Genomic DNA, 68,807 nt, shown 5'->3' with positions numbered 1-68,807 from the left:
TAGACGTGGACAAATGCACTTTTGTTATTCACATTGCCCTTTATGGCCTCTTTCCCTCTTCAACAGCTTGAAAAACATATTTAACATTGCTTTATTAGCTTTATACTTCATGACTTTTATATTTTTTATAAGAGTTGCTTTTAAATGTGATTTTGAGCTGATAGTATGTTTCAGATGCTTGTCAAGGAAAAGTATGTATTACCCCCAGCAGTATGTTTTATCCAGCACTACCCTCCCAAAATCTTAACTGCACTATTTGGATTTTGGTCTTATAGCAGTTTGTTCATAAGAGGTCTGACATGGAGTTAGACCAAGAGGTAACCTCAGAGGAAGAAAATAAAGTGCCAAAAACTGTAGTTCATTGAATGGCCACTTGAGGCTGTCTCCAAAACAGAGTAAATCCCTGTAGACCACATGTTAAAATTCCCAATGTTATAACAGAAATGTTTACAGCCTGGTACAAAAAAAGGTTTTGGTCTCTTTCATTATTTTTTTTTTTATAGAACTCACCCTTTTATATTTATTAAGGCCCCCAAACTCATGCATATTTAAGAGCTGAGCCGCTTGAGTGACAGACTGCCTGCAAGGTCCCTAAATTATAATAATACCTAGACAGTGGACTAAAGATGGCACCTATTTATTTCAGTGGGGTTGCTCGCCAGGTGCATATACGCCAAAAAGGTTTTGTAGCTTCCAGATATACTTCCACGGTTTGTGGCCCACTGAATATGCACAATAGTGTTTCTAAACACACTCTGTGAGTCAGATCCAGCCTTCGCTCCTCCACAGCGCCAGCCTCTCGTCCAAATATGGTCGCTTCTGGCTCCACAGTCAACCTGTGTGAGGTACATATTTGTGTCTCTGACATATTTTTTTGGTAAGATATATCACCAGTTCTTACATTTCTGTATGTTTTTTTTTAAATATAAATAATGGACACGCCTACTGTGATGTCTCCCATTGGTGTGTGGACTACCTTTTTGAAGCCTCAAGTTCTAATTTCAGACTTCGCCGTCTCGGTTTTCTTAGAGCCAGATGTGACCATATTTGGAAGAGGGGATAAAGCTGTGAAGGGGCTAGAGATGGATCTGACTCACAGCCTCAAGCTGCCCCAACCTTAAATATGCCTTTTTTTTGGCGTATGTGCCTGGTTAGGAACTCCACTTACATGAATAGGTGCAATCTTTGGTTTGGTCTCTTGGTATTACTAAAATCTATGGGCTTTGCAGAAAGCCTGTCACTCCGGGGCCACGCCCTTAAATATTCATAACTTTGGGCGGGTGAGTCGTAAACCCCCCCCCCTCATATTGTCATGAATGTTGAAATAACCTATAGAGATCAAAATGTGTTTTTTGGCACTAGGCTGTAAAACATGTTTAGTTCAACTGTTAAGTTGAGCATTTTGACATGAGGGTCTATGGGGACTGACTGGCCTCTGGAGTCAGCATCAAGTTGCCATCAGAGGATGTGCAATTTTTTTTGGGGGGGGGGGGTTCTGTGTTGGCTTCATTTTTCAACCTCAGAGGTTGAGTTTGTGGTTACCTTTTCAAGACTTCTCTATATATAATGAGTTTAAATAAGTTCAGAAAAAAACAAAAATAAACAAACAAAAAAAAGGATTAAAAATGCTATTTTTTCCATTATTGCTATTTATAGTAGCAAACACATACAGCAAGGGGTCAAACAAAACAGCTGTAAGGTCAACAAAGCACATGGGTTAAATATCGAATGGAGTCTTAAAGGTGAAGAGGCACCTGTATTTCAGTTTAAAACTGGTTTGTGATTTTTTTTTACATCAAGTTTTGTGATAACAGAGCAAAATTTATCAGGTGTCATTTGGCAAAACACACATTTGTAAGATTCCATATGACTTATTGAAGCTCATCATCTCGGCCTTCATATTACAGTTTGAGACACTGAAAGTAGTTCCTGTAGTCTGACTGCAGTGCTGCTGAGGAGGCAAAAAGGTGAGACTGCATCTCTCCACACATTTACCTCTCTGTCTGCTCCAAGGACAGATGGCCAGACACACATCTCATCCCAGACAGAAGAAGGAAAGAGAGGAATTCAATCACACACAGTACAGATCCCCCCTCCAACACCCCCAACCCCATTTCCCAGTTGGAAGGGCCTTGGCAGCCTCAGTCTGTCCCCCTTTATCATTTTCTCTCATTCTTTTTTCATCTTTTTAAGTCGCTTCATTTCAGATGCATTCATACATTTCCAGTATCTTTATGTATGAGTCTGTCTCCCTCCTCCTCCTCCTCACCCCCTTCTTTTCCCCTTCCATTCCTTCCCCCCCTATTTTCTCCCTCCCTCTTTCTTTCTCTCTCTTCCTCCCACCCTCACCTCTTCCTCTACCTCCCTCCTTACTTCTTCCTCCCTTCTTCCCTATCTCACTCCCTCTTTCCCTCCCTCCATCCCATTACTGTAATCCATCACTCTTCCATCAGCCACCATGCAAACAGGCCTCCTGGTTACCATAGCAACCACCTCCGGCCCGGCAGTGCGCAGCCCCTCTCTGATTGGCTGGCAGGGCCTAGGCAGTCTCAGTCTGTCTGGGAGATGTGGTAATTGGCTGGGAAGTCTCACACACACACACACACACACACACACACACACACACACATAGTACAGTATTCACACACTGACATACAGTATACACACCCTTACACATGCACACAAACACACACATATAAACACAATTGTGCTTACTCTGGGCCTAAATAAATATACATACACATATTCTATTGGGTATTGAGTGGAAAACACACACACGCACACACACCCATACACACACGCACACTGCATATAAACATCCTCAGAGATATGAAAGGGAGACTGGGGTCAGAGTAATGAAGCTCATAAGAAGATGAGGGCTCTAGGCTGTGTGTGTATGTGCACACTGTACAGTATGTGTGTGTTAAAGCGCATGTCTGAGTGTGTGTGGCACACGCTGGCGTTTGTGTGTGGGTTTCTGTATGCACAGGATGGTGGGGGGTTGGGGGTGTAGTGCAGGATTTTGGATAAGGTTGGAGCTCTGCCAAAGGATGGATGGAGGAATTGGTTTTTGCGAAGTATATTGTTAAAAATACCTATATTCCCCCAAGGAACCAAGTGTGCACTAGTTTTCGGTTTTCTGGCTTCTGGAAGGAAGTAGGGAAGGAAAAAATGGAATTGTTGATCAGCTTGACTTCACCCTGCTGCTGTTGCTCAGCCAGGTCTGGCCAACACAGCAGCTATGATGAATGTCTCTTCTCCAGGAATACATCACAAATAGCAAAACTGCACCTGCCCTGAATAGCAAAGTGTATTCTCTTCTGCAATGTTGTTGAAAACAATTGTGGACAATGGGGCTCTTTTGTCCCCCATTCCTAGTTTTCAGGCCAGCTAGAAGCAAAACAATACTATCCCTTAATCTTCTGTCAATTCATAGCCAATTGGTTCCTTTTTCAAACACATGAAAAGGTTGGAATTTTTGGAGTGTGCTGCAAAAAGAAAAAAGAAAAAAGAAATAAAATGAGGGGTTCTAGTGAATGTGTTTAAATTGGAAATGATAATTAGTCATTTGGGTTTGAAAGCTGACTTTGAATGCACTGCTTTGAAAGATTGTTATCTTTAGAGTGAAAAGAGGAGAAAATGGTTGGTGTCGGCCTCAGCTCTAGCTCACAAGTATAACTGCATGTGAGGAAAGAATCGTGTGGGCTAGAAAGTCCTCCCTACCTGGAAAAAGAAAGACTAGTAAGCTGCGCTAGTTGGCAACAATACAGACGAGCAGACAGACAGGCTGACTACTGCCCAAAAACACACAAATATTCTGTGATTTATACCGCAGCAACTAGAGCAAATAGCACAATCACACACATACACACAGAATGACAACGCAAAGGTAGAGGTCATTTTTCAATCTCATCTTTTTAATGGAAAAAAATGAGCTGAGGGAAAGAGAGAAAAAACTGGGTAAATTGAGAAAGTCGGATGAATTCACAGAGAATGACTGACAGCAGTGATGACAGCAATGCGGTCACAGTCCACATTTCAAAGCATTCCCAGGTACCAGACAGAGAAAGAAAGAAAGAAAGAAAGAAAGAGAGAAAGAGACAGAGAGAGAGAGAGAGAGAGAGAGAAGGGGGGAGGAAAAAGGGGGGGGGGGAGCGGGGGGTTAAAAAATGTCCAAGAAGATTTCATCTTCCTCTCAAGGTAAAAAATACAAATTAAAAACTCATCTTTATCCAGTGTTGTTTACAACAGACAATCACGTTGAAAAAATGTAAAGATTAAAAATAAAAAGTGCACCCGCACTCACACACACACATACTTACAATTAGTTTCTTATTTTTGGGAAATGAAAAAAAAAGTGCAAGCAAGATCACAGAACGACAATTTACAAGAGAGGCCTAGCAAGGCCCAAAGTCTCGACCCCCTGGCTGAGCCACCCTAACAGCCTAAAATGGAGGGGATAAAGGGGTCATGGCTTTAACTTGAGGCCTGGAGCTTCCTGATGCAGCTTTGTTTGACCCCCACACCCCTGTTATCACCACCACCTTGGTTTGTCCATTTGTACAAAGGGAAGGCTCAAGCGTCATTAAATAATCACACTGACACCCACCCTTCCAAAACCCCAACATGGCTTCCCCACCCTCCCCAGATAGTACAATCAAAATTTGTTTGACTCCACCATGCTTCTCCTATTAAGTGCCAGGAAAGCTCCCAATGTAAAGGCTTTTCAGTCACCATAGACATCATCATCACCGTCTATCCACCACACAAACATTTCGATCATCATCAACATCCATTTCCAATACATTTTTCACTCAAACACACTTAAAATCTAGATGTTAGCTCTGATTGGTTAATGGAAATAAACATTTTTTGATTGGATACTACTGGATTTGTTGGAAAATGTAACACTAATTTAAGAAACTATATGAATGAAACACTATACTTTTTATTTATGTGCCTTGTGTGAAATGTGTACACTCAAGTACACTGTTGATGTCATCTGCATTACAATCCTGTAGCAGTGCTGTGCCATGCAAGTGGTTCCACTGAGAAGAAAAACACGTCTGCAGAATAATAATAATTCACTATTTTGGTTTGGTTTGCTTTTCTCTGACCTTCCAGTAATAATAAGTGGCTATACACACACATACAGACACACATACACACGGAGGCATAAACACACTTGGGGAGCAAATGCAGCCACGCTGTGCAAAATGTGAAAAGACATAAAACCAAACAAAAGAAACCGACGGGAAATGAACATAAGTTAAAGGTTATTTCTCATCATTGTATGAAAAAAAGCAATACTGACATTATCAAATATGAAATCAGAAACATTTCAGGTGTCATTCATGCATCAGTGGAGTCACATTGAATTGAGGGGCAGCACAGTATTTGCACCTAATGTCTTTCTGTATCAGATGGCTAAAGCAAATACAGTTAAGGTTCATTCTCACAAGCCGTCTGATCTTGCAACTTCCCATTTTAGAGACACGATGCAGCATTAAAATGAGATGGCCATTTAAACCAAAACTGAATTTGACCTGTTTCATCTTTGATATGTACAAGAGAATATGAAATACTGTTTGAAATGGCAATTTGTTGCCCTTGATTCAATTTCATATTTACAGCTATTGTCTCTAAGCTTAAAGCTCACACATCATTGGATGGATGCCGTCTCTTAACTATCAAACAATTCAGAAATGTTGAAAACATTCTCTTAGATCAGCACTTGCACTTCAGCTTGCTGTTTTGTAATGTGCCCATTAAAGTTTCCTTGAGAAGTCCAGTTAAACTAGTTGAGGAAAACATGGGTTAAAAGAAGATTTTTCTCAGTGCAAGCTCACAAATATACATGCTGTCTGACTGACTTTATTAATCCCATTACGACAAACTCAGCCTTAATATTTCAGTCTGATCTTCAAGCGCTGTTGTATTACTATACTGTATTCTTACGTGCAGAGCAGACTGGCAGATAGCAGAATCATTGAACATCTCTCGTTTCACTTTCACAAAACCTCATGTTTTGCAGGACACAATTTAAAAAAAAAAAGCAACTTGCTTCACTTGGTGGGAAACAGAGCTGACAAGGTAGCATGCTAATTCAACTTGCCATCTGATTTTGACTTTAACACCAATGACTTTACTTATATAATAGCTATTTGGTGCACTTGCTAATTCCAAAGATTAAAAAAAAGTAATTAAAGCTAATTAAATCAAGTGGTAAACAGAAGCAGTGCAGTCAGCCATATTTTGGTGATTCTCTGACTGTTTAGGTCTAAGTATAAAGTGGAGACGCGAATAAGGTTACAGGAGTGGTTTAATGTTTTTTTTAAAAGCCAACGTTCAAGCTGAAAAGTGTTGAGTGTTTGATCCTAAAAGGCCATATTTCAAGAGGAGTGTTGCCTTAAGCTAGTAACAAAGAGCTTAGCTTCTCTGCTAACATAAAATCAATGACCTTTGACACAGTCAGTGTGTTATGGTGATATTTATCCAAGATTTGTTTTCCTAAGAGTAAATTTAGAGAGTTATAGGAGAAAATTGGGAAATAGATACGTAAAAAAGTATCAGTCCAAAAATGAATTGAAGATGTTACTATAAAGTTTGAAATGGAAATGTAATTGGCAGAAAGATCATGACTTTTGCTTAAGATTTGCACTTGATGTTAAGGGATTTGATATTCTGGGGGAAACACAATTATTTGCTATGTTACCAAGAGTTGTATTAGAAGATTGATACCACTCGTTTATCTGTCTCAAAAATGTGAAGCGGGAGACATTTAGCATAGCTTGGCATTTAGATTGGAATCAGGAAAAACTAGCTAGCCTGGCTCTGTCCAAAGGTGACAAAATTCACCTACCAGCACCTCTAAAGGTGCCTGGTTGATGTCTCATTTGTTTAATCTGTACAAAAAAAAAGAGTAAAAGCAAAATAAGTTTTAGTGTAATGTGGGACTTCCTGGACTTACTGCCAAGAACTAGTCACATAACCCCTCCTAAATCCATAATTAATCTTTTTTACACTTTGATTTTGGTATTTATCACCATAAATGTCGAACCGTGTCTTTTAACACTTATTGGACTTGACTCTGGACTTCATTGCCAAGACTTGAGACTTGTGACTTGCAAAACAATTATTTTGTCCCACCTCTGTCAGAATCGGACTTTCTTACATTCATATTCCTTTCGTGCTAATTAAATCGTCTCACAGATCCTACATAGCATGGAGCTGGCTACAGTTACTGTAGTGCTCAGATAAACTCACACAAGCAGACACACAGGCACACACAGAGTTTATAACACACCCAGTTTGGCCAAAATAGTTCATATCACAAACACGTTATTGCGAATTAAGTGTGCTTTCTTTTCAATTTCAATTAAAAGTCTTTAAAAACAATTGAAATAACAACATGCAAATGAAAAACAAAATAAAATTGAAAAAAGAATCATTAAAAAAAAGACATTTTTAGGCCTCAGCAGGGCCCGACAAAGTTCTGCATTGTCCACACATCAACCCTACATTCTTAACACACAGGTAATACACACCAAGCACCAGGAGCGTTTCAGTCTCACGTTGGCTTCACAGTCATTGTTTCATAGAAGGGAAGGGTGATTAAAGGTCAGGTAAAGGATTTGTGAGAGATGCTAAGCCTAAATTGTCATATTTAAATACACTGTTTGATCAGAGATAGCTGATTAGAGAAAAATCCATCACTTCTCTCATCCGAAGATCACATCCCAACACATAAACCTTCAGTGTCAATTCCAAAATGCATCGTTAATTTGTGGAAACCCCATGCAAGGAGAGAGGATGCAGTGAGGTCAAAGATGGTCTGAGCTCCTGACCAGATAGATGCTCATTGTTTGCCAGTGAGGGGAGTTTTTGAAGAGTGTGTCGATAGAGAATCAGTCTGAATTCTGTACAAGTTACTCCCCTTTAAAACTGCACAAGGCAGCGAGCCCTGCAGATAAATAGCGGAGCAGAGTTCAACGTCTCAGCGTCGTCTCAGGACAGAAGGAGGAAAAGAAATTTTGGTTAGGTGTATATTTCACAGTTGGCTAACACTGAGACCTACTGCTCCATGGTTATCCAGGGTCTTCCAAACCCTGTCCTCGGCCTAACACCTATCCATCTTATTAATTCTCACTCACTACTTGACTGAGTTGCAGCTGAAGATCATTAGGGCTCTTCCGAGGGCCCTTAAGAGGGTTCCTGTGGAGTAGTATGCCTCTGAAGTGCCCTTGGCAGGTTGGAGTGTGTGTCTCGCTAGCAAACTTATTGCCAGCTGATGAATTCCTCTGTTGAGACAGGGCAGGAAAAGGTGGGGAGGGGGGTACAGGTCAAGCATCAGGGAATGTGTTAGTGACACGAAGGGATGGAGGTTGGTTTGCCGCTAGAGAGACGTTTATGAATGGGTGCAGCGCTGTGTATGCTCTGTGCTCAGTCGTGTCATAGGTCACCGGGACGGATTGTAAAGGAAGTGGTGGCGGCAAGTAAGAGGAGGAGGAGGGGCAGCTGAGGCACAGAGAGGGGCGACGAAGAAGTGGTTTGGGAGAGGATGAAGGGCCGAGAGGATGAGGCGCAGCTCGGCAGATTAAGTGAGGGTGATGTAGGCTGAGGCCTTCTCCTTCAGTTGTCTCAGACACAGATGACAGCTCCAGCTCCCTGCACCACACACACACACACACACACACACACACACACACACACACACACACACACAGAGAGAGAGAGAGAGCACCCCGCAGATCGGAAGTTCAATCACTGCTATTGTAAAGCCTTGTGGATTAATCCCTCATTTTAGACAGAGCGTTAAGTAATACTGTAAATTAAAGCTCCATGTTAAAACACCACATGCTGGGCCTGTGGATTGTAGATGCAGGGGATTTGACTACTAGTTTGGTTTGGATTTCAGCATAGGATTTGTGACATTAATTACACATCAACTTGAGATGGTTGCTGAAATGCAGCTCTCAGTGTGCTGTAACGTGTCTAAAGGTGTTATGTGAGCAATAAAGTCCCAGTTAATAGAAGTTAGAGCGTCTTTAGTTTTTTTTTTACTGGGATGTATTTCCCAGTGAACTAGAATACTTGATCGATGTACAGTTACAAAAAGGATTCAAATCAAATCCTTTGCATTTGATTGGGCTGCTGAAAGTGGGCAGGCTTAGATGACGGACAGCCATTTTTTGGGGGCCTGCCATCACATCTTGCTGGCAAAGGGGCTAAAATGAGCATGTTCATCTGGGTGTTATATTTCCATCAATGCTGATCAGAGCTGGAGGTGATAAATACCTGCGACTACTGAAGAGGAATTTGACCCGTGTTTGAATGCTGATTATGATGTTACATTAAAAAGCCAGATATAAGCAGGTTTTAGTGGGTTAATCGTGCTAAAAAGGCATTTTTCTTTTCAGCTCGACCTTAAGCACAACACACTATGTATGAAAATATATGTTTACCATCCATGTGAGAGCTCAGTCAGGTTTTTTCTGGAGAGCAAACCTAAAATAACAGACTACTGCTGAATTTCAAAATGTTTCTTGTAAATCAAAAGCGTTGCATGTGTGGGCAGAGCATGACACTGTTAGTGAGTGTTGAACACAAGTGCCACTGCGACTGTATGTTCAGCCAAGTGACACTTTTACCATGGAAACAGATTATCTTTCCCACTACTCATTTCCATGACAACACCATCAAACATCCTATGGCAGCCATCTTGTATGTGTTGTTGGGAAATGAGTTAAATTTGAGCAGGTGTAGCCACACTATCAGGACCAACACAACGATGATGTTCCCACATAACGGAGAGATGCAGATTCATAAGGAGCCCCAAGGGTTAAATTCTTGCTACATTTTCAGTACCTAAATGTCAGGACAGAGATAGTCTGATTGTTTGACCGCAGGTTTCACACTCCTCACTGTGATTGTCTCCCCACCCACAGTACAGACAGTTACATAATTCTGTAAAAAACAAAAATGTTCTCAGATGAGTTTTCTTGGGCCGTGCAGTCTGACCAAATAAAGGTTTAGAAGCCATTGATATGAGAGCTTTAGAGAGTTATGTCTTGATTATGATGCTTGTACTCTTCTCATTGTTATACGTACCCTCTGGTGGTTCAGACATGGGGGGGCTCAGACAGTACATGTGGTAGCCTCTGTCACAATCGTCACAGAACAACAGCTGGTCCTGGAACAGAGGAGAATATTCAGAAAAACAGATGTTATATTGTGGGTTTTGAAAGAGCATGAATTTATTGTGTATGGTACTTGAAGATATGGATTTGTTTAAACATAAATCAAAGGGTAGAGGTGTGATATGCATATCCCTTGGTTGTTTTTGCGATTGAGAACCCAATCATACATTTGAATCACTGTTGACCATCTGGACTTTATTCTGTTGGACAGTAACAAATTGAGAATCAACAACAACAGACCTTCACAGATATCATTCTATACTCTCATAAGGCAAGATACATTAATAATCTGAGCTGTGATTTTTGTTTTTTGTTTTGTCTGCACTACAGTTTGTGTAAATACCAATTCAGGATTGAAGAACAGCAAGTACAGCAAGTATTCAAGGTTGACACTTGACACAAACAGACAAACACTGTCTGTTTGAGGCAGGAATGTCGTGGATTGATGGGGATCAAGTTGTCTTGTCTTTAAACTGGCAATGCAGGTAGTAAGAAAGGTTACGATATTGTAACCTTAGTTCTGATACAGGCGGAGCCCTCTACTGGACTTTTTGGGTAATACTCCTCTAATGATGAGCACACAATTGCACACTGAGAAAAGCATAAACGTAGCCGGCCAATCTTGGCTAACTTGAAGAAGAACAGCGGCCACTGATGTTTGATTGTGATAGAAAGGGCGGCTGACTTGTATGGTATATTTCTTGATGCAGATGTTGTTGTCTGTCACTCCACTTTTGATTCTGCACTGCCAGCATGCTGTTTAAAATCACACACAGGAGTAGTATGATGCCATTGTTGTTTGGTTCTGTGTAAAAATGTAAAGGCGGCATGAAGAAGGGACTCAGTAGCAGCCCTATAGGACAATCCTTGTGTAACAGGGGTTCGTATATCTCTGAAATTTTCTCATGGGTTGAAATAGGTTTCATCCCTGTGGGACCAATTCGGCAGCAGAATAGCCCAGTGGTCAACCTTTAGCCAGAGGGATCAAACCTTCATACACGCATCTGTGAACAAGCCAGTGAATCTTAATTAGCTGCTGGATCACTGTTCAAAAAAGTGGATTCATTTAAGCATAAATATCTGTATCCCATAAACTTGCACTACCAAAAAACATTGTATAAAACATAAATTAAAGCAATGAATTTTAAAGTTTTCCAGTATTACCTGCTACAGCGTGTGTGTATGCATGTGTGCGTGTGTTTGTGTATGTGTGTGTGCAGCCACATGTGTTCAGAGCTAACATGTAGTATAAAGTGAGATCCTACGTCGTTCTCAGAGGTGCCACACAGACTGCAGGACTTGCACTCGATGCACTGCCAGCGATAAGTCCTCACCGCAGCCGTCATGTTCACTGTGAACTGCAGACAGGACGGGTGGCCTGAGTGCACACACACACACACACACACGCACACGCACACGCCCACACAATGTTTTTCACCATCACTTTCTGTATTTTGAGGACAGTCATCCATCATCTACCTATTCTATCTATCTGTCATCTTGTTTGCTCCATACGGGTGATTTATTTATATTTGAGGAGGAATTCAGCAGTGGTAGGTTACAGATGTGAACATGACATGACTTGGGAATGTTTGGACAGCATTTTCATACAGTATTTCATATTGTCATGAGCATTTTTCCCCTGTATTTATAATAAAAAATCTTGATTTTGGCAAAATTAACATTTAACAACAGGATTTCAGTCACATCAGATAAAATCTACCATAAATTACTTTTGATTTGATCTTGAGAACTACAAAAAATGTTGTAATTTCAATAATACTGGTTGTAAATTGAAGGTACATCAGGAAAATAGTTTGTCCTTTTCCATTGTTATCCACTTCTCTTCCCATTTGAAATGAATTTATCTCTCTTTATACTACAGTTATTACAGTTTTTTTTCCCCGTGTACTGCGCTGCTGTGTTCCCAGGATCACGACAGTAGAAATAATGTTATGTCATCCTCGGTTCTCGACCTCCATTTGTCTTCTTTGTGAGTGGTTATAAAGAAGAGGACCATACCAGTGTTTTGCATGCTGCAGCCCATTCACTACAAATCACGTACATCATTTTAGTTCTGCTTTTTTATTTTCAGATGAAAAAAAAACACATGGAGAAAAAAATGTATACAGTACATGCAATCAAGTAGTAAGTACACAAATTCTGCACCATATACAGTGCAATCTCTGCATGTATACATATAACCAGAATATACAAGCACATCCCACAAACCAAAACAAAAGGAATTTATAATGAGAAAAAAAATACAACCATAAAAAAAATAATAATAAATTATACTTGAACTCTACTCTAATAAGATTTACTGTTAGCCATTCACAACCAAAATACATACTAAAAGAGACCATTCTCTCACAAACTCATCTAAACTCCTTGCAGCACATGGCACATGGTTTAAAAAGAAGAAATATATAAAAGTTTATATCACAATTGTAAAGTAAGTTGTTGTACAACAAGCCAGGACTGAAAGGCGTGCAGCAGACACGATCCCAAACAGTTTTGTGTGTTATGGTCAGACAAGAAGGTCACACCAAGGTTACATTTTATTAAATCCACTCATGTTTAAATGCCAAGGAATGTCTTTTTGTTTGACAACACTGTGATCAATGTGACATGACCACTTTAAATGAAAACAAGTGCCAGACTGAGCGTGAAAAGTTCATTTCTGACTTTGGAAACAGTAGTTTGACATAAAATGCAGTAGTGTTTTTGCAAGTCTAACATACTGCAGAGCATATAGCATCGTGTTTATTGCATATACTGGGAGCCTCATGCAATTTGTTAAATATCTAAATTTTTTTATCTAATTTGATTTATTAATTTGATTCTTTTTATTTTGTACATAATTTTACAAAATCCTGTTCCCAGCTATGTTTATAGTGTTATCACTCATGAGAAATGGATCATATTGTATATGAGCCAGCACCTTATTGTTAGGTGTTGATGTTTTAAAAATAAGCTTATAAAGTCGATTTAAATTCCTCAAGCATAAAAAGCGTTTGAGGAAAGTGAAATTATTTTTGCAAAGAAGATGTGAGTACATTTTACATTTATAGCCACTGTTTTCCAAAGCATGTCATATCGTTTTAGAAGTTTTAATGTGTTTTCTACCTTTCAGGCAGCCAAGGGTTTCTATACCTTTCCATACAGGAGGAAAATCAACTTGCAGAGAATAACTTAAGAGAATGCAAAACAGGGATAAGATCATGTATGTTTTTTGTTTTATCAAGTTACATTATTGATAATGTTGGAGATATTGGCTGTTGAGATGTCTGCCTTGTCTCTGATATAACTGAAGTAGATGAAACGTGACTTGGTGCTCAAAGTGCCAGAAACTACATGTGGAAAACTCAAAAGCATCGTCTCTTTCCAGAAACCTTAACCCCATTCTTCAAGATAATCCACAGTCTTTGTTGTAAGTGGTTTCATGGGAGAACTATTTCCTTTCTACCAAACAACACTGGTCAACTGTATGATTGCACAGGCAACGCAACATGTTAACATTAATAACGTCTTGTTAGGTAAATGATGCTAGGTGAGCTAGCTGTAGATGTACGCTTCCTCCTGCATTTTTTTGGCACATTGAGCACCACAAACCGAGTGCCATCTAGCTCCATCATATTGGAGAGAAGGCATCTCTACGGCCAATATCTTCTAACACTCACACCACAACAATGTGGACAGGTCAACAGCACTGCAGGTAAGAGGAAAAATATGTATTTTTGATTTTAGGATGAACAGTTCCTTTAAGCTCACTGCTAAAAAACACAAATAGAGTGAGGTGTCCCTATAATTTAAAACAAATGGCTTGCTGGGGTCACTTTCATGTCTCTGCAAATTGCTTTCCAAACTGCATTTAAAAAAAACAAACAAACAAACAAAAAACACTAGCTGCTTAGAAGGTGAGAAAATACCTTGAAAATCTAAAACATTACAGCAGATGTCTATTAATAAGGATACTGTACATGATTTGTAGTAGATGGGCTAAAACAACAAAAACACTGGTATGGTCCATCCATTTTAAGCGTAACAGGAATCAAAACTTGCATTTATTTATATAGTAAATACGAAATCTATACTCAACAAATGCAACACTTCAAAACTGTGCATCAACAGAGGACCGCCTTCCTCCTGCCAATCATCCCCTTCAGCGGTGCCCTACCTGAGCGTCCACAGTCCGCACAGGAGATAAGGTCTTCAGGACAGCCAGTCTTCTTTGAGCCTCCAAGGCAGAAGTCGCAGTAGCCGTTGGCGATCACTGAGCCGTCCGGTGCTTTCTTGGCTAAAAGAAGGAAAAGAAAACAGAGGGCAGGTAATGAAAAGTGGGACTTTCAACTTACTAAGTACATTTACAAGCACAGTTAAATCTCTGGCTAGAGCTCAGTGAGGCCATTTAACTGGACTACTGTCCTTGTCCCAGTATACAAACACCAGGGGAGAATCGATTTATTAATGGAAGTATGTCCCACTCGGCCACAGTAGGTGACATTATGCTTCCTTTCAGCTAGTTGCTATTTGACCTTCTTCCGTTTGACCAACATACCAAACAAGTTATCAAGCAGAAAGCAGGTTGTATGTTGAACAGTAAAAATATGGATAATTTGTTGGTGCGGTTGATACCTTAGTCTTGTTTTTTTTTTTTTTTTTTACTTTTCTTTTCCCCTTTTTTTTATACATCAAAGCCTGGTGCGTATGCGACTATGGAGCATATGCAGAGCGTCTCGGCCAGTTCAGGTCTGGTTGAGGCGTATACATGAACTAGTAAATAAACCGCCAACCACATGTTGTTTTAGTTCGACTTTGGGAAATCTGACCAAGTACAAATTTATTTGGACAAACGTATTTGCATGTATGTAAAAAGTCCAGTTTTAGTCGGACTAAAACAATTTGACTTTTTCTAACATCATGTAAATGCACTGACTGTTATGAAATGTCAATGTCTCTAGACATTGGAGATAGGAAGACTGTGAAAGTAAGATCAACAGAGTGGCCATCACCAAGATGTGCTGAAAAACACAGAGAACTGTACTGACAGCGAGTGATTAGAGGTAAAACATTGAGATGTAAAGCAAAGAAGAAGAAAGGAGATCTGTAACTAAGTCCCTGTTGCCATACTGCGCACCATCCCAGCTGGGCACCGCGCTCTGTCTACCTCGCTCTCCTTTTCCATTTGTTTGCTTTGGTAAAAACAAGCACTGATGCAGGCCTGCGCTGGAGCCTGCGACTCACCAAACCCAGACTCAACTCGGTACAAGGAGAGGGAGGCACAGAGAGGGGTGTCTGCTGGAAGCCCCTGGGGTTTGGTAAATATTTTCAGGGATGGAGGAGGAGGAAGAAGTGGAGGAAAGAAAGGAGAATGAGCGTGTAAGCGTGTGCGTTGGGATTTTGCTGGGACAGACCTGCCGTCATGCTGAGCGCAGAGAGGCAAGCGCTCCACGTGAAGCCGTTTCATAATGATTATTAACAAGAGAGAAATTCCCCCTGCCTGCCTGAGTGCTGTGTGTGTGTGTGTGTGTGTGTGTATGCATTCCACGTCTACATCCCCATCTGTCTGTCTGTCTGACTGTCTGTCTGCCTCCCGCCAGTCTTGCTGCTGTTGATTGCATAATCACTTTAATGGAAGCAATCACATAACCACTGCAGACTATTTTGTATGTGCGCTTTCTTCTCTAAGATGTAACGCACTGGACGGCTCCTGCACAATGACTCACCAGGCAGCACAGAGCAACAGTGAATACAATAGAGATTACAGGTAGGCTCGCACTTATACATATAGGCACGCACAGAAAGCCATTCATCCTGCAGAAAGACTAAAGATAAGCACACAGAGGCACACAGACAGACAGTGCTGTAGGTGATGGTGTGTGTCTGTGTGTGTGTGTGTGTGTGTGTGTGTGTGTGTGTGTGTGTGCGCGTGCGTGCGTGTGTGTGTGTGGAGCGAGAGACAGAGAGAGGTCATTAATCCATCCATTTCAGGGTGGAGTTTTGTTTGGCTGGAAGGGGAGGGGGCAAGTATAGAGGGTGAATTTGATGGAGAAGAGTGTGAGAAGGGAAGGAGGAGTGAGGGAGATTGGGTTTCTACTCCACAGGGTCTGGCTTTAATCATCTGAGAAATAAAATAATAATAAAAAAAAGCCCTCTCTGATCAGGATGAGACAGACAGACAGACAGACAGACAGAGAACAGGGGAGGGGTGGGGAATGATGAGCTGTACCTGCTGCTGCAGAATTCAACAGGAGTGCGCTGAGCAAGAAAAAAAGCAAGAGGCTGTCATCTATACTGTGAGAATCTAACTGCAAAGGACTTCACTGCTGGGCTGTGCACTTTCTGATGTGGTGCAGTGATGAATAACAAGGTGAAGAGACTGTATCAGCTCTAACCATCATTAGGAATAATAATCAAATGTACTTAAAATATACTCCTTACCAGGATGTACACAAAGATTTTCAGTGCGACAGATACATCTTATGCAACACATGTATCTATGTAAAATCAGTATTTTTTTAAGGATATGCTGAACTGATATGACCATGTTTTGACCATGAATGAAGACAAGCTCTGTCTGGTAACTTAAAATAACAACTCACACAGATGGCACATCCTCCTAGTTCTCAGTAACCTCCTTTTTCGTTAATAATATGAGACCTTGCTTGGATCAGCTTTTTTTTTTTATTATGAGAGTTTCATTATGGAAAATGACATTTACATTTACATTTACCGTGGTCTTTGATATCATATCACTGAAAAGATATCATGATATTGAATTCTGTATAAGGACCTGAAAACATGATTGTTATTACTATTTTTATTACTATAGTAGTAGTAGTGTGGCAGTCAAGTGCACCTAAACTAAGACCAAGTCATGACCAAGACAAGACCTTTGCGAGTGTCACACTGCTTGACACACTTGGTATTATATACATATGGAACATGCAAACCGTAGACAGGGTTGGCATGTACCTAAATATATATATATATATATACATCTATATATATATATATCTATCTATCAACGGCATTGCAGAGGTAAATTCTATATGTGGGATTTTTTTACTGAGGAGCTGCTGAAATCAACTTCGTACAGGACGCACTAAAACACTAACTAAATCGTGGAGATCTCAATTTTGTGAGATCTCGACAGACCGAGACAAAACTAGCACCTTCTCGGTGGTCTTGAGATCGAAACCAATCTCGAATACTACAACACTCAGTAGTTGTAGTGGTAATGTAAATGGGTTATACATGACAATTGTTGAAAATGAACAAAATACTTCATTCAAACATATTCCTCAAATGCTCCTGTCCACTGAGGTTAAAGGAATAGTTTGGATATTTTGAAGTGGGGCTGTAAGAGGTATTTATCTATAGTCTAGTGTATTACCAATAATAGATGGCACACCCCAGTCTGGAGAAGCAGACAGGAGTACCGATACTGAAGCTAAGCAATGTGCTGCTGTGGACAGAGGCAGCAGCAAAATGCATTTGAGTCACCTAATAAAAGTGTATGCTATATTTTCACCACTTTGCCTTGCCACAGGCAGCCCTTTCTGTGTGGAAGCCGTTATTGGTTAGTTTTCGATACAAATGGTAGTTATATGAGCAGATTAATTGCTTCAATTTCCCTATCGAAATCAATGTCTGACAGCAGGTTAAAGCAGTGAAGACATTCTTGATATAGCGTACAATTGATTTTATTTTAGGTGAAACTTTGTTAGCAGGTTAAAATATGTTTTGTTGCTAACCCCATCCACAGCAGTACATTTCTTCACTTCCCTGATGGTAGTCCAAGCTGGGGACGTGCTGACTGACATCTAGTGTGTGTAATACACTGACTATGGATAAGTGCCTCATATAACCCCACTTCAGAAGATCTGAACTAGCCCTTTAATGTATGTGCAACATTGCATGGCAATTCACCCAACAGTTGCTGAGATATGTCTGTCTGAATTAGACCATTTCTAGAGTCACACCATGAGCATGGCTAAAGAGTAGAGAATTGCACCTTACGTGCAAACTGTGAAGAAGTCCTGCTCCATATAGTTGAGGGACAGGAATAAAGTAAATACAGAGCAGAACAATACTGGAAGAGCATACAGTATATAAGTGTATTTACTTTTTTAAGAACAACAGAGCCAGCTGTTTACCGAGTCTAGCAGAAGGATGTATAAAGCTGCAGAGACATATGTGGCGTGCAGCCCTGGAGCCAATGCAAACACGTTTTTGTCTTCTTGTTCTGGTCAAATAAATTGCTTTTATCTTCGCTGCTTTTATTTGGGCTCTCTGCTGCTGATTGGGCCTCTCAGTCCCTGGTGGGATAAACTAGACAGGCACACATGTGGATAGCCGCACACACATTCAGGCTGCATTTTATCTGTGTCTTCAGTGTGCTACGCTTAGGTGTGTGTGTGTGTGTGTGTGTGTGTGTGTGCATCTCTGTTTGCCTTTGTAGTCGTGCCTGTGTGCACGTGTGAGCCTGCATGTGTGTGCGAGTGTGTGTGTGTATGCGTGCTCGGAGGCCCCAGAGAGTGAATCAGCAGGTCCTGACGCATGTGAGTGAGTCGGGGCTGCCCGCTGGCCTGCCTGCATGGAAGAAAAAACTCCATCAATGATTAAACGCCTGCGGCCATGTTTCAGAAGCCGCCTGCAACCACAGACACGCCAACGCCGGCAAAGGGAGGGAAGGGAGGGAGGACAGTGATAGAGAGAGAGAGAATAAAGAGGAGTGAGCTAATGAGCAAAAATAAAACAGATATAAGCCAGGTGGAAATAAAAAAAGAATGAGAGCTAGAAGAAAGAAAGATGGCACAAGTCAGGTGCTTCTTTTTTTCTCTTCCTTCCTCCTAACCCCCTCGTTAGTTTTACCTCTCCTCCTTTTCTTCTGTCTTTACCTCCTTCAGCCACCCTCCTCCTTTCCTCTCCTTTTCTTTTCTTACCTCCATATCTCCCTCCTTTACCTGACCCTCCTTTCCTCTCCCTCTCCTCTCTCCCTCCCTCCCTTCCCTCCGCTCCTCTTCCAATTACCAGGAGGAGTATGAGCAGAACCGCACACTTCACAGCTTTCAAGTGTTGGAGAGAGATCCTCCTGGGAATTATCCAGCAAGAGATGAATCCTCAAATGCTCCTCACCCCCCGTCCCCCCCTTCCTCCCCCCAACACCTACCCTTCCTCATCCTTCTTCCTCCTTATAATTTCTCTCTCTCTCTCCCTATCTCATTTTCTCTCTCTTCCTTCGCCATGCTGCTCCTTCGTTACCTTGCCTTGTTATTTCGCTCTCTGAGCTGCCACTTGCCTCTCTTCCCACTTTTTGCAAAATAATTGTATATTCTTACAATTCTCACTTTATTTTAACTTTTTTGTGCCTTATTTATGTATAAAGGGATTTGATGAAGCAGTTCTTTAAAAGGCATGACAAAAAGTTTTTCTCGTCAAATTGAGATTTAGAGAGAGAGAGATTGAGATTAATTATGGTTTTTTTTTAGCGTAAGAAAAAGAATAAATTAAAATAAACGGTGCACAAAGGAGAGCGGACATTGACACAAAATCTTAACATTTAAATAATTTTGTTGTCATGTTTGTCATTTTCTACTCATAGCTCCTTCAGATTATATATCGTCATCATAGATGGATGAAATAATTGTTTGGAATAATTCCACAGACACAGAGCACTATGTCAACGTGAAAACCATGTATGTCAAAAAATTTTCATTAGGTCTGAAATACAACCCTGTTTTCATCATTGCATTTATCAGATAATACAATGTATTTTAATGGTTTATTTAGCTTTAATAACGAGGAGAATGTTCTCAACGCACAAAGGAAATACTTGATCCTTTTTTTTTTGTTGAAAAAATTTAAATCATTTTAGTTGAACTAGACAGGGCAGTTTTTTCTTTAACTTATCGTTTTTAAATATTGATTGCACAATATAATAGATGTTTATTTGGGTTCCCTATAAGTCTGGCTTTCACCATGCAATTCAATCTGCCATTGGGGGCAATTTCTATTATTACACCGCTGTGCAAAACAACATCGGAATAACGATGTCCATGACAGTTGTGTCCATGCACCAAAGATTTTTTATACACATGTATTATTTATATATACAAAGTCTGCCTCCTGTCTTCATGTGGTGTTTGGACAGATAAAGCTATTTACCCACTCAGAATTATCGAAGAATAGCAACAGATCCATCGGAATAGATTACTCGCTAAATCGCTAAATGTACTGTAAAAGTAGAGTAAGTCATTCTGCCAGGGAGGAAAGATCTACGTGCTATGAGAGCAAAATGTCATCTGGATTATTGTTTTTCACCTCTTAAACCCACTGCAAATGTGCATGTGGTGTTTGAAGGTCAATCTGAGCAGTGTCAGATGTCCTGCGTGCACTGAGTGGCCTGAGTCCGATGGCGGTATCAGGAATGTTGTGGTTCAGCCATGTCTCAGAGAGAATCAGGATGCAGCGGTTCTTTGGGCGTTGCTGCAATGTTACACTCAGTCAAAGCCCATGCATCTGGTTGGAAATGGATTGCACATTTACGAGAAGGATGGTCAGGAGCAGTGGTGCGGTTTGGAGTCTTTAGTTTTTATTGTAGCCCTGCTCGCCTACCTCTGCTTCTGCTTTCACCTTTCCCACTGCCGCCGCTGCTGTCTTTCTTCAGGGATAGTAGCCTAAACTTAGTAACCTAAACTGATCTCCTCTTTCTGATGATCTCTGCTGGTATCTGCTCACAGTCAAGAGGTGATTGCATGTTTTGCTGATTTTTAGGAAGAGTTGTTGTAAACTAGGTACACCATAACATTACAGCCCAAAACAAGCATTAGTAAAAAACACAAACACAGTAATAAAGAGGAGCTGCTGCATATATGTGTGCCGCAATATTGTCTGCTGGTGGTTATTGCAACAGCAACACCAACAATAATACGCTATGCAGCAAAAAGTTGAAAATTTGGACATGCATGGTTTTAATTGGCCATCAGCAGTTACTCTATTTGTGCTGCAATAACAGCTCTGTAAATTACGTTTTAGACATTTTGAGTACAAAGTTGCAGAGTGTTTTTAAAAGAAGACTGCAATAGAAACGAGTGAAAATATTGTAAAAAAAAAAAATTATTTGAAGATTATATAATTTATGGTAACCTGGTAAGATACCTTATCGTGTGTAATCAAGAACAGGAGCAAGACAAAAATAAATAAACTTTCAAAAAGTAGAGGAACAAAAGTCATGACCTGATGTCTGTATCCTCATCCTGGCATTGTCCCCCATTTTCCTCCTCCAGTATCTTCCTTTCGGTCTAACTTCTCCACCTCCTCTTCCTCTCTCCCCTCACTCTCCCTCCCAGACTTTGACCTGGAATCAATACCGCAGCCCGACTCTGGATGGTCGATAATCTCATCCTCTGGCCGGCTGCAGTGGAAGCCTCATCAACTTAGTGCTTCCATCCGAAAGGAATTACCCCTGCCACACACACATGCAAACAAATAGGCTCTACCTGTTGACTTTTCTCACTTTTTCCTCCACCTTACTTTTTTACATTTTCTCTTCTTTTCTCCCTGATTGTTCTGTCTCTATGCCTGCACCATGATAGCATATTAAATTTGCACATTTAAACTAAATGAGGGGATTCAATGTGCATCTTTAAACTACTTGTCTGTTTTTTTCCTGCCGCTTAGATACGCATAAAGGTAAGCTCAGCCATCGACTTGCAGAGATGCAAGTTGCCGTGGCTACCATTATCACAAAAACACAAAACTTGATTAATCAAGGCTGAGGTTTCGATGGGGATTAACAAGTGAAGGTTGAGTGTGAGCTATTTCACTTTCAGAGTGTATCTTCACAGTTACCCAAAGCAACAAACACTCCAGCACTGCAGTCGTAGCTGGGAGGAAGGGGCGAGGATGAGGAGGAGGTGCAAAGGTGGAAGAAGAAGAGACTAGGGAGGAGGGAGGGAGGGAGGGGTTTCCAAGAAGGAACTAGGCAAGAAGGGAAAGAGAGAGGGAAGAAGAGGAGGAGGAGGAAGCACAAAGAGGAGAGAAGGAAGGGAGGTGAAAAAAGTGGCTCCCGTTGTATCGGAGCAGTGGTGTGTGAAAACACACACTCTGCACTCCTGTCGCCTCGCTGCTTAATGAGGAGAGCCTCTCAGGAGTAGCGCACGCACGTACAAACACAATGAGAGCGCACGTGCTCCTACAACCACACACATACAGTAGAGTGCCAACACACACACACACACACACACACACACACACACACACACAGAGAGATTTACAGCCATGCCTTAGCATAATAACTTTTGCCGTCCAGTTTCTGTCCCATCCCCCACTTGCTCTCTTTAACATGATGAATGAGAGTCCCTTTAACCCTCGTCCAGCCACACATACACATGATTACAGTCACATATTTAACAAGAAACAAACGGACATATTAAGAGCACACAAATGTGTGTTCACAGACACACAAAAGCCCAAATGCTCAAGGAGACATATTCAGTTTTTTTTCTATGCAGACAAAGAGCCAGAGATGCAGTCAGATGGAAACCGTCAGTCACAGATGAAAAGTCACCGGCTTCCTTTCTCTCTCCCTCTGTCTCCCTCGCTCTCTTCTTCCTCTCACTCTTCCTCCCATCCTCTTCCTCTTTGCACTTTCATGCGTTCTCATTATTGACGCTGCTCTCTGATTCGATCTCTTCTCTGCGCTTCATTGTGCTTCATCTTTTCCCTCTCCTTTCCTTATTTGGTCTCTATCTATTTTTTTCTCCTCTCTTCCCTCTGCTTTACTCTCAAAGAGGAAATTGGAACTCTTTCCTGCAATCCATCTGTTGTCACACTAATGCCTGCGCCAGTACTATGCTCTGTTTTTCCTCTGCTTTTCCCCCCATTTCGGCTCCCTTTCCATCCCTACACTCTCCAAACCTACCCCACCCCTCACCCTCACACACACACACACACACACACACACACGCACGCACACACAAGTACTACTTTCACTCATGTCCAGTCAGCAGGTTGCGTAACTCCCAGTGCATTGTGGGTCTGAATGCATGCATTTGCTGGTGTGTGTGCGTTTGCAATGTGAGCTTGTGTGCAGAGATGACATTGCAAAGTAAAGAGGACAGAGGCAGTTTTGGTGCATAATAAAACTTGATCTATGGCTGCTTTGTAATCACACTGACCCGCGGAAACAGACACACACACACACACACACACACACACAGAGTACATCGGACTCTGCAGATACGTGCACATTTAGCGAATACGCACACATGCCAATATATCACCCACGCGCACACGGACACACTGACTCCTCCATAAATCATGCATTTAAAGAAATCACACACAGACACACACAGCCAATGTGTGTGCACATACTTTGTGCACATTTTGCACACACTTAAAAAGAGCCACTTAGCCAATGCGGGCTCATGTCCCTGACGATGAAGAGTTAAAATGCAAATAATTAATCCTATTTTGTTCCAGGAAGAGAACCGGCTGGGAATGTGACTGTGAAATCCTGTTTGAATTGTGCCCAGCCTCACATGGTCCACTATACTGTGTGAGCTCCTTACTGTCATGTGTCAAAAATGACCAGCTGGCCTAAAGCGAAACACAGGGAGAATTTTTTAAAATAAGTGGAATGAATTAAAGAGGAAATCTGCATCCTATCATTTGTGGCATATTGGCACTGCAATATGGAGTTTTGTGTTTCTGAAGGTGGTGCAGTTTCCTTTGTGTGTTCAGTCATGGTGGCTATCACTGCTTGTGCTAACTACTAATTAGCATTTTATTTCAAACAAACTGGAATCATTTTGTGAGGATTTTCCCCAAGAATGGCACTGTTATCTGAGTTTAGATGAGAATATGTCAAAGTTTTCATAAGTTAAATCAATATTGCATTACTCCAAAACACATGTGGACATTTATATCACTGTATAAATTATTTATGCACACAGCATCTATGAAACTGTTGCATTTTTTTGTTCTTATTTCCTCAACTCCTCCTGACTTACAGTAACAGCTACAGTTGGTCACAGACATTGAAACAGACAAGCAGACAAACAGGGATGGATGGTGGGTGAGGGTGAATTTGGGGTGGTGTGGGAGCTTATCCAAACATGGCCAAGACAACTGAATAACACAAAACAACCAGCCGGCAAGCCACAGCACCACATGTTAAGAAAGAATACCAAATGAAGCAGACTCCGATATTACTCTGCCTTCACCATTTCAACTGTCTGGGGGAATCTATATGATGAATCATGAAGAGATTTTTTCTTCTGCTATAACTCTCTGCTTCTCGCTCTGCTTCTGTCTTTGTCTGTTTTCTCTCTGTCCTATTCTTTATGTTATCCTTAATGAACTCCTCTGTGCCCCCTTCGCTGCCGTTCTCTGCTATACTTCAACTTCTTCCATTCTTCTTCTCTCTTTCTCCTCTTTTTTCTATTCTCCCCATACCTCTCCTCCCTCCCTCTCCTACCTTCTCTCTTTCTCTCTGTCTCTCTCTTTTCAATGTACATAACAGTGTACTCTTTAGGAGGGAGCCCTGGTGGTATCTATGGCAACCGGATTGCTAGGCAACAGCCAATTCTCCCTTCCTTCCCTGCGCCGTGCAGCAGCGGCAACAATCAACCAATCGAAAACTGAGGAGGAATGCCGGTGTACGTGAAAAGTTCAGAAGACATGCAGAATGCTCTGCATGCTCTCTGTTTCCACATGGGCTGATCTGACGTGGAGAAATGTTACATGAATGAGCATAAAATCTACAACTTTTTGCACTAGAAGAGAAAAAAATGTGTTATTATACAAAATAAGCCTGAAAAATACAAATTTTAAGAAAGAAAAATATTTTTTTTCCCTCTGAATTTGAAACATATAGCCAGTTTGTTGTGACTCTGCACACACTAACAAATAATAGGCAATTTTAGGCACACATGTTCATTAAAGCGATAGTTCGGGTTTTTTGAAGTGGGGTTGTACTGGACATTTATCCTTGGTTAGTGTGTTAAATAGAATAAAAGAGAGTCAGCACATCTGAACTTTGGAGGTGCAGGCTGAAGTCTGTGATGGAAGCTAAACAATATTGTGAATGGAAGTCAGCAACAAAACATGTTTTAGCCACCAAAAAAAAAGTCCTGCTTATACACATCAGCATCAGTTTGAGTGGATATTATCCTGAGAGTATTTTCATCACTTTACCTTCCCATCAGACAGCCCATTTTGAGGGGGGAAGCTGTTAATGCCTTTAGTTCTCCTGAAAACCACCAGACTCCAGTAAAAAGTCATTTTAGATCACTGAACACGGGAAGTCCTGGTGTGCTGCTGCTTCGATCAACTAGATAGCTTGTTTTTTTTTTTTGTTTTTTTTGATGAATTTGAACAAACCATTTTAAATACCAAAATAATACAATAACAAAAACAAATTAAATGTTCGAGGCCGATGCTAGACCAGCAGCTTTTATGTTCTACGACATTAAATCACTGTTTTTCTCAGTGGACTCTGGCTCTGAGGTGAGCGTTATGGCTTCTTTTGCCTGTTGTAAATCACTGCCTTAAGGTAAAGTAGGAAAAATAGTCTAAATATAGCATACATTTTTAAAATACATACATTTTTTCTAGGTAGCTAAAAGATGTTTTGTCGCTGCCCCCCATTCACAGCAGTACATTGCTCAGCTTTCATGGACTTCAGCCTGCTTCTCCAAACTGGGGGCGTGCTGACTGCCGTCTACTGTATGTAATACATTGACTATGGAAAAGTACCTCATTCAACCCCAATTAAAAAAAATCGGAACTATCTCATTAACATAAAATTTCAATGGAGCCAATTGAAAATAATTTTAAAGATATCTCAGTTGGTATCCTCTATACTTCAAATTTTGAAGTTATTTTGAAGCTTTGTTATTACACTTCAGAGCAAGATGAAGCAATAAATCAACAAACATGAATTTAACTTTCAGAGCAATAATAAAGCCCACTTTTTCCAACAAAATCACAGTCCAAATTCGGTGGCTCGGAAAAGTTTTGGTGGCAATCAGTATTAGACACAGAGGCTTAACAGCTTGCAATACCCAGTGAACTGACAAAGACTGGTCTCAGTAGAGAAACACATCTGTATCTGCCCAGCGACATTGCTATAAATGGCTACGTAATAGCTAAAGCAATAAACACAAGAGCTGGAATCTTACCATTCTTTAAATCCAGAGAAAGACAAATAGATGTAGAGAGAAACAGAGAGGGGGGAAAAACAAGGCAGTGGAGCACATATGGAGTGACAACAGACAGAGTGGGGAGTGGCCATTTTAGGTTCCTAGTGTTGTTTTATATTGATGTTGGTTGATCAAAATTCGTCCTTCACTCCTCTGTCTGCAGACAGTGGGAGGAGGACAGGGAAGCCATTTTGAGACACAAGGCAAAAAAACTGGAGAGAGGGGGAAAAAAAACCCCACAACAACCGACAATAGTGAGTAGGAACAGAGGGACGCTGACCTTCAAAGGGCTCAATTACATGTCACACACATACACACATTCAAAGTTGGGCACGATCGCTCATACAGCACATTCACACAGCTTGGCTGCACACACAAACACGCCAAAACACATGCATGATGTGTGCATTTTTAAACACAATGAGGCACACACACTCAGAGCGTCCCCGCTGCTCCACACCGTAGGACCGTCTGTCCGTCCAGATAAAGTGGCCTCTGAATCTCAGTTCTGATTTGAGGGGGGGTTAATGACAACTATCCTCCCCCCTTTCTCATTGTCCCTCTCTCTTCACCGCTCTCTTTCTCTCTGTCTGTCTCTCATTCATTCACAGTTGCTGTTTTTCTCAGTTTGTGTCCCTCTTGCAGTCTGTTTATCTTATTCCTGCTATTTTCTTCTCTCGTTCTCATTTACCTCTTTCTCTCCCTCTTTCTCTCCACAAAACCAATTTTCAGGTGGACACTGCAGGGCCGACCTCTAAAGTAAACATCCCCCTTATTCATCCACTTCTCCTCCTCCTCCTCTTCTTCTTCTTCCCCCACCCCTTCCGCCATCACATCAATGCCAAAGGAGACCCCCCCTCCCCACCCCAACGCTACCGACTCCCCCCCCCCACCCTCTCCACCTCCAACCTTCTGTTTGGAGGGGAGGAAGAAGAGGAGTAAAAAAAAAAAACCATGGTATGTGGCGCAGTCATGAATTTTAATGGCACTGCTCATTTTAAGTAAATAGTACATCAGCTGGGATCCAGATATAAGGGGAGGTTTGGTAGTGGTGGTGATGATCAAGGGGAGTGTAGACGCAAAACAAAGAAATTAATTGAAAGGAAGCCCAAAGTTGGATGACGGATGAAGCAAAACAGGAGGGAATGGAAAATGAGGAGCAGAGAGGGATGGGCTAGGAGGGTTAAGTGAGGATGCAGAGCAAAGGGAGAAGAAGGAAGTGGTGAAGGATGGATAAAGAGAAAGAGAGAGAGAAGGAAAGTCTCATCTCCTGGTGGAATAATCTCTCATTTATCACACTGATGGAAAAACAGGGAGAGAAAGGGGAGCTGGACAAGGTTCGGAAAAGACAGTTTTGTAGTTTTCGAGATAAGTTTCGGCTTGTATCGTGGATGCAGCATGCATGTTCATGCTATAGCGTCTAGACGGCTTTTTGAGCCAGAATATAGCATGAATTATGCATGCAGAGCTGCTCTCATTCTGGGGAGCAGTGTTAATATTATTACATATGTGGCAATATACTGAAGGGTGAAGGGGGGGTGGAAATTGGGGAAAGCTGTAATGGTGCACACACACATTAATTCACACTCACACGTATGAACACACCCGCAGAGCCTTGCAAATGCATGTGCACTTGTGCATGTGGACACACACATACACACCAAGCCAAAAGGCTAAGCTTCCTTTTTCATTTCAGCAGAGAAGATTGCATTTTCTGAGGCTGTGTGTGTGTGTGTGTGTGTGTGTGTGTGTGTGTGTGATTACTGACTGTTTGGGAGGGAGTGATGGGGGATATTAAACGATTCAAATGCTGTCTCTCTTGCTCTCCTCCACTGGAGAGACCTAAGACTGCAGCATGGCCACACACACACAAACACACACAAACACGCACACACACACACACACACACACACACACACACACACACACACACACAAATACTGGGCCAGTCTGTTCTGTCAGACAGGCCAATTTAAAAACACACACTGCCAATTAACCGAGAGGCAGCATAGTTTCAGTGTGGACATTGTTGTAGTGCGGCATACACAGATAATGTGGATATGTATGTTTTTGTGTTTATCTGCCTTCTTTTCGGCGCAAATTGCTTGTTTTAAGACCGGGAAGGAACAAAGAAAGTGGTTGAATCGTCTGCGCTCCCATTTCAAATGTCCACAGTTATTTCTCCTTTTTTTTTTTTTTTTTTTGAGTGTGAATAACTGTCGCCATTTCACTAACGATTGCTGACCGAAACACAATCACCCGCAGGATAAATGCATACTATTGTCCTTAAAATAAGTGCTCAAAAACGAGCAAAGCACGCAGACAGAAGATAACGCTGAACAAAAACCACACACTGATAGAAAACTGGCCCTGAGGGTGAAAATAAATAGCCACAAGAAACAAAGACGGAGAGCAATTTGGTTAGTGTGGATGCTGCAGCTGACAGGAGGGGAGGTTTGGGGTCTGAATCATGAACTGTTCATAGAAACCTAAATATTTGCTCAAGCTGATGTTTGCTGGCATTTATTGTTTTCTTATGGTGCCCATGATACATTTAGCAGAACCTTTGTAGCCTTACACTAAGTGCAATCTTGGGATGTGTACCCGCAGTACTATTAGAGTGTGCATACTATACTCTACCATTCAATGCTTTTAAAAGTGCAAGTGATTGTGGACAATTGTGCTTTAATATTTAAATTCATGCACAGACCTGGATTCCTCTATGTGCTACAGTCTGTTCCTTTGTCCCTTCTCTTCAGCCACATCCCCATTTCCTAACTGAGACTTCCCTACCTGTCCACCAGATGTCCTAAGACTTTTTCACCAGACTTCCTCATTAACCTGCTCACCCGTTCTCACTCCCCTCATTAGTCTCTCGCCATTTATACCTGCCCACATCCTTTGTGCCTTTGCTTGCTCACCAGCATTGCTGTTTAGAGTTTTTGTTGTTTCCTGCCTGCAATTTAGACTCTCTGCTTGTAAAACTTATATATAAATATATTTCATATATATTGAAATATATATTTCAAATCTTCACCCACAAATTCACTATTTGTAGAAGAAGTGCAATGTTAACTTCAGTTTGTGAGGAAAACTTCGTTTTTCTTGTACTTTTCTTGACTATTGTCTGGAGGGAGGAATTCATGCTCATTCAGAATCATGTGTAGTGTGTGCCCTGTCTAAGCCATTTTCAATACATCCCAGAGTTCTGCTTCATCTGAGTTTGGGTCCCTCCAGTGCTTCTTGCACTCTCCACCGTGACACCAGGCTTTGCACTCGGCCCCTTTACAGCTTCAGGAAGTCTGCCAAAACTCAATAACTCTTACTTCCTGCAGTTCATCTTATTAAATATAAGCCAAAAGTCCCATAGGGAATGATGTGACCAATATTCAGTGGGAGTAAATGTCCCTGAGCCAGATGTACATGAGCCATTTTTCATGATGGGCATTATAGCTTGTCAAACACAGGTGTAAGTAATAACATTTATAGTGGCCACATTCCATTAAATTGTTTCATGTAGTGCCAGGACATGGTTGATATATGCTGGTTTATTGGAGCACCTACATGGAATGCAGCCATCATCAGTGGAGGAAGGACAACTTAAAAATATTTAACTTTGATGAAATGACAGCTTTGCAGACAGTGCTGTTCCTTCAGAAAGCGATGGCACTTTTTATGCAACTTGTGAGACCTTTACACCTCAAGCCCAGAGAATGTTGATAGTGGATGATTCTGCAAAACTCCAGATTAAATTAAATGAATTTTTTTTTTTTTTTTATGTCCAATGCAAAACTTTTTCAAATTCTTGCCTTGTACAATAGCTGCACAAGGCAACTACAGTGTTTTTAAAGTCACTTGCAGGTCTGTCCTCTGCACTCGAAAATGCTACACATCAATATCCACAACTTTATTTTCTGTCTTGACTCATAAAGGCGCATGCTAAACCATGCATAGAATCTGAACTCTGGCATTGGATGTAAAGTGTTTGGTGTGGAATTGTCCACATTGACTGTAATTCTGAGGATAGCGGCCCTCAGGATGGGATAAACTAATGGGGATGATCCCTTTGACATTGCCTACTGCAATAACTGCAAGTTATCCTTAGTGCCAATGATTTGTTGCTGTGAGTTAAAGTGAAATGTATGATACCTTGTATCCCTCAAATCGAGACAATAACTCATTTCTATGCCAGCAGCTCTGGGAGGCTTTTCTTACAGATGACTGGTAGTGCTTTGATCTAAATGCTAACATTAGCCTGCAAACTTCCAGCAATCTTCATGCGTAGAGGTGTTTTTACCATCTTCACCATCTTAATTTAGTGTGTTACCATGCTAACATTCAAGTAGAGAAAAGACAATCGAAATGTCATTGGTTCTGTTGGTATTTGGTGATAAATCAGAACACAAAAAAATATGCAATTTTCATTTGATGATGATGTCAAGAAATCACCAAAGTGCTCATAGTTCAACCTGAAGAGAACATGAATGTTTGTACCGAATTTCATGGCAATAGCTTGGCACTCAAAACAATGAATGCAAACTTCATGATGGTGCTAAAGCAAATTTCGGGGGATCAGCAAAGTAAATAGGATTTATCGTGTGGAGAACATGAATGTCTGTAGAAAATGGGAAACCATTCACTATTGTCAAGATATTTTACTCTGGATCAAAGTGATGGATCGTCCAACATACTTATGTTGCCATTCATAGAGCGATGCCCCTAACACAGCTAAAACGGCTTGTTTTTTGATTGTATTAATGTATGACAACATCTGTGCCTCTGCCTTCCCACATTTACATACCTCCACTGTCTGGCAAGAAGTGCTGGAGGCATTAGTGAGGAATACCATGGGTCTTCATTACTACCTCATGATATTCTGGACCAGTGCATTAATGGATAGTCATTAAGCCGCTGATGGCTACAGCCATACTGTGCACTGTAAATTGGAAGGTACATACAGTAGAAGTTGAAATATAAATGTAGAGTGTGATGGCAATTACTGGAGTGTATATGACTGGTGTTTGTTCACTGACAGTTATTTAGAGCTGATGAGTGTTGATTGAAGAGCTGTTTGTTCCCTCATTGAGTTGATGTATTTTTGCAGCAGCTGTTGAAACTGTCTGAAGTGTTACATCAGCTCAGAAAGGTGATGACTGATTGCAAATGTAAAGGTTCACACCATTTCAGTTCCTCAGAGTAAAAGCAATACTGATCTTTTTGCTGTAATGTGAAGTCCATATTTCATCATACCCAATGCTTTTCACCATCATTTGTCCTTCTACTGCATGCATTTTTTTTCTATGCGTTATTATCGAAGGTAATGTCTATATGATTCCCTGTGCTTGTCCAAGAGGTCTGTCAGTGAATTTAGACAGACAGCGAAAGATTAAATGCTACATTGTTAAAAAAACAACAAAAAAAAACAAACAAAGTTAGCCTTGGGGAAACCATACAAATATTGAGGCATCATATGTAACCTTCAATAGTCTTGGAGTCACATATTTTGGCGATCGACAGGAAACAAGTGTGACAATCATGCTGTATCCCATGTCAGATACCGACAGTTATTCTTGCTATTTTGAGCGCATGTTAGAACTTCTGTTCCAATTCCCGCACCTAATTTTGAACTTTTCAGAGCATTTTGACCAAAAATAACTTGGTTCAGAACCAAAAAAAGTTGGTTTAGAGCTGGAACCAGAAAAAAAAGATCAGGTTTGAGTACCTAGGTGGTGCACTCAAAATTGTCAAAAAGTTCAGTATGGATAGTTGAACACTCCTCACCCTCATTGGTCACTATGTTGCCTTAGTAGCGGACATCATCTCGCCACATGCATTTGTTGACATCACCGTAATAGCATCCCAGACCATAAACAGCTGACGTGCAAGGATACCCTAAACTGCTGACCGAGTGGCGTGATTTGACAAGTTCGGAGTGAGAACGTGTTGGTCGCTGACAGTAAACAGGGACCAAAGCTGTTGTCCTGTCGACAGAATAGCAATAAAAAGGTCTATATGATCTGTGGGCAACAATCACTTTTAGTGTTTAGTTGCACTATGCTGAGCAGAAATAGAAAAATTGTCATATCTTACAATTGTCATTTTTTAGTATGTGTGCAATGGCTGTGTTTGATTTGAGAAAAAAGCTACCCTGTCAAACTTTGCACACTATGCAAGTAGTAAGTGCACTAAAGGTAGTATCCAATTTGAGAGACAGAATCAGTGTCCAGCACTGTAAAATATATATATGGAAAGTGTCCATGTTGTCATTGTCTCTTCATAAGTTCCCATCTGAAACTGTAGCTGCATGAAGCCATTTCAGCCTGTTCACCAAAGCCAACATCTGACCCTTAACCCAGGTCAAGAGTTGTGCCAAGAAGCCAAGCCGCCTGATTTACGGTCACCCATTTTGATTGACCACAAAACACAGTTTTAACCTGCATCGCTGCATCAGTCTGGAAAGGGAATCAGTGAGAGCTGAAGAAGTCAGCTAAACCCGGTACTCCGCTGGGAGAAATCTTATCCTTCATCCACACAAGTGCACACTTTGGATTTGGCTCAGTCAGCACTGTAACTATCTATAATGCTGCAGGAGGAACTCCAGGACGATCAATAGTTCTTGATAATATTCTGAATATTTAGGATTGTTGGAGGGACCCTGAAACAGCTAAAACCAAAACTCTCCACATGAAATATATAATGGATGATGACTGACAGCTTTACGACTATAAGTAAATTTAATATTCAGACAGCAGACTCACGCTTGTGGTTGTTCTTGCGCTGGAAGGGTAGTGTGTGTCGCTCCGAGTCTTCTTCCCCCTCCTCATCTGCCAGGTGTGTGTGAGTGTAATGGTAACTCAGCCCAGGGCGGTTCTTATAGCGCTTTCCACAGACTATAACACACACACACACACACACTCAGTATAAGATTACTTCTGTAAAAGTTAAGAATAAAAAATAAGGAATAACGAAATAAAGTTGCAATGCTCACTGTCACAGACGTAAGGCTTGTCTCTGTCTTCAATGGCAGCTGGCTCTTGTCTCTTCCTCATACCCCCGACACCGTAGGCCTGCAGAGACAACACACACACACACACACACACACACACACACACTTATAAGACCTCTAACAGCTGCATGCAAAGTCACACGTGCATAAGATACAATCAAAAAGTTTGAACTTCCACACTTCTCACACAAGTCCTGCATGCACACACATACACAATAAATAAAGCGTATCACCCGCTCACTTGTGTGTTCATATGTCTACACACACACACACACACACACACACGTTTGCATTCTAATCATCTGCTCTCAGTGTAAAGCTCCACTTCCAGCAGGAGGGGGCTGATGACACCTAGCAGGGGAGCAACAGCTCCAATTAGCAACCCTGGTGTCTGTGTGTGAGCATGTGTATGTGTGTGTGATGATTTTCAGAATACATTGTTAACACTTGATTATCTTCCCATAGGAAGCCCAAAAACAGTGGGGAAAAAAACTGCCTGATCTAATCAAAGTTGTAAAAAAAACAAAAAAAAAGAAGGTTGTCACAGCATGATTTGTATCTCTGGATCCTGTTGCATTTAGTCTCTGCAACAACTGTCGGTTTGTCAAATGACATTTCACCACAGACTCGGGAATACAGAGAATCTATCAAATCTATCAAATCTATTATAACCTCAGACCAAGAAATAGAAAATGTGCTAATCTGTGGATGCAGTTAGCACAATTTCTGCATGTGTGGATTGGAAGCTTTAATTTAATCCTTGTAATATTTGTTTGAAATCAGCAACACAGGGCTCTAACTGATGGGTTGCACGGATGTCGCAGATTCCATCTAAGTCTAAATCAGAATAACTTAAAGGCTTTCATTTTATAGTGTAATCTACATCAGCGCTCCTTATGCTGTGTGTCTGACAGGAAAGACTCTGAACTTCAACACCACAGTCTGACTCTGAGCTTCATCCGGGTCAAGTCCGCAGAATCTGGCTTCCCCAGCTTCACTTTTCAACTCTAACAACCTAACACTTTCTTTTGTGGCTTGTCAGTTCATTATAAAATGACCAGAGAGAAAACAGAGATGAATAATGAAATGTGTTACCCGTGCTTTGGTACGGTTTTTGCGCTTCGGGACGTCTTCCTCCATTTCGTCCACCTCCAGCTCATGAGGGAAATCTCCGACCAGCAGCTTCTAGAGATGACATACGGAGAGAGTGAGAGAGGTAGATGCACTGTCAGATGCAATAGTTTCCTTTTCTTTTTTCCTTTACTTTTCCTCTCTTTTCTTTCCTTTCCTCTGAGACATCTCAGTCTCTACTTTTGCCTTGCTTCACATGGACCCATGGGTGGTCATGAAATTGCAAAACTTCCTGCTGTTTTTGAGAGTATTTGCATAATCCCAGTACTTAAAACAACCTTAAAAACAGAACCATTACCACCAAATATAGCCAAATGTGTCTCCATTTCATTGCAATAAACGATTCAATTTAAGACTCAATTAAAGGGCTACACCATGCAATTTAGTATTGCATTTCTGTAAGTTGGGGAACTCACAAGGGATAAGAAAAATAATCAAGCAGCAGAAGACAAGATACTCTAATCCTAATCTTAAAAGATGTTTATTGTGGCTATTGCAAAAAAGAGCATTGATATTCTGGTTTCTGAATCATGAGAAATCTGACAAAGATAAGCAGTATGGGAAGAGTTAAGTGTGCACATGGAGCTATGTAGGGGCAGAGTGTTGAAGCACTAGCTGGCTGGACAAGCCCCGAGCTGGGCTGGAGTCAGGGGAAACCCTGGATTAGAGGCCCTGAACACTTCTCTATCTCTCAAAGGGCCACTGTGAGGGCCATTCACTCAACTGCTGATTGATTAGCTGTCTGTCTAAACTCGAGAGCAACTGCCTCAGGCTGGTGAAATACTCCAGCCAGATGGGCATGAAGTTTTTGCTCAGAAGTTGCAGAGTGGAACATGCTGTGTAGAGGATGGCAGAAAGCAAAGCGGTGGATGGACTTCCCTTAAAATGTCCTGGAAATAATTGTCGTGAGGTTGGTCTCTGAAACACAGGAGTGGAATCCCGGTACAAGAAAAAGGGGAATGACTGCAGTGCAATCACACACAGTCACAAGCACGCACACACACACACTCGATGCCAGGAGGGACTTGTCAGAGCCACGGGAGCCTGTGTCACCGCCAAAACACACACTCCGACAGAGACAAAGGCAGAGACAGACAAAGAAGCGCAAACACAGAGGGTAATACAGACAGATGAAAAGAGACAGACAGCCTGACATAAGAACAAGACACAGAAAACAACAAAGTGCAAGAGAGAGAGAAGAGAAAGAAACGAGAGTCTCACCTGACACTCGCTCATTGGCTCTTCTTCCTTGGTTTCTACCTTCTTGTCCAGGGTTTCCCCAGCGAGCAGCGACTCCAACACAGGACCATCTGGGATACCCCCCTCCTTCTTTAGAGAAGCCTCGTAGTCTGGAGAACGAGACAATTACAATCACGAAACAGCGGAGATCTCGCATTCATGCTGACATGCTCAGTTGAGCTGACAGTGCCCCGAGGAAACAAAAGTTGGCTGGTTCATGAAGGCATGAGGACTTCAGCTTCAGGAGTGTTCAAACGTCGAGTAATCACCTGTAATTTGTCAAAATACCACGATTTTACATCGCTAGTGAGAAGTGTCCACTTTTTCTTTACAGATGTTTCCTATTCACGTAACCTCCTGCTTCAGTGTCCGTAAATGAGCAAAATATGCAAATTATTGTCAGTTTAACTAATAATTAAGACTATCCATAAAAATGTTTACAAAACATGAACAGTCATCAGCCATTAAGCATTAAAGTTATTTCAAATGTAGAAAAAGTAGAGGTAGTGATATTTATTCATTTATAAATAGCAAGATGCATCATAACCCTTTGAAACCTGGGGCGACATCACTTTCCTTGCGCTGCTTTCAGACGCTTAAAACCTTTGAAAATTGAGCAAATTGGTGTAATTTCTTTAAAAAACTTGGGAGAAAGGCAATGAGGAACCTGGTAACAAATGCTAGAAGAAATCAAGCTAATTTGCTCTGGTTTCAAAGGGTTAACCCCACCTCACTAGTGATCTGTTTCAGCTCTACAAAATCTTGGTGTGCAGCCAAAAACCATAGAACTTTATTCCACATTTTCAATAACACCAGACTACTGAATTTTGGGGACATGCTCAAAATAATATAGTATACAGCATCCATAATACTGTATTTCCACACTTGACAGCATCCGATTACATTCAGCAGTGTGCAGCCCGTAAATACAAAGATCTCACAATTTTGTCAAAAGGATAAGTTATATAAAATCCGCCTCAATTACCGATCTTGAACTCGATCGGTACAAGCCGCGGGTCCTCCAGGATGTTTAGCCGTCTCTTCTTGCGCCAGCAGCGAGCGGGATATGTGTACAACTGACCTGGAGCGTGACCTGAAACACAGAGGAATACACAGTTGTGTCATAGGGCATACTGAACACATGGTTCATACATTAACTCATGCATGAACAAAATACGGATGGTTTAATAACTAGTCAAAGTCTGATCTGTAGTGTATTAGCATTAAGTATGTTAACTTACAGCAGATGCTGGAGGCTAAATGCTTAAACATATTGGTTTAGTGTGCTAGAGTGCAGATTTACAGATTAGCACTAAAAACGACGTCCAGTCGAGGATGATGAGAATTATATTTATATTTCAGTTACTTTTAGATATTTGAGTACCAAAATTATTACAATTTATTTTGAGAGTGATGTGAATTTCTGAACCAAATTTCATTTGAATCTGTCCAACAGTTGTTGAGACATTTTACTCTGAACCAGAAATGTGGACTTACAGGTGGCAGTATAGGCAGAGGAGGGAACAAGTCATTGTTTTGCAAGCCACAAGTAAGTCACAAGTCTTTGCACTCAAGTTACAATTCATGTCCCAAATCAAGACAGGCAAGTCCCAAGTCATAAACTTTTAATTCTATGTCCTAAACAAGTCATAATGTATTTTTCACTGAATTTAATGCCATTTTCACAACAGAGTAATAATTTATTAAATGTTCCATAATCATCGCTCTTAAAAGACAAGTGTGACTGTGACTTTCAGTCCTGTCTATCTCATCTCATAGAAAGTGTTTATAACTTTCTCCTTCCAAATTGACTTCAGGGAAGTTATCAAGTATTTTCAAGTCAAAAGGCTTTAGTCCAAGTGAAATCACAGGTCGTTGGTGTTGAAGTCAAAGTCAAGTTGCAAATGTTTTTGATTTTGTCAAGACTAAAGTCATTAAATTTGTGACTCGAGTTTGACTCCAAGTCTGATTTTGAGTCACGTGACACGAGTCTACACCTCTGACTGTAGGGAAAGACAGAATTTATCTTCTGGGGACTGTGAATATCTGTATGAAATTTTAATGTAATTTTTCAAATAATTGTTGAGATATTTCAGTCTGGACTCCAGGATGGTTAAAATTAAATGGCTGGGGTTCAAATGCTTTTCTGTTAAGGCACTTTACATGTTTCCTAATTAAAAGTGTGTCATTTTCGATACAAATTTTTAAATACAAACTACTTTTTGTTGGTTTTGGAAAATAATAAGCCATTAAAAAGTGCCACATTGAAAAAAACCTTAAATCTTAAACCCATACAAAATGTAAATAATTCATATTCCAGTTTAATTAAATATTATTCAATGCAAATCAAGTTAAAACTAAAAATCAACAAACAAAAGAATTGTACTGGCAGACACCATACAAAGCCTACAAACTGAAATTGTTAACACACTCTCTCTCTCACACACACACAAGTGCATCCTCTCTGGAATAGTTGGTGCCAGCGGCGTATCATTGCCTACAGGGGTGTCTGATTCACTGCCAAAATACACTGATGTTACAGAGAAAGAGAAAGCGATGAGGAAACACCCGTTGGGGGAAAGTTTAAAAAAAAAAAAAAAGTTGAGGTCTGAAAGGTAGGAGGCCTGGAAAAGAGGGGGAGGAAATGAGGCAGAGGGGGAGAGGAAGGAAAACGAGACAGAAACAAGCAGAGCAGAGGAAGGAAGGAAGCCGCGGGATAAATGACTGGAGAAAATAATTTGTGTAGCACAACAGCTGGTAAACGCACACGCCAACAAAGAAGAAGAGCTCCTCAAGCCTTGGCCAGCCACTTGCTGCTTTATTTCGACACGGTATCAAACCCTTACACACAGAGAGACACACCTGGTCCGCGGTGGTTTTTCTCCATCCAGATGTAGCAGTTGCTCTGGGCCACGCCGGTCTGGGAGTCCAGGAAGGGGAGACGCATGGAGCGTTCGGCACACAGACGGGCATTGTAACTGCGACAGTGTTCAATGGCTTCCTTATAAAACTCCTCACCAAGACTGGAGAAGATTATAGGGAGGGGGTGAGGGGGTCAAAGGTCAAGGAGGAAGCGGGATTACAGTCAAACATTAGCAGGGGACTCGGATGGTAAAAAAGCACAGCATGCATTTGTGTGTGTTTGGTGTGCGAGTCAAAAGAGGAACTTTCATGGACAGGTGTAGGGCAAGTTTGTGAGTATGCGTGTGTATGTGTTTGTTCATGTTTGTGCGTGTGTGTGTGTGTGTGTGTGCGCGCAAACCTCAAGCTGTGCCCACTTCTGAGGGCATGTGTGTAAGTCAAAAGGGTCATTGAGTGGTCAGTCATGTTGCGGTGTGTGTGAGTGTGTCTGTTTGTGTGCGTGTAGTCGCTATCCTATTAACCTGGGTCACAGCAGATGAGCTGCCAACTACACACTGTTAAAAGCACACAGCGTTACACACTCAGGCAGCACACTAACACATTTGTCACTGTGAGTACAAAGTATGCACTGAATCTTCTCACCTGTACTCGTGTGAGTTTGATTAACATTCAGTGTAATATTCTTCTCTTTGTCCCCCTCCCTCCCTCCCCCCCGCTTCTTCCCATCTCTCATGCAGCCTCCCCTCTTACCTTTTTTTGAGGCTGCCCCTCCAGATTGCCTGTAGAGAGAAGAAGAAAAAAAAACACAATAGATGTGTGGTGAGTCACTCCTTCACTCCACCCCACTTTCTCTCCCCCTTCCTTCTTCACTTCTTTGTCTTTTACAAAATATTCCCCTTACTCTCAATATTTTCTATTTTTGTCAGATTTTGCTGTTACATGTTTAAGTTTCCCACTCTTCCCATCTCTCGATATGCTTCTTTTCTTTCGGTTAATTTCTGTCTTTCTTCGCACTTCTTTCTCTTGTCTTTGTCTCTCTTGTGTTAATCACTCCTCTCTAGTGTCTTCCTGCTGAGTGCAGACATCAAGGTCACTCTGCTATACAGACGGTAGATACAGGACACACGAAACTACAGCCACACACACACACACACACACACACACACACACACACACACACACACAGAGCTATAGTGCTCAGCCAGAAGCAACCTCACAAAAACAGTGCAGTGCAGACGATATAGCACTCCTATAATACTGTCAGACTCACGATAGCAGTTGAAAAGAAGATCAGAATCGAACAGAACAACCATAGATATTGTCTTTTTTATTCATCCTCCCTGCTAAAACCAGGCGCCTGCATTCCCCAAAATACAACTCTTCTTCACTCTTCTCCGGTGTGAGATTCAGGTGTGTTATGGTCATAGCTTAACTAGCCCTGAGCCGTTAACTGCGTGCGGTGATGAGGAGCACGCTACAGAGGAATGGTAAGCTCACCTCATTCAGACTCCACAACCCGAGATTCTTCAAATTTTAAACTTCAGCCCCGAATGATGCTGACTCAGGTGACATCACTTGAGGTCATTTGTCAGACTTAACAGTTTTCCCTCTCGAGCCACAAATGACTCGCTCCAATCTCCAACACCTGTAAACACACTCTGTTGTGTAAAATCAGTGGAGTTCCCCTTTAAAGCGCCTGCATCTATCATGTGATGAAGGCCACGGGCCAAAACATATCTGAAAATAAAGGGTGTGTTAGTAAATCCAATCTGACACTAAAATGAAAAAACTGCTGTTCAAAGTGACAAATATCTACCAACATTACATTTCCACAGCACTCCAAATTTATGGTCCAGTTTGAATCATAGTGTGCTCTGGCACCTGGAGTGACTATTTTTAAATGCTTTCAAAGTTTTTAATGCTACAAGTTTTTATGGTTTAAAAACTGGCTACATCTAAAAGAATCAGGCAAATAATGACAGAAAAAAATGAATAGGGTAGAGGATCAAAAAATAAGCTTATTTGACAAATAATGATTATGTAAATTTAGTTAGTACAGAACTGTTTTGCAATAATTCAATATTGCAAACTTATGCTGTTGGATATGTCATGATCCAAGGAATCCAGGGGAAAAAGAATTTCCTTTTACAGCCATAGAAGGCCTGATAAAAGATTGCATATTGGCGTCATTTGCACCAAAATCCAATCAGTTCCTTCTTGGCCCTAGGCTTAAATTTGTACCAATTTTTACTGAAATCTGTGAAATAGTTTTTCAGATATCTGCTAATTAACAGACAAAAAGCAAACAAGCTGGACTGAAAGCCTCCTTGGCTGAGGTAATTATTGAAACAACAACACACTGTGAAGGTATAAACAGAGCAGATAATCATCTCAGAGCAGAATAAAAGCAAAATTGAAAAGATGTGACTTCATGACAAGACGCCCAAACAATAAGAAGCTTCTTTACACTTTAATATCCTTAAATCGGATTAAAGCTGATTTTCCAAAGAAACAGAAAGCTGTTTTTTAACCCACTTGTGAAAATGTTGACAACTATCAATTGTCCCAGTTGTAAATAAGGACAAATTTAACTCAGCCATCAGATCCAGCAGATGCTGGTGAGGTCTGACAGCTTGTGCGTGGCATCTTCAAAACCTCCTAAACCAGTTCTGCAACCTTGCGGGCCATCCCAAATGTGTGACATTTAAAGGATGTGATCGGGGTGTCAATATGTGGGGCATGCTGTGCTCGTGTCTGGTAATGTGTCTGTGCGAATGAGCTGTTCGCTTTCTGCTGAGGAGTTTCTCTGCAGCTCAGTGCCTGCAAATCGTCAATGCGTATGACCAATAGAATATTTTATGGCGTTGGAGGTGCGTCACCAGAACTTCTCCTCACCTCGTTTCACTTGGATTAAGTGCTGTGTCAGTGATCCTCCTTGTAGTTTACAACAGATGAATGACGAACGGAGCAGGATAGAGACCTCTCCAGAGGTCAGATACTGCTCAACCATTATAAAACACTGCAGATAAAAGCAACACCTAAATGCTTGAATTTTAAATGAGTTTGTACCTGCAGAGGCCTGGCCAAAATAGAAAGGCAACCACTCCCTCAGACACAAATATTTCTATTGAATGCATATAAATAGTCATGAGGAGGGAGAATAAACACTGAGAAGTGCTCAAAGAGTCACATACATTAAAAAAAACCCAGGTCCAGAAAGTGTTAGATGCTGCTTTGTTAAATATTAAGAGAAACATGGTGAATAAATGACTTGGACTTCAAGGCTCCTCTAGTAACCAAATTGAAATACCAGAGAGCAGAAAAAAGAAGGCAACATTCAAAATGTAAAACAGCTCAGCCCCTCATTTGCCTCCTCACTTCAAACTCTTCCATTCCTTCATCACCTCCATCCCTCTCTCCTCCGCTGCCTTTAGAGGAGAATAAGTCGGTCCCCTCTCGATAATAAGTTGACAGCTGTAGAAAATGGCTTCTTTCAATTTGTGTGCTCCCAATCTCATTATATTGTGATAGGAGAGCTGCATGACTGTTTGCCTGTTTGGAGGCTCGTATGGGAGCTGAGGCACTCGAAGTGGATGCTGAGAGGGAGATATGCAAAGAGAAAGTTGGGAGAAGACACAGAGAGAAGGGGGAACAAGATGGGCAGAGGAGAGGCAACAAGAGAGAAGAATCCACTAAGGAAGAGGCTGAATACAGGAAGGGAAGGTGTGACGAGAGAAATGGACACAAAGTACAAGACAGAGAGGATGGACAAAGAGGGAACCGAGCCGAGAGCTCTGCAGTAACGGAGCAGGGTGACCTGTGAAAAGACGTGGCTCACTGATAACACTTCATCTTTCTGCTCTTCGGGTCGTTTAAAGGGGGCCTGCCGGCACATTTTTCTGGACCATGACACCCTTAATTCAGCTGCAAATAGCCACCAGAGAAAATCAGACTCTCAACATCAGTTTGTAAAATAATCATCTTCAGCGCTTAGATTTGATTGAAAAATCACATTGAGGGGGCGGCAACAGCGGAGCGTGATCATCAGGCATTCCCTCAAATGCTAGCTCTCATTTTGCAGGCCAACTTGCTAAGTAAGTAGAATTGTGAGAGCTGAATTGTCACGAAACAAAGCTGTTCTTACCTCGTGGACCTGTGTGCGAAACACAGAAACGCTTGTAAAAACGCTTGTGATAATAGGTTTTCATATTTTACTCAGATGGGTGACAGGGTGGCTTTGAGATCACAAGCAACTGCAGGGTTCCTACAACTTAAGGCAAGGTAGATCAAAGACTTTAATAAGATTTATTTTACATTGCACTCTGAATTTAGTTTAAGACCAATTTTCAAATAACCAAAACTGAAGCAGGACAATTTTATTTTTGCCAAATGTATATTGTAACATAGATCAAGCCTTTTTTTCCAGTGAAAAAGGAAGGTTATCTACATCAAATGTTGGAAAAACAACCATTTTAAGAGTGAAACACATGGAAGGCAATGAACATATCATATAATATCTACAATAATATCTATTTGGTTTACCTAAAGAAGTGGGAAATATCTGGCATTTCTGGCCTGTTGTCTTGATAATTTTGTGTTTGCCAGTCTGCATGTGAGATTCCGCCGCTTGGATTCCCGTCATGACGAGTTTAAGAAAAGGAATTTATTAATATATGTAACAACAAAAAAAGTTACCCAAATATTTTGAGATTTTAAAATGCATAGTCAGAAACAAAGATTCATAAAATCCTACTTCTCCTGCTGAGAATTTTAAGACTGAAAGATAAACTGAAGTTAATTTAATACTAATTAAGGCCTTATTGTTAGATTAAGTAATTCAGTGCTTTTTAAGACTTTTTAAGGATCTGCAGGTAGTAGTGAGCCCACCCGCACCTTTAAAGCTGACTAATTAACACGATAAATTGTTTGTTCAATCAGCAAAAAGAAAATAAATGTGTTGTTTAGAGCCAGGCTAACTATTTACACCCAGGTGAAGATTTTTGGTTCCAAAAATGTTCTGAAAGCTGTACAACACAACCAATGCAATGTTTTAGTAACGTTTTCAGTTGCAAGTTTTCTTTTAGTTCCTAGAACGTTCTCCTTAAAGTTACGCATTCTCTATAAATATTAGAAAATGTTAAAAAAAAATGTTTTGTTATTGTTAACATATCACATTACATTATATTTTCACTGAAAAAAGGTCTGTAATGTCAGTCATCAAAAACATTTTGTTAATGTTGCTTTGAAAATATTCTTCCTTTGTTCTCATGTAACATCACCAAAACATCCTCAGAACCTTGCAGTTAAAACTTTATGTCTTTGTCAGCATTTAACCTTAAAGGCACATTATTTGAAATGATAAGCATCCTTCAAATGTTTCTTTAAAATGTTATTGCAACTTGTATGTAACACAGGGGCAGTCTCTTGGTTGTAGATTCATATTGGCCATACAGATATGAGAGTGGTATGAATCTTCCTATCTAATTCTAAGCAAGAAAGTGAGTAAGAGTATTTCCCCAAATATTTAACTATTACTTTAAGGTCGACAGGGAAGAAAGGCTCAGCTATCATGTGAACACAGAGGATGTTCCTCCGTGTGGAGAGGGGAACTCTCCTGGCTGCACCACTTTGGCCCGAGGCCACTGTGGTCCTACCGACCAAGCGGTTGCTGAAAACACAGACCACAAAAAGAGGCAAGGAGAAACCCAACTGCCCATCATTAAACCACACAGCCAATAAAGGAAAGCTGAAACCAGATTTTGCACCTGCACACACACATGCTGTGGGTATACACCTCATTGCGCACAAAAACAAATTTTACATTTCCAATCATTTTTATTTCTGTAATATCCTCAACATCTATTTATATTTCAGGTTTACTCCAACTATATTTTACCCCACTGGATGCACACAGACTCATAAGCGCAGAGAGAAATACTAGCAGCTTTAGGAATTAACTGGCAGAGTGCCAACTCTCCAACAAACTGGAGCTGACTACCAAAAATGTCCAGGCAGACATGACGGAAATGACAATCACACAGGCCTGCAGTATGTGAGGACACAGAAACAACACAAAGGAAGGACACCTGTACACTCACTGACTGCAATGCACGAAACCAAAATGTACATAAAATTTTTAAAAAAGGACTAATATGCACAAACACAGAAATATAACAAAGAGCTTCATGCATGCACACACAATTTAAACGATGTTATGAACCTCTAACTACACATAAACCAAATCAAGATTAGATGAGGAAAGGAAATGAGAGTGCCTGGAGCATGTGGTGTATGTGTGTGTTTGAATCCTAAGCCCACGTCGCACTGTGTGCCTCAGCCTGCGCTAAGCAAACAGTAGGGAGGGAGAGGCCTCCATGAAAACACTACAGTAACTGGTAACACTGGGAGCACGCACAAACACACTTGTGCTCCTGTCAGGCAGTAGACATACAGCCTTCCTAAAAAGCACAGCCGCCCCGCCAGGCTCACCCTGGGTAAGCTATTGTCTGGATCTCTGGGTGATCCCTCAAGTCCCATCCAGCAGACGCAGTCCACTTCAGCACATACAGAGCCACAGTCCAATGTTGCATCCACACTCTGCTAAAACACACACACACACACAGACACACACACAGACACACACACACACTCATCGTGCCGGCAGCATTCTGTGGTTATGGTGCAATTAACTACACCAATTAGCTGGTTCCCCAACCAATACAGAAATAGAGGGCTCCCCCTAGAGGTGAAATCACATCATTGGAGAGGCCGATGAGAAATATGAGGAAATCATGAAAATGAGTCCACAATTACAAAAAACGTCAACACCAACAAAGGATTTCATCTCAATGGTGGTTTCCAACTGGGTGAAATGAGGTAATTAAACTGGGAGGAAATGAAGTAGTCCGCATGTAAATGGCTTCGTGAAGGCTGAGGGCAGATTGTATGGGAGCGATTTGCACTTTGGATTTGTTAGCGAATGCAGCCGAGACGATGGCTGTTAGCTCTGTGTGTATGTGTGTGTGCGCAGGGGTTAGCTTTAAGCCTGTAAAAACACTTGTGCCTACATACTCAAGTCTCTACACCTGGTCCACACACCTGTCTTATTCACCATTGTCCATCTGTGCAGTTACTCACACACACACACACACACACACACACACACACATTAGTGTTGTCTGGCCTTCGGGACAGAGCTTTGTGTGTGTCTGTGTGTGTGTGTATGTGTGTAGTCGTCTGTGTGCATGCACAGTGGAGAACTAATATCAGGCGGCCTACGACTGACTGTACTGTTTCTCCCCTCCCCCACCCAAACCCAGCCTCCATGGCTGAACTCAACAGATTAAACTATGCAATATAACCCTTACCAATTCACCCCTCCTCCCTCTCCCCTCTCCACCTCCCCCATCCTCACCACCCTCAATTCAATTTCTTCTTGTCCTCTCTCTCTCTCACTCTCAGTGAAATGATTTGTCTTTTTTTCTCTCTTCTCCCCAATCTGTGAGTGTGTGTGCATGTGCGCATGGACACATTTTCCTGTTCCTCTGAAGATTGCTAGGTATATATATATATATTTATTTATATATTGGTGAAGGCTGCACTCACACACACGTGCACCCTGATGCAGCGGCAAAAAGAGCTGCTGTCTCTACAATATATAGGGGAAACCTCAACACTAACACATTGAGGTAGGCACACACTAATGCAGACCAGCTCTGTTGTGATTTAAGGAAACAGGTGCAGACATACCTTTGTGTGTGTGTGTGTGTGTGTGTGTGTGTGTGTGTGTGTGGTGACAGAGTGCACATCAGTCACAAAGACAAAAAGGCCACACACTCTGTTTGACAGTGACAGACAGACAGATGGACAGAAAGTAGTCTTTGTGTGTGTATGTGTGTGTGTGTGTGTGTGTGTGTGTGTGTGTGTGTGTGTGCGCGCGTGGCAGTGTATGTGCAGGAGCGGACATGTGCCACACTACCAGCTGGAAAACGTCAGTTTGCTCAAATTGCTGTCACAGCACTGCCACTGCATCTGCGCATGTGTGTGTGATTCTGTGTGTGTCTGTGTGCAACTGACTGTTTGCATATTTGAACATGACGAGAGATTTGACAGAAAGTGAGACCGAGGCAGAGCCGCGCAACAGATCATGTCATTCCTGTCAGAGGCCTGTGTTACCTGCTATGTGTGATTTTAATGAAGAGTTGCGTTTCATTTCCTGTGTGTGTCTCCCTCATTGTCCACTGGGGTGTGGTTATCTGGGAGTCACTATGAAACTGTAATCATTGGCCTCTCTGTGTACTGTATGTGCACACTTCCTGTTTGTGGTTGTGCGTGTTGATGTCTACGTTCTCATCCGTGCATACCTATTTATGCATGCTGAGCATTTGTATTTGTGTGTGCATGCATCTTGGTCTATGTGTGTGGGTGTATATAGCCCGTAGCGAGCTGCAGTGTGTATTGAGGGCAGTACATCAGGGTAAGGCAATCTGCCTCTGAACAGCTCCTTCAGGTGAGATTTATCACCACTGCACTTGGCCTCTTATTATGGCGATGGATTCCCTACCCCTGTATCTGAGTGTGCACGTGTGAGTGCATGTGTGTGTGTGTGTGTGTGTGTGTGTGTGTGTGTGTGTGTGTGTGTGTGTGTGCGTGCTTTCTTAGTCCCCCCCCCCTCAGTCTGTATCCTTATTAAAGTGCTGCAGAGGGAAGCAACCATTGGTTTGTGTTGACTCCACCCTCAACAACTCCTGATAGGGATCCACTGGACATGCACAGACATGGAATAATATAAATGGGGAATGACAAGAGAGAGAGAAATAATGCTGAGAGAGGAGAGGAGAGGAGAGGAGAAGAGAAGAGAGGAGAAGAGAGGAGAGAAGAGGAGAGGAGAGGAGAGGAATGGAATGGAATGGAATTTGGGTTGATTAATTCTCTCCTCTTCCCACCCACACCTTTTTGGACAACAAGTTGCAACCAAACAAAACTAAAAATTCCAAATTTCCTGGCTGGAAATCATGCAAGGTCCCAAAGCAGTGGAGCTGACTGACAGTCAGTTAGGTAGCACTGGAGAAATAGGTCATAGAGCTAAAAATACTTATCTATGTCTCTCCCTTTCTCTCTCAGTCTCTCTATATCCCATCTTCTAAAAAAAAAAACAAAAAAAAACACAAAGTAAAACAGATAGAAAGTCTAAATAAGGGGATGATGAAAGGAATAACTCTGAAAAAGAAATACCCTTAAAAACATCAGACCTCAGGCTCACTCCCATACGAAGGAAGAAGGAAAAAAACTGAGAGCAAGAAGGGAATGAGAGTGTGTATTTCCCCATTGTGTGTATATGTGTGTGCCACGGGTGATACCGCACAAATGAGCAAGTGAGGGAATGAAAGGGAAGAGATTGAAAGAGAAAGAAAGATCTAGAAATGGATGCTCAGGCCGTGGTTTTCAGCCATCACACAGGGCTGTTTGCACACAGAGCCGGTTATTGCATGGAACTCATTTAGCTCGGCTCAGTCAGGCAGGGCAGAAATAATATTATATAGGCCCTGCCACAACCGTCGCCAATGCCACAGCACACTATTATCTACATCTCCCCCACTACCCAGCACAAAGAAGTAATAATGCTGAAATATATACCACATCGACTGCCATTTTGACAATTTCTGACACCTGTGCCTTGAAAATGATTGTCATAAAGTCAAATAGTTTAATTTAATTGTGCCCAACATAACATTCTGGGATGCCACGTATGGAAAGATAGGTTTGAACAGTGGACTCTAAACACTTTCTGCCAGTAGATAGTCCAAATCCAGTAAATCCCTCTAAAGGAACTCTCAGGAATAAGCTATCCAACAAGATTTAAAGGGATCTGACAACATGCATAAAGAATTTCCTTCAGTACATTTTGCTGAATGTTAAAGGAGTGACATGATTCACAATGTAAAGAACTATGGTGGAGTGTGTGGTGGCGGAGGCGGAGTTGAGGGTATAAGCAAGTTGGAGGGCTCAGATGGTTTCAGGCCGGAAAGAAATGGAAAATGGGAAAAAAGAAGAGAGCAGAGCGAGACAGAGAGGAAATGGCTGAACAAAAGGGAGATGGCGAAAAGAGTGATGGATGGAGAAAGTGATGAGGATGGAGGGAGGGAATGTGGAAGATGGGGCAGCAGGGGTGAGAGGAGGACAGGCAGGGAGAGAGGTGGAGAGAGAAGCAGAGGAGATGGAGAGAAAGAGAGATTAAACAAGCCTCTAATCCAGCAGAGAGATAGACGGAGAGAGGAGCTGGTGTGCCCAGTAGATTGGAGCTCTCCTCTCCACTGATTTGCCTTCGCACACAAATGAACCCTCCACTGTACATCCACGCACACACATCATATCACTGCACTCACACTTGGGTGTTGGGCAACAATTGCTTGCTGCAGAATTTACATCCACCGAATAAATTATATTGCAGAGATTCAACAAAGTTTTGCCAGAACATGCATTGTGTGCCAGCCGCTCTATTAGAGTCAACACTGAACCAAATTTTGCAAGTTGTTTGCCCCATTTTGCCAGATAGGCCTCCTAATTTGTAAGCCTTTAATAGCAAGTTTGTTTGTAGACGTGCTAATTATCCGGGCTTGTTTAAAAGCCGATCGCAGTGTGGTAACTGGAACGTAGTTAAACCCATACTGCGTTACGATGGCATTTATACAGTTGGTGAGGTGTTAAAGGCGGCGTTGATTGCTGTGGCCTTGTGTAATAAATACATTCAGCTTTATCATCGCATAGAGTCAGATGCTGGAGTGAAACAGTGTGCCAGCATCCCTGCAGGTCTACATCTGGCTGACAACTTTGCTCTGTGTCTTTCTTTCCCTCTTTTGTCTAACTATGAACACTTAAAATCACTGTAAGAGCATCACTGAAAATTGGATAGTAGTTGATCCGTTACTAGCCCTCAGCCTCTTTGTTTTTAACCATTAACATTCTACTACTTTCACTCTTTCTCTTCCTGTAACCGCAGTCTCGTCTCCCTCTTTGCCCTGGTACCACATCCGTAGATGTATTCCATGCAAATCAGTCAATTTAATCCCCTCGACATGGTGTCAGCGAGGGCCTCTGGGAGCAATCTGGCCACACTTTGGCTCTGCTTGGATGAGCATCCCATAGAGCAGTGGTTCCCAACCGCTGGTTAGCAGTCCAAAAGTGTGTCGCTGGTCCATTCTCCTGACTGCAAGTGACTTGTGAAGGTGTCAAGTTTGCAAAATCACACTTTATTTTAAATACAGTGAATTTCTGCCTTAAAGCTTTTATTCTGAAGTGCTGCTTCTGTTTATTCTTGCAATATCTTTTATTTTACTGAGTTCAAATCCGACATGTTGTTTATATTTTTGAAACAACATTGAATTTGTGGCTGTGTATCTTCTATGCAGACCTTGAACTAATGATTAAGTAGAAATCTGGCACCCATGGCTTGACCAGTTGGGAGCCACTGCCAAAGAGGAGAGGAGAAGAAGCTCAGAGGTCCTACTTTGCATCCAGTCCACCTGAGCATCCCTGTCCCATCATCACACACTGGATACCAGTTTATTAGAGCATATTTAAACCTTGGAATAATGCATTTTTATTTTACTATTGCTGAGATGGGTGCTGGTGAAATGCATCTGGCCAAAAATACCATCACAGTCAATCACAGGCAGCACACAGTTGCCCAATCAGTACCATTCCTCTCTCCTGTGAAGTGCTCTTCAAAGCAGGCACGTACAGGGCAGTCGTTCATGGAATTGCACGAAATGTCGCCTGTGTCTGCATCTCAGAGAGGCTGACAGACAGACAGACAGACAGACACACAGGCACACAGGCAGTCTATATCCCATATCCCTGCTCAGGTGAAACCTGTGCAGCATCCGCTGTGCGCCCCTGCTTTTGCACACTTCTTTGTTTCAAACTGCCTAAGCTGGATCTGCTGTGTGCTCAAACACTCCTCGGTTGTATTTTTATATTGGAGCTATTGTTATTTTTTTCCTCCTCTGTTGTATCTGTGTAAGTACCCGCTGACAGACGCACATCAGCCACCTTTTTGGCCAGCAGCCCAGGCGGGCAGCAGGCGTCTGCATTCCGCTGAAACCAGTCTCAGAAAAACAAAAAAGCCCCCCCAAAAAAATCCTGCACAAAGAGGATCATTACGCGAGAAACTTCATGGGAAATCCACACGTTTATAGAGCTATTAGTGCAAATACATGCCTGTTAACATGCACGTTAAGTGCTAGATTGCAATTTATTTTATTATAAGCTCTATTATAGACGCTGAAGATGAAAGCAAGTCTCGGAGTTGAAGCCGTGCGCCAGCGTATTTACATCGGCTTCTATATTTCCGAGAGGTCCGGCAGTAAAGGTAACGCTGCAGCCAAAAACCCCGAGCTCCATCCTGCCTACCTGTTTACCCCCCTCTCTGTCCAAAAATGTGCACACAGGTACGGTAAAGCCACCTAAGCTCCCCGCCTCCGGGCCAGCCTGCCACTCCAGCCTGGCTTTGACCGTGATCTTGGCTGGCTACAGTGGCAAGGGACACACCGGGTCACCCAAATCTACCTCCAGCATTCCTCCATATCCCTGCACACACGCTGCTGTCGGCTCAGGGAAATGATAATATGAATAGCATCGGAGCGCACAATAATCCCCCTCGTGCCAAAAAAACACAACCCCCCCTTCAGCTTCAAATCTAACTTTTCTTTAGGGCTGATTCGCATCCGCTGACATTATCTCCATCTCTGTTGTATGCATTGCATGTATAGATGTGTTCGTGCTGAGAAATATCAGGGCATTTAAGGCTCCTAAATTGCACTGACAGCATGCACAAGATAGAAAAAAGCGCAAACGCGCAGGAAATTGTGTTGTACTTACGATTTGAGGGGGTTCTGTACCGCTGTGGCCATTTTGATATAGTATGATAGAATGCAACACTGCAGAGCCCGGTATTGTACATGTAATGTAGCAGCTATTTCAATTTCATTCATTCTCTGGGGCTGCGGCTGGAGCTAGCAGCCAATGGGAGGCGGGAGCGCTCTGTGACAGCTTTGGGGAAGTGTAGTTTTTTACGCATGTCAACATGGAACATGCTGAGGGGCAGCGCACTACAAGTACCGGCGGGGATAGCGGTTTAAGTGGACCACAGTCCCGCCTCGGACTTGTAAAGGCAAAGCCATCCCCTAGTTCCGAATTTACAAAAAAAATGTCTACAGTTATGTCAAGGTTGGGTTGCAGGACTGTCTGTCAGTGTGTGGATGCCTGCTTCCCTTATTGCCTTGTCTAAGTGATGATGATGATGATGGGTGAGGCTGAATCTGCCATTCCCAAAATTGCATCACATCATATAGACTAAGAGTTAACTTAATTGATACATTTAATCCTGAATGGATTTTCAAAGAGCGAAAATAGACCTAACATGAAGAAATAAATTAGACCATTTTTCTTTGCACATATGTGTAGAGGCAGCAGGGGGACATTTAGTGTGGTATAGGCCAGGTATCACCTTATCTGTGTGCTTATAATTGGGACCAACTAGTGTATAAGAACAAAAAATAGTTTTAGAAAAGTATTGCCCACATATGAAAGTGGTTAACCATTTTTTTCCTTTTAAAAGTTGCATAATACATAACATTAACCTGCACCACAGCATACAGGTTAATGTCAACTTCATGGATACATTTAAATGAATTTTTGAAATTACTTAGATTACTTATTTATTTATTTGTTTGTTTGTTTTGCATAGGGTAAATATGTAGGGAAAGCAAGAGAATATACATTTAGTGGGACCATGTATCATCTTACCTGTGTAATAATATTAGGAAACACCTGGTATAGAAGAATAAAATCATATTTTCAGAAAAGTATTATTTAATTTCTCTAAAACTGCACACATATAACGATGGTCCACTCTGTTTTTGTAAAGAAAAGTTGCATAATGCATGATATTAAACTGCACCGCAGGATACAGGCTAAGGGTTCAACTGAATGGATACATCCCATATTGAACTGATTTTTTTTTCAAGAGAAAATAGACTTAATATGAAGAAATTAAGTGGAAAAAAAATATTTTCTTTGCATTCATGTGTAGGGACAGTAAGTGGATATGCATTCAGTGAGTACTGGTTAGGTATCACCTCATTTGGGTGCTTATTATAGAGTACAACAAGTATAGACTTTATACTTTATACAACAAGTATAGGTGACTATTTTTAGAAAGCATCACCTAATTCCCAAGTGGTCAACTTTATTCTACTAAAAAAAGTTGCATAATATATTAAAGTGTAAGCCATTACCTCTCAGTAATACATTTATGCTGTCTACTTAAGTCCAGATTGGGAGTCATTGTGTCTGCATAACCTTACATTAGTCGTGGCTTGTTGATAGACCCGTGGTCTCATGGTTAATCTTATATTATCTATGCTAGGTAGCCTTGCATCGAGCAGCTTTAATTATTCATTAATCAGGGGCGATGGGTTGGGAGTAGGTCTATAATTGATTCTTTCAGACATTTGTCTCTCATGGTTGAGCCCGGAGAAAGGCTGGGACCCTCTTCAATCTCCTCACCCCTCCATTCTCTATTCCTTACTTCCTTAATTCCTTCTTTAAATCCCTTTCTCTCCCTGCTTTGGAAGGAAGGAAGGAATCAAAGGAGGGAATGAGAAAGGAAGGTCTGATGGAGCTCAGCCAGGTCTGTTAGAGCAGCAATGCTGGAATTTCTTTCTCCATGTCCTGTTAGCAGCAGTGGCGCCGCTCTGAAGCCATTCAGTGACATGTGATATTTATAGATCTACGCTAACAAATATTTAATGAACATTAGCAAGCAAGCAGTCCTAACATGGCAGCACTGCTCCAATAAAACACTCTCTGCCAGTTAAATGGGAACTTTTATTCTGTGCGTGTTGCTGTAATTATGAATTAGTTGCTGTTTTTTTTTTTTAATACGCGTGTTTTCCAGCTTTATAGTGGAATAAATATATCAAGGGCTATGGATTTAAATTTTGTGGGGCTTGCATAATTGATCTGCGCTTTGAAAAATGTGCCACATAATACACAGAGAATTTATGGGTCTGTAAAAGTCGTCATTTCTAGTTTTATGTTTTCTTATCCTGTGATTTCGGAAGTTTGTTGAATGGCAGGCAATGTGTCGTTCTGCATTTTGTCCACAGGATGGTGGTGACGTACCATACCGGACAAGACCTCCCCAAAAACGTTGCACTCATTACGTCTTACGTCACCGCCTGCGTGCTCCTTGGCCTCTCCCCCAGCGTCAGCAGTCCACGCGCTGTTGTTGTGATTGACGGACGGAGAGGAGTCATGTTGAACTTTCGTTTCGCTTTTCGCCGTCACAAACATGTTGTAAGTAATTAAACAACGATGTCTGAAATACTAATGAAGGAAATGGAGAGTATCTCAATCGCTCCAGCAAAGGCAGAGGGGATTTCAGACGGTGTCCGGAGCTTCCTGCTGGTGGATGAACAAGAAAACCTGCAGGTAAAGTTAGCTAGCGTCAACCGAGCTAACGGATGCTAACGTTTAGCTGCTAAGCTAAAGAGAGGAAGAAACAACACACATTGTAATAAAGGCCAGTAACTGCTGGTTGTCACTGTTGCTAACATTTACAGTGTTGATACGAGATCCTAATTAACATTAGGCTACTAAACACCAAGCTAATGTTACATTATCGTGTCTAACTTAAAGTAAATTTCTGACATAATTATTTCCACTTTTTTCATTCCTAACGTCCGTGATGTTTAGCTTGTAGATTTGTTTTTGCTAACAAGTGCTTAAGATGCTTCAAAAAAATAAACGACAGCTTCTACTAAAGGAGGCAGAGCAAAATATTAGGAAAGTCCCTGGTGAGTCATACAGCCCAGCTGACCTGCAGGGAGTCACCCTCCTGTTATATCGTTCTTACGCCAGGACAAAGTGCAGGCGATAGTGGTGATTATTTTACGTATCCAAAAAGTCAGTGATGTTAGCAAAAACAAGTGTGTCTTTACTGTTTGTCCCCAACACTTATGTCGTCATAGGGGTCGAAAATGACCCACCACCACGTTTATCATCCTAGAAACTCCCCTAAATTATCTATTTCAACCTGAAAACGAGAATAACCCCAACATGACAACAAGTGAAATACTGCCTTTGTTCATATTGCCAAGACAACTGTACGCCAAGAGGGTAAAGATCTTGTCTTGGGGGTCATTTTTAACCCGGCAGTTATGAAATTATTTTCATAACACAAAAACCACACACACACATACACACACACGCACACACACACACAATCTGCATAGTCCATGCATACAAACTTGCAGGCTGTCCTCATTGTACAGTATAGTATACTATGTTGCTAAAGACTGTTGTTTCCCTATAATAAAATCCAGTAAAAACGACTTTTTCCACATTTCTTCTCCTTTCTTATGCTACATAAGTGATATATCTTGCTCAAAATTTATGTTTACACCTAGTCAGAGTCAGCTTTATTGTCAATTCTGCAATGTCTGTTAGACATACAGGAATCAAAAATATCTTTCTCTACATGCCCACAGTGCAAAGAAGTACAAAGAGATAATACAGACTAAAAAATATCCAAATAGTCAGGGATGTATGCAAAAACAATTGTGTCCTTACTGATTGTCCTTAACCCTTTTTTGATCTTAGTGGTTGAAATTGACCCGCCACCACGTTTAACAACATAGACCCCCCCCCCAAAAATAATCTTTTTATACTATGCTGCTAAAGACTTTTATTGTTTCCCTATAATAAAATGCAGTCACTTAGGCTATGTAAGTGATATATCTTGCTCAAAATGTATGTTTACACCTAGTCAGAGTCAGCTTTATTGTCAATTCTTCCATGTAATGTATATACACACATACGCTATATATATGTAAATATATATGTGTGTGTATGTGTATATGTATATATGAATATTTGCATCTGTGCAATATGGTGCAATGTGGTGGGTGCAATAGGCCGGGGGATAGCATTGTACCAGGTAATAAATTATAAACAAGTACAGCAGCAGAAACAGAGTTTATAGTGCAGGAGTTTTCAGTACATTTAGCAATAATAATAATAATAAGTCTCTACTTTAGTAAAGAAATCAATTATGACGGTTGTGTTGTAATAACAACAAGTGAATTTCACTGATAAAATGCAGTCCCTCTGCACTGTGAAAGGAAAACCTAGATATTCACAAAGTTTGTGATGAGTGGCAAATTGTTTCCTCATGCAAAATAGATTTGGGGTTTAAATTCAATCAAGCTGCTTTATTTTAGGGTTTAGTGAAGGCAGGTCATTTTTTACCCTTAGGATGAGTTGTGTAGAAAGTTAAGAAGGGTGAACAGAAGGGTTAAAGAGCTGTAGGCTGGATAGCCTATTGATAATGAATACAGTCTTCATTTCAGATTTCTTTTTGAGCTAAATATTCTCAAAGATTAGTGTAATAAGGATAACCCAGATCTTGATTTTGTTGTGTGTTAAGGCTCCTTGTCATCCAAGACTGAATTGCTTACACAAATTCAATAAGACTTTCCCTTGATTCAATGAAGTGAGCAGGGGAGCCAATGATATCATGTTAAGACAACCCAGCAATCCATCCTAATGCTCTCTGCATTGTGTTCCTTCTTTAACTTTCTGCAGGTCCGCGATGAGTCTGAGTTTGTGGACAGACTCGGCTGTGGGGACGTGGCAGGAGTCAAAGTTCTCTCCATCTTTGGCAACACCGGCGACGGGAAGTCCCATACCCTCAACCACATCCTGTTCGGTGGTGAGAGCGTGTTCTACACTTCCAAGTCCCCCAGCTCCTGTACGGTGGGAGTGTGGGCTGCGTATGACCCCAACCATAACCTGGTCGCCCTGGATACAGAGGGCCTGCTGGGGGCTGCAGTCAAACAGAACCAGAGGATGCGGCTGCTGCTAAAGGTAATTTTCATTCAAACCTTTATTTAAGACTCAAGAAGTCAATGAGGGAGACTCTCATTTTCATTGAACAAGGACATTACGACAATCAACAAGCAAACAAATAACAGGTACAATAAAAACAAAATCATACAAAACATCAAGCAACAATGGTCATGTAATTAGCTTAAAAAATACAGGATAATAAACTTGTTAGGCCATAGAAGTACAATTAAAAGCATTGACACCTAATTTAAACATGATTTGAAATAAGGCATTTGAACAGCTGTAATGGTGGAAGAGTGTCCAATTTTAAGTTCCTTTGCAGATTATTCCATGTATAAGGTGCACTGTAAGGAAATTAAATTTTTTCCAGGTTTAGTTGTTATTTGGGGAATGTGGAGCAACAAACTATTCTGCAACTGACTATGTGAGTTTAGAGATAAAAGCTATGAAATATAGAGAGGAAACATTTGTTTCAAAGCTTTATGGATGAATAAAAACCAATGTTGGTCCCGCCTCACCTTTAAATAGTCGCTGGTTAGTTTTGTTGGTATTAACTGATAGCTGAATGTGTAAATCTGGAATATTAGTTTGTCCTCACTCACACAATGTCCAGTTCACTGCTGTCTGTGATTAGGGTGAATAAAGGTGTGCTGACACATTTTGGAAATGGCAACTGGGTTTTGTGCTCAGATTCATTGTTAGGCAGCTAGTAATCATTTACAGGCTTCATACGTGCTCAATAGATCTTAAACTGTATTACAGTGCCTCCAAACCCCCAGTTTTCTTGCTCAGCTCAGTGTTGCACCAGCACCATGCGATGCTGGTAGTATCAGCACACAGGTGCAGGAGGCGTCTCCTGTTTTACAGATAGCTGGTTGCAAGAAAGTGGTTTGATCACTGGAGCTGCAATAATTAGCTTGTTAATAGATGAGTCGATTGAAAGAACATTAATCACCAACTACTATGGAAATCGATTAATAGTTTCAGTCATTTTGTAAGGAATAATGTCAGACATTTTGGTGCCAGCTTTTTAAATGTGAGAATTTTCTGCTTTCTCTTGTCTGTCATGATAGTATATTAAGTTTCTTTGGAGTTTGGACCATTGCATTGACAAAAGAAGACATTTGATCAATTTTATTGACTGTACAATTAATCTATTAATCATGAAAACTATTGGCAGATTATTTAACTTTGAAACTAATTGTTAGTTTCAGTCTTAGACACACATCAAGTGTAAGTCTCTGCAAATTTAATGAGTAGAAAAGTGAGATTTGATGTGAAGTTTGGGACTTATCAGCTATTGTGTTTTGCAAAACATTATTGTATTCTTTTAATTATTTTCCTCACAAAATTAGCAGTGTTTCTGGGTATGTTGAGAGGGCTACAAGTCAAATGCTGCAGACTGTAAGTCCTTTCTTGTCACTGTGTGTTTTAATGTTCAAAATTAGATGTAACATGTCTTTATCATCAGATCCTTGTACACACATCTATTTTCCATTTCTCCATGTGTCCTGTTTTCTTTGTGAAGGTCACAGATGTAATTTTTTTGTTACTGTGAAATGAAGTGATGACAAAATACAAAACAAGCACAACAACATACAAACAGTCATGAGAGACAAACAATGGCACATACAATGAAACAATGAAACAATGAAACAACAATGAAAATAAAGATAGTGAAACAAAACAATACAAAACAAAACAGGGATACAGCACAGGCTTTAGATGATGGGTATAGGAAATGTGGTAAAAACAAAACAAAAAAAATCACAGAGATTTGAAAAAAACATATACGTAGATGGATGAGTGTGTGATGTCATAGATGTGATTCTTTCTGAGCTCTATGTATATACTACCTTCTTTCCTAGGTATTGGCAGTTTCTGATATAGTGGTGTATCGTACACGGGCAGAGCGTCTCCACAACGATATGTTCCAGTTTCTGAGTAATGCGTCAGGGGCCTACCTGAAGCACTTCACCCCGGAGCTCAGGGCCCTCTCCAGCCGCTGTGGTCTGGACGTGCCCCTCTCTTCTCTTGGGCCCGCTGTTATCGTCTTTCAGGAGACAACACACACCCAGTTGCTCGGTCATGGTAAGGAGGGAAATATACTAAATGGCATGCATATACTCTACATGATCACAAAAAAACATCTCAGTCTTAGGAGCACAGTCTGTTTTTCTGGATTTCATTTTCTGGTTTTTAATCTCTTGTTCTGGGGTTCCTGTTGACCAACTAAAATGTGTTTTTCCTGTCCCTTGTAGATTCAAAGGTGGCAGGCCATGCCGACACGCTGCTCCAGAAGCGTTTTCACGACTTGGGCTTGAGGACAGAGGCCTTCAGCTCAGTGCAGTATGTTGGCACCCAGACCATCACGCCTCCCACTGACTACAATAGGCTGCTGGAGGCCGTCAGGCAGCAAGTGAAGAACACTCACACACGCTCTCCCCGCCAGCCCGGGATAGTGTTTCACGCTCTGGAGGTCAGTGGTGGACTAGTACTGCCTTTGTTAAGTAGATACCAAGTATAATTCTAGGGAAATTAAACAGAGAGGTGAAGATTTATGTTGCTCTTTGATCATGTTAAGGTGCACATACGATGCGCAATTTGAGCCCGTTTTAGAAATGTGGTCATTTAATTCCAATTCCCAAATTAAAGTAAATCATCAGTAATGTAAAGCTTAAGCCCTTTGCACACCAGAAGCATGCAATTAAAATGCATGTAATTAATTTTTTCAAACCTGTAGCCATTCAGTGCAAGCGTTCACATCAGCAACGGCTTTTATCTTTTAATCAAAATGCTTGTTATTGCCACGTCAATCTCAAAACAGTCAATATGGCAGACCGGTTGTTTCACAAAACCCAGTTTTGTACGATAAAAGGGAAAAACATTACAAAGATAATGACTTTAAAGACAACGTGTGAGGGAAAATCGCATCGGAGCTGCAGTATGAGGATGGTGTGTGTTTAAACAAGCTTCTATAAATCTAACATTAAATAGTCTTAAAAATCAGAAAAATAATGGTGCAAAATAAGCACCAGGAGAGTATTCCAGAAAGCAGGTTATGTGAAAACTCTGAGTATGTTAACCCAGAAATAAGGGAAAGTCTTTGTTGTCCGTTCCAGAAAGAGAGTTAAGTCAAACTCCATGGTAACTGACTGTGTGAACATAACCTGCTCTCTGACAGTTTTCTATAAGAAACACTGAGTTTCTACCTGACTCGTCTCATCTGAGGCAAGCTGTCAACATGGATTGTCCATGTTTTCGCCATCCAATAGATATCGAAGCAGATTAGTCAGTGCCGTACATCGGGAGAGGCTATTCAGATTGGATGTGCTCTCGTTCCCCAATGAATATCTGCTATAATCCATCCATATAATCCATAATCTAGGACTGAAAGAGACTGCTTCTTCAATTTTCTTTCTACAGGATAAGGGAAAACGAGACTTATTTCTGTATAAAAAAAGAACAAGCTTAATTTTTTATTTTTGTCAGTGTGTCAATATGAGTTTTGAAGGTGAATTTTTCATCAATCCAGATGATTAAATATTTATAATGTGGGACTCTTTCAAATATTGTACCATTTAAAGTGCAGATCTGGAGGGTGGTGTTGTTAATGTTTTTGGCTCTAGAGAACAGCATATATTTTGTTTTATCTGCATTTAATACAAGGTGAAGATTTATCAGTGTAGCTTGCAAAGCACCGACGGCAAGCTGCAAGTTTTCAGTGGCTGATTCTACATCATAACAAATTTTGTGCATTGCATTACGTTTTTATAATTAGTAATTTATTGAATTTTCGAAAGTAAGGTGACCTACAGTCATGGCCGAGCACAATATGACTTACCTTTTTGAATTATGTTTATATTTCATTTTCAGTTGCTTCCAAGTGCATTTTTCCCCTGTGGGATTGCACCTCTTCGCTGTGATTTTAATAAAGTGCAGTTAAATGTTAAGTCACTGGACACAGACATTCAAACTTACACATTGACATGGCCAGCGATTTTCTCCCATGCCGCTTTTCTCTCCTCAGCTGCTGCAGCGGTGTTACTTTTCTTTCTGAATATAGGATCATATCCGCCATAGGCAGCACAATAATGTAGAGACAGGTGTCCCAAAAAGAACGTATAAATCATTTTCTACAAAAAGGGGTCAGTCTGGAGCAGCTGATCCGGACATGATTGGCCCCACTGCACGGCAAATGAGACCAAATGAAGCTGAATTCAGTCTGACTCTAAAATGAGTCGCGCGGCTCAAAAATTTGGTCAGAAACGGGCTCAAATCATACAATATATGTCCAGCTTTAGTCTTTTAGTCGTGACTTTTATCGTACTTTGTGTACACATCTCCCATCATTCTTTACTTTCCTTTTTCACGTTTCCGTAGGCTCTAAGTGAGCGTTTCTGTGGGGAACTGTCGGACGATAAGATGACCCCCTACTCCTTCTTCCCAGACGAGTACTTCACCTGTTCCGCTGTCTGCCTCAGCTGCAAGTAAGTCATCCTAAACATTTTTCGCAGATACCACTGCAAAGCCTAAAAAAATTCCCCAGCCAAAAAAATTCTGAAGCACTGGACAAAAGAGCAAATAAATTGTCAAATCATTCAGTCACTATACATACATATATATGATTTAGTAATTGTTGCTTTTACATTTTCAGTGCTTACAATCTCCTTTTTCTACTTCCTGCAAAAAACTTAAAACAGAATAAAAAAAAAACAGAATATTCTTCGGAAATAAAAGAATTCCTTGATTTGTGTTTAAGCTTTTCATAGTTAGTTAAGAATATGGGGGAGGGCTGTATCACTGCTCTGGTTGTACATGGTTCCACTCTCATGAAAAACTTTGGAAAAGTCACGTTTTGTTGTTTGTAATGAAATTGTTACAGTAATCTTTGTGAATAACGTACGTAAGGTATTATCACGGCAAATTCATTTTCTGTAGGAGCTGACACAATGTTGCTCTAATACGCGTTGATGTGGTACAAAGTTTTATTTACCATCACATATGTTTCATCATTTTTTTCCCCAATTTCTGTCTCTCCCTTCATGTTTGCCAGCTAATTGGAATAAAGTTTGATTAAAGTTTGAATATGATATGTTTGAAAAGCGCCCAGCACATGAGGCGAGAGGAAAATAGTATTATGGGTTCTTGGAAAGTCATTGAAAAAAAGTTTTGTCCATGAAAATGTGTGTGGGACCCTTGTTTTAATTTTTTAATTTTGGGCAGCAAATCCTGTTGCCTTCCTCTGCAGGATGCTTGATGAGCGATATCTCGCTCCACTGCTCCCCTCCTTGTTGCAGTCTACTGTCCATTACTCTGTTACTCAAAGAATATATCATTCATTCAGCTCTTCAAACATGGAGACAGGTCAGATGGCCATTTGAACTAAAAGCGTTCTGCAGTCTCTGGGGTCTCACCTTGCTCCCCACTCTGTTGTGGATAAAATCTGCTCCTCATTGTCAAACCTCAGGTCATCAGACATCTTAACATTAATCCTTTGCGTCCTTTAACAAATTGCCAGTTTCTACTTGAACAACATTTTTTCCAAATGTTTAGATTTTTACTGTGGAGATGTTGTAGATGAACTTTTAACATTCGTTTTTTTTGTGCAAAATCATATCGAATTTCAAAACATTTATACATATAAATGTTATCTCTTAAGTTTGGGTACATCCTTCTTCAGAAGAATCTTCACACAGCAGTTAAAGACTTTTATAGCCAGATGGAAACAAACAGACGCACAAACAGAAACCTTTAAGTCGCCTGTGGCTGGAATTTATTCTCTTGAAGGAGAAATCTGTTGTTGTCCTTTTGGATTTTAACTGTCTCCCCAGTGGGACTCATTAAACTTGATGTGTTTTCCATGTTTTTGTAAAGGAGAAACAGGAGTCCCCTATTCCTTGTGTTTCTTTTTTGTGGAAATTTGAGAGAAGTGTGGGTGGGAGAAATCATAACACTGGATCTGAAAGGATTGAGTCGGGGATTAATGGACTGAACACATCGGTCAGACTTGAAACCGCTGACTAGGACATCTGTTAGTCTGAAACTTTTGGTTTCTGTCTCGACTCCAGCATTCGCTGTAAAAATGGAATGAACCATCTAAGAGACAGGGTTCCCCATATGGCTGATGGACTGTGCCAGTATGCACACCAGTTCAACAACAAAGTCCTTATCTGTAAGGTAAGACTGACTCCTGACTCCAGTTAGTTTAGTTTAACTGGGAACCAGTCTAAAATAGAATACTATTAATGTGGTTTCACCTGTTAAGATTTTGTACCAACTGTTTCATGCTGTCTTGTTCTGATGTCCCTTTAAAAAATATTCTTTACATGCTATCTCACAAATTACACTATTTAAAAAAAATTCCATATTGTTTTCTCTGTATTATGTCAGAGATGTTATGAAGGAGGCAGAGAGGTGATTGTCTTGCCCAAGACGTCAGCCTCAACTGACAACCCATGGTTTGGACTGGCCAAGTATGCCTGGTCAGGGTACGTAAACCCATACACAGGCAAAAACACACACTTTTTCATTGCCTGTCATTCAGTCATCTCATGTTGTTTTCCCGCCTCCCCATCAGCTATGTGTTGGAGTGTGCAAGCTGTGGTGTAATCTACCGCAGCAGACAGTACTGGATGGGAAACCAGGACCCTGAGAGCGGTGTGGTGCGATCTGAGATCAAGCACGTCTGGGAGGGGGTGAGTACTCCACCCTTTATCTCATCCTCCAGTTTGTAGTTTTAGTATAAAAGTACTGAATACTCGGGTTTTTGTTAAGTCATGATATTATGCCTAGTTATCTAATATAACTGCTCCTTGAAGCCAGACCAAAACATTTAGAAGACGAGATTACAGGACATTTGGTTTTTGTGGTGGATCATCACATTCATTATATGCTGAACATTCATTCAAGTTTCATGTTCAATAAGAATAACATCTGCCATCAAGACAACATTAAAATAGCAACATCTTGCATCAAGTTTTTGATCGATTTATTGAAATTCTTATTTTGAACATTATTTTTTCCAAGACCGTAAAGTGACCAAATCCAGTGTTTGAAAAGGAGTGGAAAGAAGTATAAACTTATCTGAACTTACCCCCTCTTCATTGTTCAAGTAACTAATAAATCAACATACGCTTCCCTACTTAAATAACGTAACTCATGAATGCAAAATAAATAGAAATGAAATGTATATGCACACACATATGCACAGATACACATATATACATATACACACACACACACACACACACACACATACACACATATATACATACACACATACATATATACATGCATATACACAGCAGTTGGCTTTACTAAGACTAAGATCTTACAAGTGATGGATTTTAACCATTTATCATTAATCTTTAGTCGGGATTCTTTGATTGGTACCATAGTGATTCATTGTTAGACCTTTTCCAGTCAGTCTTGTTTTTGTCTGTCTCTCATCCCTCGCTGTAAAACCCTGCGCCTCTCCTTCAGTCGTCTGCATTTTTCATCCCTCTTTCTTCTTTCAGTCGGACACCTTTTTGACCAACCACCAGAACGCTGCCCAGAGGGTCCTGGATGGGATGAACTATGTGATCCAGTCAGTGTCGGAGTACAGCACCAGGCCCACCAAAGCTGTGGCTTCCTGGCTCACTGACCAGGTGGCACCACCATACTGGAGACCCAACACAGACATCACTGTGAGTACGGAGAGCTGAAGCTGAGGCAAGCAATAAACACTGTGGAGCAATTCAGATAACAAGGAGCACACCACCACCTGTGAAAATATCATCCCTTTGTTTTAAATAACAATAGCTTGACACACAGAAGTTTTGACATTGTTAAACATTTTCTCACTCAGTGCCTGCAATAATAATGTTATCATGTCTCTCATGCCATCGCTGAATCTTTTTCTCCCCCATGCCCCACAGGCCTGTCACGGCTGTCAGAAGGTGTTTGAGGAGGCAGAGAGGAAACACCACTGCAGATCCTGTGGTGAGGGTTTCTGTCACCCCTGCTCCAGTCACAGGATGCCGGTGCCTGAGCGAGGCTGGGGTAGCGGCCCTGTCAGGGTGTGTGAGGCCTGCTACCGACAGGGGGGGCCATCTGACACTAACAACCAAGGTGAGCAATCTCCAGCCAGTTTGTGAACTTCGACCACGTTGTTTCTGTTTTAAGTGTTAGATGTCATTTTAATAAAGCAAGGAGTATTGACAGATCTGTTTGCATTTTGTGAACTAATACAGAACAGGGTTAGTGAACATAATCGGTAAGAAGTGGTACAGTCACATTCCTAAATATTTAAAAGATGCAGACATTTCTTGTATTTAGACACTGATGGGCCAATTCGCAAAAAATGGATTGCAGCAGCTGATAGCACCATGAATTGTGCATCATCTCAAGGTCCAATTCATGAAAGACATTGCACTAATGATATTGTATTATATGCCCATAATGTTTTGCAGCTGGGTTCAATTTGCCCTCTTTCTGTATCTGATTGCAATTGTCTATATTTCAAAGTATAACTGTTGTTTCTGCACCAGGATCACAGTAAGCCAAAAAATGGCAGAGAGAAAAAGAAAACTAAAACTAACTGAAGAGGTGTTCCTTAAATCAAAAACACAAATATATTTTGATTTTGGGGTGAACTGACCCTCTAATTACATGCAACCAGCACAGGAGCACTCTTTCTTTTCGCCCTTTGCTTGTAATTACCTTTGCCCGCATTTAAATATTATATTGCTGCTATTGTGCATTGTACATCTGTGTCTTTCTCACACATATTTAAACTGTGTGTTTTTCTTTAGTGTGTAAGGTGGAGCCTCGTGGTCTGATTGCTCGCAGGGTGACGGAGGTGGCCCAGTCTACACTGGACATGGTCACCACAGCTGTGGAGTACCCTCTCTGTGAGTGCAGCTGCATTTTACCTCTACACTCTTTGTCAGTGCATTGCAGCTGATTGCACATTATCTTTGGGTTAAATGGCTTTTGACGCACCGATTTCTCGTACATGACTGTAATTACAATTTTACAGAACAAAATGTGATTTTTAAAGCTGAAATTGTCTTCTCTGTTCAATAAATGTCAAAGAATTTCAACATTGTTTTGGGCAGGGGAAGAAATGACAACCGTGTTGCAAAAACCAAAATGTGTGCTGGCAACAGTTGACTCTAAACTTCTGCAAATGAGGTGGATGTAGTGAACCTCTGTGCCACTTTGACTTGATGGCTCACTTGCCAAGAATGTATGGCATAAATAAACCCGTAGCGGTGAGTTATCAGGCGTTATTTATTAGGAGATTGGTGATTCACACCATAAACATTAATGAAGCTTGGGATACTGTAAAGTGTATATAATAATACGCTGTTTCACAGAACGCTCTGTTCAGATACAGATAGAAACGCTGTCACAAAAACAACATACAAACTTGAATTTAATATTTACTGTTGTACTCTCCTCAGGTTTTGTGAAAGATGTGGCTCGGCCAGACTACTGGGTGCCAGACCAGGACATTACCCAGTGCCGCCAGTGTTCCAAAACCTTCACTCCGGCGATGTCCAAGCACCACTGCCGGGCCTGTGGAGAGGGAGTGTGCGGCCCCTGCTCCACACATTTCAAGCCTGTGCCCTCCCGAGGCTGGGACCACCCAGTCAGAGTGTGTGACAGCTGCCACGCCTGCACGGACAGTCTCTGAGCTTTATCAACAGGGAGAACTTCCTCAGATGATCCATAAGTACACTGTGAGTCCTGGCACTGCTGCACCAAGAGAACAACGAGAATTAATTATGCAGCGCTAAATGGCAGGACATAAAACAGGCTTTTTCTGCGTGAAAAGACAGGCTGTTCTGAAGCTAAAATTTGTCCTCACCTGGGTACTAGGCCTGGTGTTATATCAGTGCTGGACCCTGGATCAGCTTTCCAACTCATCTGCCTTTCTTTACCAAGTGATTCTGCAGCAGTTATGAAACAAAACTCATAATAGATCACTAACGACTGCACCTCCGGACCATTTAAACTGTCCTAAAACCAGTAGGACACATGGACAGGTGGACATGTGATTATAACTGACTGGAAATTTAGAAAATGAAGCAATACATCTCAGTTCTTATAAGAACAGGGCTTGTTCTCTTACCTGCGCTGAAGTGTAGTCTCCTTTGTTCATCCATTTGTTTTTGCACAGCCCTGCAACATGCAGCCCATTCTCAATTTGATGGATTTGTTTGGTAAAAATGATTGGAAAACAAGTGAAAAGGATGCGCAGGGTATAGTGGTAGTTTTTTAAAGTTTTAAGGATTTTAAATTGGTCTGTTTGAAAGACTGTCTAGCTGTCTCTACTACTTGCGTCATCTCTGCAAAACCCTCAGAAAAGTCGAGATTGTGAGTTTTGTTTTTATCCTCACAATCTTCCACTAAGCCATCTCTGAGCTAAGAAAAATTATGAACAGAGGAGGGGAACACAAAGCAGTTCAGACTTTTGGAAAAAAAAGAAACTTTGTGTATGCCTGTGCTACTCTGAAAAGAAAGAGATGGATAAACATGCGCTACAGCAGTGTGTGCCTTCATGGGAATCTTAATTTCCATTTCTGTACCCACATGGGGTTGTTTGAGGGGATTACTACATATATGCACGGAGTAATGACATTATTTGTGCCTAATTACAGAGCAGTGTAATCCACAGCCTCGCTCATCTAACTCTTAGGCCAGAAACACACTGACTGCGTTCACAGCGCGTGAGCGTCGCCGAATCTGTTGAGGATTTTTTCAGCACCGGTGTTAACAAGTCAGCAGTTGTCAGCAGAAATAGAGATTCAAAATGGCATTTCGACAGTTATGTTGACTCTATACCACCTTTTACCTCAATTTAAAAGCCTCGCTCTGTCCCAGAGATGAGGAAATACAGACGTATCTGTTTTACTCAAACTTTCTCTGGGCTGGTGTCAAAATAAAAGACCCTGCCAGTGTGAACACTGCAAGCCTGAAACACGCTGCAGTTCGGCGAGGTTGCTGTCACGCACTGCCCATGCAGCCAGTGTGTTTCTGGCATTACACTTGTATCTACAATATGGTGAAATTAATAGGAAGATTAAATCTGTAGCGCAGTACATTATAGACATTCCAGTGTATGGAAATACCTGTGTACTTACAAATGTAGATTGACCTTTCCAAGGTTATTATAAAATGTGGACACTTTTGAGCCACAGAGCGCTCTCACTATAATGAATGCACTTGCACTAGACTGGACATTGAGCTGTTCTGATATTTGAAAGGCATTCAAATTACTTTAAAATGTTAATGGAAAATGATCCTCGGTTTAACATACTGGAAACACGAATGCATTTTCTCTCTGCCTAGAAATCAATTCACTTTTAAAGATGTTTTCCAGTGTAATCTGGAAATTGACAATCTTGATATTTTTTTTCTTGAATCAGGCTTGTCCAAATAAAGACAACAAAGGAAGACTTTGCGTCTCTAAAATGTATTCACTCACACACTGCCTTTCTTGCTTGGTTTCTCTCGTCTCAGACTTAATTCGGCTTTAGAATTTGCATCAAAGAGTATTACTAAATGCTGCAATGATAATTTGAGAAGAAAGACAATGTGGCAATATAAACATGTTATCATGGAAATCAAATAATTCAGCTGCTAGATTTAAAAAAACATTTAAAGATGAGGCTGAAATTTGCAGACACTTAAGTCAGTGGTTTTCTTAGGAAACAGATCTGCCTTATAGCTTAAAAGATTTTGGATTTTTCTTATCCCATGTCAGGAAAGATTTTACTTCACTGATGTTTATATTTGTTGTGGATGCTTCTGCCAGTTAGCCTACCTGACAGAATGAGCTTCTCTAGCTTTAACTACATTTATAGAAGTACTGAGTCATTCTGATGGACATTTCCAGCCTGAGCTACTATACTGTTAACTACATTTGTACTAAGTGGAACTGAATTGAACTGGATTTCAGCTGTTTTTGGGACATCTTATTTTGACATAATTTCGTCATACTATAGTATGGAATTTTCAGTTGTTTTTTCAGTATACTACATTATGGTGTTTTGGGCCTTTTCTGCAACATTCAATGCTATGGCGAGTCTCAGCATGCTATTTTATGCGGTTTTCAGGGGTTTTTGGGACATGTCATATTTTGACATTTTTGGCTATATTATAGTATGGCATATTCTGTGTTTTTTTTTTTTGATATACCATTTTATGGTGTTTTTGGCTGTTTTTGCTCTGTTCTATGCTATGGTGTAT

At 41.1% G+C, this 68,807-nt stretch overlaps 2 protein-coding genes across 2 annotated transcripts; one reads left to right on the top strand and one right to left on the bottom strand.

Moving 5' to 3' along the window:
* Nucleotides 1-8,270: 8,270 nt before the first annotated feature.
* On the bottom strand, nucleotides 8,271-51,643 carry dpf1 (D4, zinc and double PHD fingers family 1). The gene is made up of 12 exons (XM_042487095.1): nucleotides 51,531-51,643; nucleotides 39,404-39,430; nucleotides 38,652-38,815; nucleotides 36,775-36,882; nucleotides 35,772-35,899; nucleotides 34,515-34,604; nucleotides 33,402-33,480; nucleotides 33,172-33,303; nucleotides 14,380-14,499; nucleotides 11,465-11,577; nucleotides 10,111-10,192; nucleotides 8,271-8,667 (listed from the first exon to the last, which is right to left on the bottom strand). Exons 1-12 carry the CDS (start codon nucleotides 51,641-51,643, stop codon nucleotides 8,597-8,599), a joined length of 1,227 nt encoding a protein of 408 aa, XP_042343029.1. The 3' UTR covers nucleotides 8,271-8,596.
* Nucleotides 51,644-53,953: 2,310 nt separating this feature from the next.
* On the top strand, nucleotides 53,954-68,015 carry si:ch211-11n16.2 (zinc finger FYVE domain-containing protein 1). Its single transcript, XM_042487082.1, has 12 exons — nucleotides 53,954-54,146; nucleotides 56,301-56,582; nucleotides 58,433-58,655; nucleotides 58,826-59,043; nucleotides 60,948-61,054; nucleotides 62,636-62,744; nucleotides 62,958-63,055; nucleotides 63,145-63,262; nucleotides 64,085-64,255; nucleotides 64,487-64,679; nucleotides 65,363-65,461; nucleotides 66,017-68,015. The coding sequence occupies exons 1-12, from the start codon at nucleotides 54,030-54,032 to the stop codon at nucleotides 66,247-66,249; spliced, it is 1,968 nt and encodes a 655-aa protein (XP_042343016.1). The 5' UTR covers nucleotides 53,954-54,029; the 3' UTR covers nucleotides 66,250-68,015.
* Nucleotides 68,016-68,807: the final 792 nt, after the last annotated feature.

The sequence above is a fragment of the Plectropomus leopardus genome, chromosome 5, assembly GCF_008729295.1.
Source record: "Plectropomus leopardus isolate mb chromosome 5, YSFRI_Pleo_2.0, whole genome shotgun sequence".
Lineage (NCBI taxonomy): Eukaryota > Metazoa > Chordata > Actinopteri > Perciformes > Serranidae > Plectropomus > Plectropomus leopardus.
The sequence above is the reverse complement of the archived record's forward strand: the minus strand, read 5'-3'. Positions and strand labels throughout refer to the sequence as shown.

Coding starts and splice junctions, on each gene's coding strand:
- dpf1 (XM_042487095.1), bottom strand. CDS start 51,643: ATGAATGAAATTGAAATAGCTGCTACATTACATGTACAATACCGGGCT. Junction 34,605..35,771: donor AGCCAATGAGCGAGTGTCAG/GTGAGACTCTCG, acceptor TGTCATCTCTAG/AAGCTGCTGGTCGGAGATTT. Junction 10,193..11,464: donor GTGGCACCTCTGAGAACGAC/GTAGGATCTCAC, acceptor CCTCTGTTCCAG/GACCAGCTGTTGTTCTGTGA.
- si:ch211-11n16.2 (XM_042487082.1), top strand. CDS start 54,030: ATGTCTGAAATACTAATGAAGGAAATGGAGAGTATCTCAATCGCTCCA. Junction 63,263..64,084: donor TCAAGCACGTCTGGGAGGGG/GTGAGTACTCCA, acceptor TTCTTCTTTCAG/TCGGACACCTTTTTGACCAA. Junction 64,680..65,362: donor ATCTGACACTAACAACCAAG/GTGAGCAATCTC, acceptor GTTTTTCTTTAG/TGTGTAAGGTGGAGCCTCGT.